General features: G+C 35.0%; 4 protein-coding genes and 1 pseudogene across 9 annotated transcripts; 1 reads left to right on the forward strand and 4 right to left on the reverse strand.

Moving 5' to 3' along the window:
* Positions 1–13606: 13606 nt before the first annotated feature.
* On the forward strand, positions 13607–16551 carry LOC18008371 (glucan endo-1,3-beta-glucosidase 2). The gene is made up of 4 exons (XM_006391307.2): positions 13607–13893; positions 14522–15775; positions 15918–15945; positions 16235–16551. Exons 1-4 carry the CDS (start codon positions 13800–13802, stop codon positions 16377–16379), a joined length of 1521 nt encoding a protein of 506 aa, XP_006391369.1. The 5' UTR covers positions 13607–13799; the 3' UTR covers positions 16380–16551.
* Positions 16552–17323: 772 nt separating this feature from the next.
* Positions 17324–20222, reverse strand: LOC18008654 (THO complex subunit 4C). 2 transcript variants are annotated; one of them, XM_006391309.2, is made up of 7 exons: positions 20093–20222; positions 19483–19714; positions 18410–18553; positions 18248–18316; positions 17972–18162; positions 17813–17884; positions 17333–17721 (listed from the first exon to the last, which is right to left on the reverse strand). In XM_006391309.2, the coding sequence occupies exons 2-7, from the start codon at positions 19687–19689 to the stop codon at positions 17547–17549; spliced, it is 858 nt and encodes a 285-aa protein (XP_006391371.1). In that variant the 5' UTR covers positions 19690–19714; positions 20093–20222; the 3' UTR covers positions 17333–17546. The 2 variants fall into 2 exon arrangements, with proteins under 2 accessions (XP_024009536.1, XP_006391371.1); XM_024153768.1 differs by having other exon boundaries at positions 17324–17721; positions 17813–18162.
* Positions 20223–22856: 2634 nt separating this feature from the next.
* LOC18008908 lies at positions 22857–23426 on the reverse strand (annotated as a pseudogene).
* A 9321-nt stretch (positions 23427–32747) lies between these two features.
* Positions 32748–36688, reverse strand: LOC18008487 (psbQ-like protein 3, chloroplastic). Of its 4 annotated transcripts, XM_024153774.1 has the most exons (6): positions 36402–36688; positions 35630–35836; positions 35505–35540; positions 33587–33617; positions 33343–33470; positions 32748–33136 (listed from the first exon to the last, which is right to left on the reverse strand). In XM_024153774.1, exons 1-6 carry the CDS (start codon positions 36660–36662, stop codon positions 33119–33121), a joined length of 681 nt encoding a protein of 226 aa, XP_024009542.1. In that variant the 5' UTR covers positions 36663–36688; the 3' UTR covers positions 32748–33118. The 4 variants fall into 4 exon arrangements, with proteins under 4 accessions (XP_024009542.1, XP_024009543.1, XP_024009548.1 ...); XM_024153775.1 differs by lacking the exon at positions 35505–35540; XM_024153780.1 differs by lacking the exon at positions 33587–33617 and having other exon boundaries at positions 33343–33409.
* Positions 36689–38414: 1726 nt separating this feature from the next.
* On the reverse strand, positions 38415–41923 carry LOC18007908 (senescence-associated protein AAF, chlorolplastic). Of its 2 annotated transcripts, none has more exons than XM_024153119.1 (13): positions 41629–41729; positions 41120–41401; positions 40892–41035; positions 40725–40798; positions 40436–40512; positions 40264–40335; positions 40101–40169; positions 39960–40009; positions 39756–39864; positions 39598–39666; positions 39391–39494; positions 39088–39163; positions 38415–38801 (listed from the first exon to the last, which is right to left on the reverse strand). In XM_024153119.1, exons 2-13 carry the CDS (start codon positions 41368–41370, stop codon positions 38631–38633), a joined length of 1266 nt encoding a protein of 421 aa, XP_024008887.1. In that variant the 5' UTR covers positions 41371–41401; positions 41629–41729; the 3' UTR covers positions 38415–38630. The 2 variants fall into 2 exon arrangements, with proteins under 2 accessions (XP_024008887.1, XP_006391375.1); XM_006391313.2 differs by lacking the exon at positions 41629–41729 and adding an exon at positions 41772–41923 and having other exon boundaries at positions 38417–38801.
* Positions 41924–71834: the final 29911 nt, after the last annotated feature.

Consider the following 71834-nt stretch of genomic DNA (forward strand, 5'->3'; position numbering starts at 1 on the left):
ACCCAAGATATAGTTAAGGTGTATGTGAAGAAGAAAGAAATGATGAAGAAGTTGATAGGAAATCGAAGGGTGTCACTTACCACTGATATATGGACAGCTCCAAACACAACACACAGCTAAATGGTCATAACAGCTCACTTTCTTGATGCAGATTAGCGTTTACGGAAGCTCATTATTGGGTTTAAGTATTTTTCAGATCACAAAGGAAAGATTATTGCAAAATGTCTTCTAGACTGCTTGGCTGAATGGGATATTAAAAGGTGTTTACCATCACTGTGGATAATGATACAACTAACAATTCAGGGCTAAGGGTGTTCAAGGAAGGATTCAGGCAAGTAGGAGAGAATGCTTTGGTTCTAGATGGTGAATTTATGCACATGAGGTGTGCTTCTCATATAATAAACTTAGTTGTGAGGGATGGTCTAGAAGAAGTAGATGCTAACATCTGTGCTATTCGGAATGTTGTGGCTTATGTCAGAAGTTCTTCAGCAAGATTGCAGTCATTTGATTTGAAAGTGGACAGTGGTAAGATGAGTAGAGGCAGCTTAAGTTTGGATGTGAAAACTCGGTGGAACAGTACTTTTCTGATGTTAAATAGAGCTTTGAAGTTCAAGGTGGCTTTTGATAAGATCCAGCTTGAAGACAAGTTGTATATCGATCATTTTGAAGAGAATATAGAAGGAAAAAAAGAGTTGGGCCTCCATGCGATGCTGATTGGGATGCAGTTTCCAAGTTGGTAAGATTTCTATAAATTTTTTATACATCTACACTGGTGGTGTCTGCTTCTAATCGGGTTAATTCTCCTAAATGTTACAATGAGATTTGCACCATTTAGAGAAATCTCATTACCATTGCACAGTATGATCCTGATAACGATTTGAGGTCGAAGGCAGTAGCAATAACAAAGTTTGACAAGTACTAGGAAGGTCTAAAAAAAATCAATAAGCTTTTGATTATTGCTAGTGTGTTTGACCCTAGGAACAAAATGCATTTTGCTGTGATGTGTTTTGAGAAGGTCTATGGACTGGGTATTGTAGAATGCACTCAGCTTCAAAAGTCAGTGATGGAAGGGTTAGAGAGTCTTTTTAAAGAGTACATTGTTGTTTTCAGTAAAGCCGAGACTATTACAGGTGCATCTCAATCTCAATCTCAATCGGCTGGCACATATTCTCAGACTGAACAAGATCTGTTTGATGTTGAATCTCAGTGTGATAAGTTGGATTTAGAAGATGTTACTACTGGGTATGAAAGAATGGACTCTCTCTACAAAGAAATGGTTAATGAAAAAGGAATTCAAGATGGTAGTGATGAACTTCAGCTGTATTTGAAAGAAAAGGTTGAGAACTTTACGGTTATGAAAGGAACAGAGTGGAGTGTCTTAGGGTGGTGGCAACGCAATGCTGCAAAGTATCCGATTTTGTCTGAGATAGCTAAAGATGTACTTGCAATGCAGGTGACATCTATCGCATCTGAATCTGCTTTTAGCACAAGTGGTCGACTTCTTGATCCATATAGGAGTTGTCTTACACATTACATGATTGAAGTGTTGATGTGCACAGAGCAGTGGCTTAAATGCACTATACATTTAACTGAAAGAGTGAGGTTAAGACTACTAAGCAACTCCTGGCCGAGATTGAACAGCAAGATGAAATTAAAAAAGGTAAATATAGTGTTTAATACTTTAATCCTTATGACTTCTGGATTCTTTTATCTGTTATTGACTATGCTTTGATGTCTTGTCTTCTATAGACTTTGAGAAAAGATAGTGGATGTCTCATTCTTTGGCATCGGTTCTTTTACAATGGTGCAAGGTATGTGGTGCAAGGTATGTTTGGCATCGGTTCTTTTAGTCTCATTGTCTTATTTGATGGCTAGTGGAATTCTTATTGAATATGCTTTGGTGTCTTGTTTCAGTTATTCAGTGTCAAAGGTTCTTTATGTTGGGAGTTTGGCACTTGGAAGCATCGGTTCTTCTATGTTCTTTATCTTCTTTTCATTTTTTTAAAAAATCTGAACTTTAGTTGTTGTTCGTATTCAACTCTCTATCATTTTTCATTTGGAGTTTTTTGGACTTGGTTGTGTTTGGATTGGAAGTTTGAATCTTGAACTTGGAACTTTGCATGATTCTTTGCTTGGGTTCTTTGTCATTCCTCATTAGACTCAGATCTTTGCTTCATTTTGAATAGTTTTTTTTGTCGATTTGGTTTAAATTTTTCGGATATATTCAGATACTATGGGTTTTTTTGGGTTTTTTTTTGAAAAAATTCGGGTAATTTTGGTTACAATTTACCGAATCCGAATAAAAATCTCGATTTTGGGTTTATATCGGGTACAAAATCCATTATCCATACCGACCCGAACCCGGTAAAAACCAAACCTAAAGTAACCACAATAGTTTCAGTTATTTTTTGGGTACCAGAAATCAAAAACCGAATTATCCGATAACCGAATTAACCGATCCGAACCAAACCAAAAAACCAAAATCGCAGGCCTAGGAAAATGTTTTAGTTTTGCCCCGAGCAAACCCATTTCAGCTATAATCTCTAGAGCATATTTGCGTTGTGACAAGACCATACCCTCTTCATTACTAGATACCTCCAAATCCAGAAAATATTTGAGCTTTCTAAGATGTTTCATCTTGAAACAATGTCCCAAATAGTCTTTAAACTTCATCAAAGCAACCGATTTATTTCTGCAAATTAGCAAATCATCAATATAGATAAGGACTCGAGTCTTAGCACCATCACGAGAGTATGTGAAAAGGGAATTGTCTGAATATGACTGAATAAAACCAGCCTCCTTTAAAACGACAGTTAGTTTAGTAAACCAACAATGTAGTGCTTGTTTGAGACCATATAAAGATTTCCTCAAGCGACACTTTTTTTGATCTGAGTGACAAAACCCCAATGGAAGTTTTATGTAGATTTCTTCCTCAAAAATCATCATGAAAAAAAGCATTATGCACATCCATCTGATGTGTTTCCCATTTGTTCGCAGTAGCAAGCTTTAAAAGATCACAAATAGTTGTTATTTTTGCCACGGGAGTGAATGTTTCCGTGAAATCTTCACCTTCGACTTGATGATTACCAAGAACCACTAAACAAGCCTTGTAACGCTCGATCGAACCATCAGACTTATACTTTATTTTGAACACCCATTGGTTTCCAAGAGCCTCCTTGCCATCAGGTAAGTCAACAATGTCTCATGTCTGAGCAATTTCGCAAGCGCCAACCTCATTTTGCATTGCATCACACCATACTTTATCCTGAAGAACCTCTTTATAACTTTTTGGTTCAACACCCGCAGTAATAGCGGCTAGAAAGAATTGGTGACCAGAGGAGAATAAAGCATCAGAAATATAATTTTCAAGTAGATAAGGTGTGGTGCCTGGGACTGTAATCGGAGACGCTGATGAGTCAGAGAGAACGAGATGTGTATTATCAAGGAGATTGGTGTTGTAGAGAACAAAATCTGAAAGTTTCTTGGGGCGTGTTGTTTGTCGTTGTCCCCGACCCAAAACAGGAGCAACCGGATCAACTATTGCAGCAGGTTCAGACAAATGATCATCCGTGTCGATTGTTGATTCTGGTGTGTTGACCGACACGGGTTCTGGCATGTCGACCGACGCAGGTTCTGATATGTCGACTGACACAGATTCTGGTGTGTCGATCGTCACATCTGGAGATAACACAATAAAACTCTCTCTTTCATCCAAAACAGGTTCAAAACCCAATCTTTATCAACATTATCAGGTGCAAAGGGAGAACGTAGATTCACCGGAAACTTTTCTGCTTGCATAGTTCTAAACATACATTTTTTTTCCTGAAAGACAACATCACGAGAGATAACAAACTCTCCCGTCTCGAGATCATATACACGCCAACCTTTTGTACTTAAAGGATAACCAACAAAGATGCAGTGTCTACTACAAACACCAAATTTATCTTTGTCGCGAGACTGAAGATGTTTGTAACAAGATGATCCAAATACTTGCAGTTGACCATAATTCGTCTTCTCAGCAACAAAAAAAATTCCTAGGGAGGCCTACCCTTATATGAATCGAAGTAGGAGTGCATTAATAACATGAGCTGCTGTTAGAACGGCTTCACCCCAAAATTTGACCGCTAAACTTGTTTGAAACAGCAAAGAACAACAACAGCCGACAAACATAAAATATCTCCGAAAAAATCAAAAGCCACAAGGCAAAAGCACATATAACAAAGCAAAACCTTAATAACTAAACACTCGTAAATAGAGAAAGAACTACAAAGTGAAATATTAAAATGAGAGGAACACCTAACAGTCCTTTATTGAGGTTGGATTTTGTTTTTAATATTTAAAAAACTATTGAAAAAATTGATCACAGAATCTTATAAAAGATTTTTTCATATTTATCAAAAAAAATCTCAATTAATTAAAACTTTTTTAAAATTAATGAAGTAATTTAGGAGTGTTATTGTGCCTTATTTTTTCGTTTGATCGAAAAAAAAACACAATTTTTTAAGTGGTATAAGACTACTTACAATGGCGTGTTGTAAACTTTTTACAATAGTTGATATTTTTTTGGTGCGGCAATGGATGTTGTAACGAAAAGAGGTGATATAGCAAAAATGTGTTGAAATTTTACATTGACATGTGGATAGTATTAATTGGGCGTTCTGATTTCTGATTTTTTTTTTCAAATCAATTATTCAACATCAATTTTTTATAATATATATATATATACTAAAATTAATATAATTGGTATATATATATAATTTATACTAAAATTCATAATTTTTCATACTCTATAGATAGACATTAGTTTATTTGATTTGGACAACAAAAAAAACAATCATTTTTTACTATAGTTTTTATTAGCCTCCAATAAACAGGTGTTAATAAAATATGATGTAGATGAGAGAAGAGATGTTGTGGAAGAGAGAAGAGATGATGTGCAGTGTAAAATATGTATTGATAAAAAAAATATCATTGTACATAGTCTAATAATTGAGAAACTATCAAATTACCATTAATTTTATTTATTTATATATATAATTATCTAATTATCATTAATTTTATTTATTTATATTTATTGTTAAAGGGATTTTGTCACTAATTTTAACTTATTCAGAAATTTTAAAATTAAATTTAAAGACAATTTTAAAAACATATTAATCCGCGTATTGTGCGGCTTAATTCTTAGTAGTCTAATAATTGAGAAACTATTAATTGGTTAAAAAAAACACAGACAATAAACCGGTCAATAACATTAAACCGCCTCCGTACCGAGTATCATAATGCAGTTAGTCCTCTTTATAATAGTTTCTCAAAATCCAGGACCTTTCGTTCATATTATATTTGTTTTGATTTACAAAACATATTTCCTTTTATTAAAGCTTTGAGAAACCAAATAAACTAAAATTTTGGAATAGAGAAAATTGCAATGTATGAGTGAGTGATGAATTATTTTGGATAATCCATCAATAAAAAAAGGAGATGTTATAAGGGACCAACGTGTGGGGTATGTTTCCGTTGAATGTGTCCCCAACCAGCAAGTCAGCAACCGGCAATGCTGTCATTTGCTTCATGAAGACATTTCAAACTTTAGAACAGTATCAAAATTCATAGGGAAGACTTATTAAGCTAATAACCTATGCTATTAATAAATACTTATCATACCAGTAACCAGTTGTTACACAGCGACCGCCTCGGTTTAGAGGGTGACTAACAGTTAATCGATTGATAGACCCATGCGAAAGAATGAAATCTTTTTTTTTTTTTAAATCTAAATATTTTGCAAAGATTAATAATTCCATATGATAGTTTTGTGTTTAAGGGATCGACAGAAGGATTAGATGAAATACTCAATACAATAGTTTTTTTTTTTTAATGTCGTTCCACTATGCAAATATGGGTATTATTTAAAAACAATTCTACGTTTCATTTTTTTTTTTTGAATAACTAAGAGGTTCTGAGATTAGGTCTGTACTTCCCTTCAGGTTCGGTATCAGAACATGTTATATAGTACCGTCCCAAGACCCACTCAAACCAGCAACTTCTAGACTTTGTCTGAGATCTTTATCAATTGAGCTATTAACTCTTGATATCTCGGATATATTCTGAATTCTTTGAAACGTGACTCTGTATATTGCCGACAATCAAATCATATTAACTAGATACGTTAAACATATTGGAAGGTTTGAAAATTATACCCAATAAGATGAAGTCCCATTTTTTTTTTGTAAATTACAATGTCGAGTAGTTCTCGATCAAAATTTTGGAAACTTTATTTTTTTATCAAGAATTACTCGACATTGTATTCACAAAAAAAAAAGAGACTTCATCTTAAAATGAAGCAAGAGACTGAAAATAATTAGAAGAAAGAAAAAAAGAAGGGGCAATTATATTTGAAAGAATTAAAAATATAGGAAAAATAAATTTAACTATTGTCCATTTACTAGTTATGTAGTAAATTTTGTCTCCTTAGTATTTCTACAAATAATTTAACCTCTTCTACCCTTATAATCTTAATTAAAATTTATGATACAAAATTTATACATATTAAATTAACATAGATAAGAAGTAAAAAAAAAAAATTACCCTTAGACTTTGTAGAAGTCGCCTCCTACCATCGGTTTCTTCGACAAGAAAAAAAAAAAAGTCGACGTCGAACTTCTTTTCTCAGGTGTACTCTCCGGCGGATCATATTCTCTATTTTCAATCCGGTAAGTCAAAATACACCGGATTCCTCCTCTAATCTCGTCTGCGTACTCCAAATTCTCTGGGTTTTGTTTCAATGGATTCAATTTTTAGGGTTTGTGTAATCCTAAATTGATTTGTTCAATCGATTGAAGTAGATTTGTTGTTGTTTCTTCTGAAATTTTTGTCTTTCTCATTCTTATTTGTTTTTTCAATTTGGTTTACTTGAAGTTTGTTGCTCAAAGCTAGTGTAGATATGAGATCACACCGATTTTAAGAACTTGTTCTTTGTAGTGTAGTATTCGATCAATAGTCTTGAGCTTTAGTGATGGGTTAGTGCCTGGATAAAAGATAAAAACTTCAAGAGATTTATTGATTACAGTTTCTAGCTTTAGTGCAGGATTAGAGATTTATTGATCAAGTGTAATCTAACCTTGGCTAGTCCGACTGTAATGATTCTGCAGAGGAAAAGGTACCCACTTCTATTATTTAGATTTCATATACTCTATGTCATTGTAGGCTTTCTCCAAATCGATGAGAGTTGACTTTCAAACTTTCTTAGATTAATAGATATGAAACTTCCTCTTAGTTTTTAGACTGAGCATTTTTTTTTGCCTTCTAATCTACATTAGTCACTGCTACATAGGTGTCTCATTAATTGTTACTCTTATTGTTAATGGTTTTACTTGCTACTTGCTGCTTTGCGAACTATTCTAATGCTCTCAAAATATCGACCGATCCATCACTACTGATTTCTCTTCTGTTGGAAAGAGTCCAATTTACAGTTATTAGTTTGCTTACAAGTGGGAATAAAGCAAGTGTTCTTAATTTGTAAGAGTCAAACTCTGCTAATTGAATGTCTTGCATGAAAGAAACTCAAGAAAATACGACTTCATGCTGTTTGTTACCATTGTAATGTGCAGAGACTTACTGATTTGTTTAATTATTTTGGGAAATATCTTGTGAGTTGTGACCATTTTCTGTGGTTCTATTGTCTTTTAAGCATCTTTTGCAGACTATTTTTTGGAGATTTATATGGCGTTGAAACAAAAAAAGTTAGTGGAGCGACTTGCTAATAACATCATTTATAAGGTAGCTCTTCTTATTTCGATTGAAAACTAGACTGACACATATAATAACCTTAATTCTATGTTTTGTATGAGATTCTTAGTAGTTTTCATTACTTAATTTCTTAACATATTTATTGACTTCCCCTCTAGCATTACTGGTTTCCATTACACCTACCCAAAAATATGATCTGGATTCAAACCCCAGCATATGAGGGGTTCCTTTTTAAAAAAAAATTTCGCAGTCAAACTAACATTAAATACTTTTACCTTTCTCGATATATCGATCTCCTCTCTAGCATTACTGGTTTCTCATATACCTACCCAACAAAATGATCTCGGTTCGAAATCCACCCTGTGAGGGGTTTCTTTTTTTTTCGGCAGTCGAACTAACATTCAATACTTTAGCTTTACCTATATATCGATTTCTACTCTAGCATTACTGGTTTCCCATATACCTACCCAACAAAATGATCTCGGTTTGAAACCCACTCTGAGGGGTTTCTTTTCTTTTCTGCAGTCGAACTAACATTAAATACTTTTAGCTTTATCTATATATCGATTTCCACTCTAGCAATATTGGTTTCCCGCATACCTACCATAGTACTTGACCTGAGTTCGAACCCCACCCTATGATGGATTCTTTTTTAATTAAAAAAAATTCGAACTAACATCAAATAAATTTATCTACACATAAATATCGATTTCAATTGCAGCATTACTGGTTTCCCGCATACTTCATACTACCTAAAGTTCCATGTTTGAGCCGTGGTGTGTGCTTGAAAACAGTTTTTTTCTTTTTTTTTACTCTTATCGCAATGGAATATATACAGATTCGTCAACATCTATAAAAAACCAGCGAATTTGGAAACCCTATTGATAACACCGGATTTTGACCATTTTTGTGGATCATTTTAATATATTTTACAGGTGTTTTTACTCCATTTTCAAAGGTTTTCAAAGGATTTCTATGTTTCCGGGTTTTAAAAGACTTTTCAGGTAACTTGGGATAAAGAGGCATAAAATGGAACAAAAAGACTCTTTTGGATAAATGCAGACCGTCAGAACTCTCATGGAGAGACGAAGACCTTCTCACCGTCTGATCACCCTCAAAATTGGACAACTTATAGAAGAATCAACCAGCTTTTGCACTTGGTTTGGAGACATTCCAACGGTTGGATCTCAAGATATTTCATTAGCCCCGGAGCCACTCGAAGTCGGCCAGTAGCTCACACGACCGCGGCCAACAAGCTATTTGCCGCGGTCAGAAGCTTCCCGACCGCGGCCAACAAGCCAATTGCCGCGGTCACAACACTCCCGACCGCGGCATTCAAGCTCCGACTTAAAGCCCACTTATCTGAAGCCCAAAGTCATTCCCAGCCTCAATTCCGGAACCCTAGAGACCATGGAGTATTGGAGACTATAAATACATGTCATTTAGGTCGTTTTTAGAGAGAGCCATTCATACTTTACAGAAACCCTTTTCCTTTAGCCGTTTTTATGAGATTTTTGTAGAAGATTGTTCAAGTCCGAGTTCTTCAATAGAGAAGCTTTCTTTATATCTTTTCTTTACTGTTTTTCATTACTTTTATTAAAACCAATGATGATGTCGAACTCAGCCATGTCTGAGTAGATCCCGAGTTGGGCTTAGGGTTCCCGCAAGGGGCTCTCATAATCGATTAAGACATCTAGGTTTATAGATCTGGGATTTCGACCTTTTCTCTGTTTATTCTTGTTCTTGTTGCATGTATGCTTGATTGATCACCTAGTGTCTGATCTAGATAGTTAGTGTTGCAAAAGTTTTCATTAAGTATCAGCCCTAGAATGAAACAGGCGATTTTTCCGTAGGAGTGGAAACCTACCTGCGGCGAGATCGTGAGTATTGACGAGTCTTGTGCAGCTCTTGCGTTCTCTCCCTTCCAGGGCCAGAGTGGAAACCTACTGGTCAGGGTTGCGAGAAACAGTTGGTTATGATCACGACAGTGACGTAGTCATACCGCCGTACTCTAGCTCTAGAACCCATATATTGTTATCCGTCAATCCCAATCTATCTACCTTAGTGTTAAAACCGATTATGATCCCTTAGAGTTCCTAAAAGCTCAGCGTTTTTAGCCATAGTTTACAATTCCATCGATTCTTACTTGCTTTCTTAGACCTGCATTTCAATTTCCTTAGTTCGTTATTTACTTGCTTTATTTACCTTTCATACGATATTTTACTTGCCTTATTTTTGTTTAGTTCGATATTTTACTTATTCCATTTACATTTCATTCGATTTTCTTTACTTGCTTTAAATTTTAGGATAGATTTATTTGCTTTCTTTTGTTTTAGTTTAATTCGCAAGAAAAACAACCAACCTTTAAAACCAATTTAGTCTAGACATAAAGTTAAAACCCGTAGAAGAATACCAGGCACACAAATCTCTGTGGATTCGATCCCTAAATACTACAACTGATTAGTTGTGCACTTGCGGCTTTCATTTGTTTTGTTAAGGGTAAAACTTGTTCCCTCACGTAGCGAGCACGCATCACCTATTCTGTCAAAATTCCACAAAAAATTATGAAGAAGACATGAAAGTTTGTAGAATGAAGGAGGGAAAAAACGCTAAGTTGAGGAGAAGTAGCAAAAATTGTGACTGTTATCGCAATGGAATATATACAGGTTCGTCGACACAATTTTTTCCTCAACCCCTCACAGTGGGTTTCAAACCGAGATCATTTTTGGGTAGGTATATGGGAAACCAGTAATGCTAGAGTGGAAATCGATATATAGGTAAAGCTAAAAGTATTTAATGTTAGTTCGACTGCGGGAAAAAAAAAAAAGAAACCCCTCACAGGGTGGGTTTCGAATCGAAATCATTTTGTTGGGTTGGGAAACCAGTAATGCTAGAGAGGAAATCGATATATAAATAAAGGTAAAAGTATATAATGTTAGTTCGACTGCGAATTTTTTTTTTTTTAAAAAGGAACCCCTCATATGGTGGGGTTCGAACCCAGATCATATTATTGGATATGTGTAATGGAAACCAGTAATGCTAGAGTGGAAGTCATAAATATATTAATAAATTAAGTAATGAAAACTACCAAAAATCTCATACAAAACACAGAATGAAGGTTATTGTATGTGTCAGTCTATTTTTCAATCAAAATAAGTTATTAACAAGAGCTACCTTGTAAATGATGTAATTGGCAAGTCGCTCCACTAACTTTTTTGTTTCAACGCAATATATATCTCCAAAAAATAGTCTGCAAAAGATGCTTAAAAGACATTAGAACCACAGAAAATGGTCACAACTCACAAGAAATTTCCCAAAATAATTAAAAAAATCAGTAAGCCTCTGCACATTACTATGGTAACGAACACAGCAAGAAGTCGTATTTTCTTGAGTTTCTTTCATGCAAGACATTCAATTAGCAGAGTTTGACTCTTACAAATTAAGAACACTTGCTTCCTACGCAGTTTATTCCCACTTGTAAGCAAACTAATAACTGTAAATTGGACTCTTTCCAACAGAAGAGAAATCAGTAGTGATGGATCGGTCGATATTTTGAGAGCATTAGAATAGTTCGCAAAGCAGCAAGTAGCAAGTAAAACCATTAACAATAAGAGTAACAATTAATGAGACACCTATGTAGCAGTGACTAATGTAGATTAGAAGGCAAAAAAAATGCTCAGTCTAAAAACTAAGAGGAAGTTTCATATCTATTAATCTAAGAAAGTTTGAAAGTCAACTCTCATCGATTTGGAGAAAGCCTACAATGACATAGAGTATATGAAATCTAAATAATAGAAGTGGGTACCTTTTCCTCTGCAGAATCATTACAGTCGGACTAGCCAAGGTTAGATTACACTTGATCAATAAATCTCTAATCACTAAAGCTAGAAACTGTAATCAATAAATCTCTTGAAGTTTTTATCTTTTATCCAGGCACTAACCCATCACTAAAGCTCAAGACTATTGATCAACTACTACACTACAAAGAACAAGTTCTTAAGATCGGTGTGATCTCATATCTACACTAGCTTTGAGCAACAAACTTCAAGTAAACCAAGTTGAAAAAACAAATAAGAATGAGAAAGACAAAAATTTCAGAAGAAACAACAACAAATCTACTTCAATCGATTGAACAGATCAATTTGGGATTACACAAACCCTAACAATTGAATCCACTGAAACAAAACCCAGAGAATTTGGAGTACGCAGACGAGATTAGAGGAGGATTCCGGTTGATTTTGACTTACCGGATTGAAAATAGAGAATAGGATCCGCCGGAGAGTACACCTAAGAAAAGAAGTTCGACGTCGACTTTTTTTTTTCTCATCGAAGAAACCTATGGTAGGAGGCGACTTCTACAAAGTCTAAGGGTAATTTTTTTTTTTACTTCTTATCTATGTTAATTTAATATATATAAATTTTGTATCATAAATTTTAATTAAAATTATAAGAATAGAAGAGGTTAAATTATTTGTAGAAGTACTAAGAGGACAAAATTTACTACATAAATAGTAAATGGACAATAGTTAAATTTATTTGTCTTATATTTTTAATTCTTTTAAAAAAAAATTATCTCCCAATAGCTTACTACAAGAATAACAAATAATGGATTATATTCATGTTTTCGAAGGATCTCTTTAAGGAAGACGAGATGGCGACACTAATATAAGGTGAAAGTTAATGCCAAAATCTATCGCCACTATCGTCAGAATTAAATGTTTTGATTTGGGCTATAGAATGTTTAATTTATCAAACCAATAACTCAAAATTAGCAAAGAGGACATCGTTTTCTTAAAATTGCCTTCATGGTACACAAAATTAAATTTCTTCTTAATTAGATGATGTTTTAGCATTGTACACATAAATTAAGAAAATTTGTATAATACTAATTCTACTTTTTTTAATTGAATTTAGAGATTTTTGACTGAAAATTATATCAATAAATAAGAGTAAATAAAATCATTTTATGTTATTTTTTGTATAGATTTATGAGAACATCACTTACTAAAGAATAATTAATTCAAAACAGAAAGAGTATAAATCCTTAAAAGTTATTTTTAGTTATTTTTCTCCATTGATCATTTCCAGTTCTTTGAATTCCATACATTGTGTATAGAGTTTATCTTTTGTACATGGTATAGTTAACTGTTTTTTTTTTCAGATTAACTGAAAAAGAATGAGAAAGATAAGATAGTATAGTATGGATCAAAAATAGAACCAAAAGAGAAAATAATCAACATATTAATAGATGATTTCAGATATATCATATAAGTAAAATAGCAAGTAAATAAAAAGGACCAAATCTAATCCGAGAAAAAGAGATATAAGCAAACAAAAGAGTAGCAACGGCTACTTCGTAGTTACCAACTTATTTTGCTGTCCAATGCAACTTGCTCTACACCAAAAGTTGTGCTCTTAAAACCTTGCAATTTTTTTTTTTGAAAAAAAGTAAAATTTGCTCAATATATCTACATTTCCAGATAGCATAGTTTGCCGTGTACAATTTTTTATTTACATATATCGAATATCTACATAATTTTCAGTTCTAAGTTTCACTATTATAGTCAAATTAATCATCAAGCATATTAATAGTATTTAACAAAACCAAAAAAGATAATTATGACTCAAGTTTCTAGGTTTTGTTTCCTACTGTACCACTGTGACTAGTGACTGTGTAGCCTCTCTCTCTCTATTAGATAGATTTTAGAAGACCGTTGGATTTATTTTTGACCATTTGAAATCTCAAGATAAGATCTGAGCCGTTAATTCGACTGTTACCTCATTTTCCAACTCTCTCTCTTCTTTCTTTCGATATCACCAACAAATTTTCTAACTTTTTCTCCATGTCCTTTTTTCCTCAGAGCTTTAAACCCTATTTTCTCTACCCTCACGCAAATTTTCCCTTTCCTGTTTTGTGGTTTTTCCCTTTTATTTATTCCTCATAAAGTCGAAATCTTTTGAAACCAAAACCCATAATTATCTTTTTTGTCTTCCCTCTGTTTCTTGTCTCTTTGGGTTATCTCAGATTCTCTCCAAAAAAAAGTCCGTCTCTTTCCATGGCTCCTCATCTCCATCTTCTTCTCCCTCACTTTCTCGTTTCTCTTTTAGTTCTTACTTCAGCTTCTTCCTCTGCTCCTCCAGCTGATGAAGGTGTGTATACATGTTTTGATCTGGAATCTCTTTGTTTTTTTCAATCTTGGACCCTTTAGTTTCAGATTCATAGTTGAAACTAAGATATCTAAGTTTTGCATGTGTGAATGTTCTTCTAGAACATAAGTTACAATGTCAGTGATAGCTTAAATCTGGCTGCTCACTTAGAATAAACTAATTTTAGAACACTTGCAAAGATTTATTGGTTTTGTTTATGTATTGTTTGGCTTTATCTATCTGTTTTGATTTATTGAGTGTGCTTGAGAGAGAGTGGGTAGGTTCTGATATAAATGTCTGTATATGTTTGGCAGGTGGGCTTGTTTTTAAATTCTCACTAAGAAACAAGAATGGTGTTTTTAATGCCCCACAAAATTAATACAGGACAAATATTTTGACTAGAAAACACTTGTTTTAGTCAAGTTTATAATAAGACTCACAGTTCTGTTAAGGAATCTAAATATTGCTGCATCCCAAATATAGTTAAGGATTTAGGGTTTAAGGATTTGATATTCCTTAGGACTAACTTCAGATATGGAAAGGTTCTGATGCTTAATGGTTTCTTTGAAATGATTGAAAAGATGTGATATTTGTCTTTTCTTATAAGCAAAAAGATGTTATCTTTAAGCAGGTGCATTCATCGGAGTAAACATAGGAACTGATCTTTCAGACATGCCACATCCTACACAAGTTGTTGCTCTGCTAAAAGCTCAGCAAATTCGACATGTCCGCCTATACGACGCTGATCCTGGAATGCTTATTGCTCTAGCAAACACCAAAATCAAAGTCATAATCTCAATACCAAACGACCAGCTTCTTGGCATTGGCCAATCCAATTCAACCGCAGCTAATTGGGTCAAACGCAATGTCATTGCTCATTACCCTGCAACGACTATAACCGCCATTTCCGTTGGCTCTGAGGTACTAACAAGTCTCCCAAATGCAGCACCTATACTAGTCAATGCCATCAAGAACGTTCATTCAGCTTTGCTTTCATCAAATCTTGACCGTTTGATCAAAGTCTCTACTCCTTTATCCACTTCTTTGATCCTTGACCCTTTTCCTCCCTCACAAGCCTTCTTTAACCGCTCTTTGAACCCGGTCATAGTCCCGTTACTAAGCTTCTTGCAGTCCACAAACTCATACCTTATGATCAACGTGTATCCTTACTATGACTACATGCAATCAAACGGTGTGATTCCTCTAGACTACGCGCTCTTCAAACCGATTCCTCCTAACAAAGAAGCTGTTGATGCAAACACGCTTGTTCACTACTCAAACGCATTTGATGCAATGGTGGACGCTACGTATTTCGCAATGGCTTACTTGAACTTCACAAACATTCCGGTTTTGGTAACCGAATCAGGATGGCCATCGAAAGGAGAGAGCAATGAGCCTGATGCTACGCTAGACAATGCCAACACTTACAACAGCAATCTCATAAGACATGTTCTTAACAAGACAGGAACACCAAAACGCCCCGGGATCGCTGTGAGTACTTACATTTACGAGCTGTACAACGAAGATACAAAAGCAGGATCTTTATCAGAGAAGAGTTGGGGTTTGTTTAATGCAAATGGTGACCCTGTTTACATACTGAGGTTGACTGACTCGGGTGGTGTTCTTGCTAATGATACAACGAACCAAACTTACTGTACTGCAAGAGAAGGTGCTGATCCTAAGATGCTTCAAGCTGCTCTTGATTGGGCTTGTGGCCCTGGGAAAATTGATTGCTCGCCTATTAAGCAAGGAGAGGCTTGTTATGAACCAGATAGTGTGATTGCTCATGCTAACTATGCGTTTGATACTTATTATCATCAGACTGGGAATAATCCTGATGCTTGCGACTTCAATGGAGTTGCTAGTATCACCACCACAGATCCAAGTAAGAAAAGAAAAAAAGAAGCTTTTTTTATAACATTACATTGTGCAATGTGCAATACTACTGTTTATGGTTACCCTTTTGATAGAATTAATTAGCAACAGAAAAAATGCTTACTTTTTCTTGCTTTGTGGTTTCATTGCAGGTCATGGTTCATGTGTGTTTGCAGGAAGGTAAATCATCTTGATTCTTTATACCCCTTTTTCGGTTTGAAGTGTTGAATTTAGGTTTTGGTTCGGATTTTCGGTTAATAGTAGCGTTAGTAACCAGTATGTTTTAGCATTGGTCTGGATTCGAAGCCGTTTGTTTTCTTTACCGTCCGAGTCAAAATTGTTTATGGTTTATATCGGGTTTTGTTCGGTTTTTAAATCGGTTTATCCGGATTGAACACTCTTATTTGTGGAATCTTTACTAGTACAAGTTTTTTATTTGTAATCTTTGTTGTTCTTTTTCCGGTTGCAGCCGCGGTGATGGAAAGAACGGGACGACTGTGAACATAACGGCACCATCGGCGAATTCGACGAGCTCTGGAATAAGGAGTGATTTGTATTACAGTCGGGGAATTTGGAGCATTTTGACAGTGATTTTGAACGTTGCTTTCTTGTGAAGAAAAAATCTTAAATGTTTTTCGTTCCGGGAAGTTTTTAATCTTTTTTAGGTGGGATTGGAGTTAGAATTTGAGAGGCTGATTGTGTTTGATTCGATTTTGTACACAAGAAACAATCAAGAAAACATTTAATGGTCTTTCTTTGTTTTTAACTATAGTCTTCAGCTTCTTATAACCAAGTTCTTTATAAAACGCTGTTTTGGTTGGATATCTGCATACTCAAACTTCGAAGGAAGAAGAATTGTAACAAGATGCTGTTTTGAGAGAGTTTGGTCAAGTGGGGAGCAGAAGAAACTCTTTACTCTATTTGCTTCTGACTATATCAATTGACACCATATTTGGAACAGAACATATGGTCTTTGATCGATCGACCAAATCGAGACCATTGCGGAGTGGATTGAAGATTGAAAATGAAATAGATCCACAATCAAAGTCAAGAAACAATGGCATTACACAGAGGTGTTGAAAAAGCCACAAAAGTGGATACCTGAAATGCAATACATATGCTAGTGTCAAAGGAAGATATGAATGAGATAGATGTGGTTGGATTGTTATATGTGCTCAAGTAGTCAAGTGAATACATTACTTAGTAGATCTGCTAAGTTGCCAAAACCGTGTTATAAATTGTGGAATCGGAAGCTCGAGCTTTGCTCCATAGAATGCAGATAATCTGGTTCTAGTGCAGAGTATATGGATGAGTTGTTTTTTCAAGAAATGGTTTGCAGCTACACTAGGAAGATTGTTAATTGTTTCATAACATCTGTATTTTGTGTATATATAAGCATGTTACGTGTTCTGAAATTCATAAGATTTTAACAACCCAAAATCTAGTGCTGAATCGATTCAAAGAAAAACTGATCATCCAATAAAGAGCTTGATTCTAAAAGAAAAAACCAAATTGCTTGATTTTGTTATGTATATTTTGCATATCTTGTTGTGCACAATTTTGATAGCTCAAAAACGGTAATAGCTTTCCATTTACACCTAATCTTTTTAGATCAACAACCAAAGTGACTGTAAACAGAAACGATAAACAACTCAACGCAGAGCATCCTAACCGAAAATCAAACCAAACCAGACAGACTTTAGCAACTCGGTATTTGTCAGAGTAAGAAAAACACAGAACATAGAGAGAATGACAAAAGACAAAGGGCACGATGCAGAAATCTAAGAGATGTTCATAGCTTCAGCGTGATAGCTTTCAAGATCCTTGTCCAATTCAGCAGCCGACTTCTCCACTGGCTTCTTTCTGCCACGACCGCTTTTACTCCCTCTGCCACCACCACCGCCTTGGCCTCGGCCTCTACCACGACCACCTCTCAAACCTCCTTGTTGGTTTTGGCTGCCATTAACAGAAGAATATAGATGATAAAACCGATAAATGATTTGCCCACTTGATATGAAACCGAGCTAAGACTCTTTGGAACACTTACATTGGAAGGCGTCTCACAGAAGTAGCTGCACTTCTTCCTCTTCCTTTCCCTCTCCCACCTCTAATCCCTTGTCTGCAAGAATCATTGATCATCAATAGGTTTAATACATTTAGTTTATTCTCCTGTAAATAGATAGACCAAGAAATGGTAACAGCATACCCAATGGAAACAGTCCTCTTCATCCTCCCGTTCAATCCAGTTACATTAACACGAGCTGCAATAGGGGCAGCATTGGTATTTCCATCCTGAATCTCCAGTTTCATAGACCTTCCATCCAACAGTACATTGTTGTATCTCTTCATAGCTTGGAATGCGTCACTTCTTCTCATATACACAACTTCCGCCGAGCCCTGGAACACAGCACAACGGTAAGTAACATGTAGAACCAGAGGGAAAAATACAAGACCGAAGTTAAGGCTTGAGTTTATAACTTACATTTGGACGACCGTTTTGGTCGAAGTGAATTGCATATCTTTTCATCTCCCCAATCTCACCAAAGAGTTCCTAGATCCCATAGGAGAGTAACAAAACTAATTTAGGGACACTCTTCCCGTGGAAGCAACAAAGAACTGGAAACATTGAAGACAGACTATGTACCCTTATATCATCATTTGTCACTCCCTGATCAAGGTTGGTAACATAAACAGTGGTTCCGACTTCCATTCCTGATACACCAACGGCTCTAAGGCTATCTTCAAACAACTCATTCTGCCATGGCAAGCTCCTCTTCCTGCGGGCAAGCTATTCAGTAGAACAGATAAAGTCAGCCAAAAAGGGTCTGTAGAATCTCGAAGCCACATTAATCAACAAATTTCTTGTAAGACGAGAAACCACCAATTTGTCTGAAAGTACTAAACCAGTCAAAGCATAGATCTCCAGGAAGAACCATCGAAGGAGAAAGAAAATGAGAAATGGACGGACAACAAGCTATTTTGACCAACTTCAATACGAATCACACTGACTCTACAGTAAGTCTCTGATGCCAAAAACAAAGTCCTTGGAGAATAAAAAAACTGAGACTGCCATCACATTCCGAAGAAATTCCAGATGAAGCAAGAGGCCCATCGTGAACTTCATGCGTGGTGCAAATACACCCACTTATAGAGATAATCCATCATAGATCATTTAAACTGTTATGTGAAATTGCTGAAATTCCCCCCAAACAACATGACTGCACATATGTGCAGGCTTTTTTCCCCTACGTTGCCGAAAAGAGCAACGTCTCTAACTTTTTTCATAGTATTTTATCACACCAAATGAACCTATGTGGACTATTTAGCTTAATGGAGCTCCTCAGTAAGAGTACAGTGAGAGACAATATCAACTAAAAACGTCTTCACATCTATGCATGACTGTCGAAATCCTCAGAATTTAACCACATAAACCACTAATTACACCAAAACCGGAAGACAAGGAAGAGGCTTCTCTAACAGAATCGTCTCCATAAACTAGAAGATGTTAGAAGATCCTTGCAATCTGTGAGTATCCTCCCAGACGAAGTTTCGAATGCTAAAAGTGTGTCATCATCAGAACGATTAATGCATGAATGTGAAAAAAGCCCCTCCTTTTAGTATTAGCATGATTCAGTAATGCTTCGGTGATTGGTGTCACACCAGAAACTCAGATTTCCAATCAAACACACATAGAGCATCCCAGATATTCGAGCTTGCCTTGTTTATCGAGAAGGATGATGATGGTCGAACTTTAAGAGCGAGAGGACCTTTGCGAACAGGTCCAGCTCCTCTTCCAGCTCCGAGAAAACCATTTGCTCCACGACCACCACGGCCACGTCGGGAAATTCCTTTAGCTCCAGACCTCGCAGCGGTCTTACTTCTCTTGACAATCTCATCAAGAGTCATATTCAATGATTCTGACATCTTCAATCAAATAAAATCAAAACCCCTGCAGAAATTAAGGGGAAGAAAAACAAATATTAGCTAACACCAACACAAACGATAAAACACGAACAAGACAATCAGACACTAGTTTCGTTTCCTACGGATATAAAATTTCAAGTCTCGTATACACAGATCCAAGGACATAACGGTGAAGATTCTTATAAGAAGATCCATATAGACAATTTAAATTTCAAATCCATTGACTGATATAAAATTGACGGTAATCGACGCCTCAAAAGCCCTAAAATCAACAGATCTCGGAATATAAACAAAGCCTAGACATAGATTCTTAAGCGAACTCAAACCAGATGCATCAAGGACACAAACTCTATCACGATGAACAATTCGCAAAACAAAACAAAAAGGAGAATCGAAACTTTACCAGATTATGAACAAAAGGCAGAACGAAGAAGATCGAGAGATCGGCTAGGGTTTTTGAAAGAGATCGTAACGAGTCGTATGTGGAATTAGGGTGTTACAGAGGAAGGGGGAAAAATTCAGCTGTATTATTCACGGCCTAGGGAGAAGGTGAGGTCTTTAAATAGGTCAATGTCAACGGAGTAATTTTGTAATTAGATTTGGGTTTTTGGGGTGTTTTACGTCTTTTGATGTTTAGATATTAACGAGAAAAAGAAAAAGTTAAGGTCGGCGAGAAAAAGGAAGCTTGCCAGGTAAGGAAATTACGCGATTAGTTAATACAAAATATAAAATTAGGACTGCACTTAGCGATAATATCAAAATCACTCCCCGTTTTTCTGATTGCAATCAATCTTTATTTTATTATATGGGATAATTAGTTTTATAATGCTAATTGATATATGATTTATCCCCTTAATGTTTTTAAAAAAATATTTATCATTCTAATATTTTTTTGAAATTTTTTCCAATTATATCCATTAATTTCGAATTATTAAATTAATTAAAATATAAAATAATGTTTTTAATTAAAAAAACATAGAAAACACCCAATATTTTCACGTTCTTTTCCGATTGCCTGAAACTCGAAACCTTCTTCTTTTCTTTGACAGATCCGAAACACAATTTCCGATAGGTTATGTTTTTCTTTCTCCTCCTCTGCTAACTCGTGTTCTTCACATTATTCCCATTAAAGTTCAATTCTAGGATTTATATATTTTCAATTGATTTGGGGATTTTGTTGATTTACAGTTTTCAGCCACAAAAATCCACGTCTTATTTGTCCATAATTTTCATAAACCACAAGTGACATAGATATGTAGCATGTTTGAACCACAAGATATGTAAACTTAAAAAAAAAATTTCTGGATCGGGAAAAAGAAGAAAACGATAAAGTAAAAAAAAAACAAATACTATAATAACAAAGAAAAAACGTGAAAAACAAAAAAAAGTAAAAAGTTTTCAAAAATTTAAAAATCTGAAAATTAACTAATTTTCCTAGATTTTCTCGGAATTTGGTAGAAGTAGTATTCTACCAACACGTAAAACTTTGTCTTATAAGTAGAAGAACTGTTATACATTAATGTAGAACTTGGTCTAATAAGTAGAATTAAGATTCTATAATAACGTAAAACCTTTTCTATTTGGTAGAAGTTTTATTCTACCAACACGTAGAATATAGTCTACCTGGTATAACTTGTAATCTACCATAACATAGAATATAAAAAGAGTCGTAGAAAAAAAATTCTACAGACTAGTAGAAACTATAAATAGCTATAGAATTGGGGTTCTACGTAAAGGTAGAACGTAGAACACGCGTTCTACCATATGTAGAACAAATTTAAAAATATTTTTTAAATATTTTTTTTAAATGGGATAATAAATTTTATAATGCTAATTAATTTATGATTTGTCCCCTTAATGTTTTTGAAAAAATATTTGTTATTCTAATGTTTTTTGAAATTTTTTCCAATTATACCCATCAATTTCGAATTATTAAATTAATTAAAATATAAATTAATGTTTTTTAATTTAAAAAAAAAAACAAGTGGAAGAAACTTTCTTCTAAAACATAGGAAAGTTTTCACGTTCTTTTCCGCTTACCTGAAACTCAAAACCTTCATATCTTCTCTGACAGATCCGAAACACAATTTTCGATAGGTTATGTTCTAGGGTTTATATATTCTCAATTGATTTGGGAATTTTGTTGATTTACAGTTTTCAGCCACAAAAATCCACTTCTTATCTGTTCATGATTTTCATAAACAACAAGTGACACAGATATGTAGCATGTTTGAAGCATAAGATACGTAAACTTAAAAAAAAATATTCATGGATCAATGGGAAGAAGAAGAAAACGATAAAGTAAAACAAAAAAAGCAAACACTACAATAACAAAGAGAAAACATGAAAAAAAAATTTTCAAAAATTTAAAAATCTGAAAGTTAACTAATTTTTCTAGATTTTCTCAGAATTTGGTAGAAGTAGTATTCTACCAACACGTAAAACTTTGTCTCATAAATAGAAGAAATGTTCTACATTAATGTGAAATTTGGTCTAATAAGTAGAATTAAGATTCTATAATAACGTAAAACCTTTTCTATTTGGTAAAAGTTTTATTCTACCAACACGTAGAATATAGTCTACCCGGTATAACTTGTAATCTACCATAACATAGAATATAAAAAGAGTTGTAGAAAAAAAATTATACAGACTAGTAGAAACTATAAATAGCTATAGAATTGGGGTTTTACGTAAAGGTAGAACGTAGAACACGCGTTCTACCATATGTAGAACAAATTTAAATATTTTTTAAATATTTTTTTTTCTTTAAATGGTATCTGAAAATATTTTTCTTTCTTATTTTGGAATTAATGATTTTTATTTAAAAAAAATCGAATTGTATTTTAATTATAATTATCATAACTAATTTAGAAGGATAACTATGTCAAAAAGTGACTCAAAAATAAAAAAACATTAAAGGGACAAATTATAAATCAATTAACATTCTAAAACTAATTCTTTCTAGATAAAACATAAGACAGTTTCTATTAGTTTATATTATTATAGTGAAAAATGTCATGACATCAAATCAATAACAGAAATCAAGATATTGTAAATTATCATTATCATGCATGTGCGTTTTAGTTTTATATAATGAGATGTTTATATTTATGTTTAAAAAGCAATGAGAACAGGAGATCAAACTAACAAAATTATCATGGTAAATCTCAATTACATCTTATTTTTTCTTCTCTTATGAAACATTCGAGAATCACCAAGACAATGCTAGAGATATCACTAATGATCATACTCCTCTTGATCAAGACTTCTGGTACTGGCTTCATTGTTGACAATTCATTAATACACAAATACATATCTGTTTTTGCACTGGCGTACATGTTTAAGAGGTAGTAATCTTTGGCAGCCAAGGCTTTGAGGGCCTTATCTATATCATCAAGAGTAGCGTCATATCGTCCTTCACAAAGTTGAAATTTTTGCAAATCTGTTGTATTGCCTTCGAACAACTTTATTTGTTTGAATGCATCCGAAACATTGCGAGACTGGTAATGAGCAAAAATTTGGCTAGGCCAGGAAAATCAAATAATGCAGTTTCAGGGGTTGGTTTTAGAATCTCAAAACAAAGTGAAGGTTTGAAATCCCTATCTTTCTTTGTGCAGATGCCCTCGATCTCATCTTTTGTAACCATCGTACTAAATCTAGCATATGATGAGATCACAAAAAGAAGTAAAACCACTATATGAGCCAGAAAAAAAGTTTTTTTTGACGTATACAACCATTTTTCTTGTTCCAAATGTCTGAGAACTTATGTGAGATTTATATTGACTAAAACATATCTTCATGTATTAACTGTTGCTAAGATATTTTTTCCATTAATGGTAACAGATTATGTACCTTAATGAAATTATATAAATTAATAGAAAGCAATATGTCAACGGTCAAAGCATACATTTTTTTTCCTTTTTGGTAGTTTATTAGATACCTTCTAAAATTGCAGATTGTATTGATGTAAAAAAATAGAAAATTATTTTATATGAACGACACAAAATTTAGGGTTTGCACAAAAATTAATTTAATCAATATACTACCTAACCTACGTTAAATGAATCGCACAAAAATTAATTTAACAGCATTACATGTCAGAGCATTAGAGAGATTCTCCTCTCTAGAGTTGATATGGTAGCTTTAAAAAAAAATCTAGATTTCTTTTATGTAAAAATAAAAAGCACAGATTTGGGTCAAGTAGCACAAACTAGATTTACTACATCTCCATTTTTGAATGAATATCTCAAAGATATTATAAATATCTAATGCTATCATTTTCATAAGCCCAAGTTGAGATTATGGATTGTATTGAATTAAACTCTTAGCCCAAATTTGTCTTTTTAAATGTATTAAATTGTTCTAAAAATTTATTGTTTAACCTGAATGCACTGATGTATTTTAGACTATATCATGTTGTGCTCACTTCTCTCAACTCCTATAAAAACTTCTTAGCTCTCTCTTAACCACAATAATATAGATATTCTTTGTTTCACATCGTTAAAAGTTATCGTTGCAATATCAAAATATTACTCTAAATCCACTTTGAAAACTTTTTTTTGTATTTTGAATTTGTAATTTTCTTAAAAAACCTAATTAAACGATAACATTTGTCAATGAAATCACCAAAACACAATCCTAATTCAATCTCTCTAAACACTACACACACACACACTCAAATAGACTCTTTAAACGACAACATTCTACTACTCATTTCTTCATTTTTTGTTCCACTTAGTTCCTACATGATTGGTGCCAAACTTTCAACAATCTTTCTTTTTTAAATCATGGTAAAAAATATTTACCTCCATTTAGTAGGTCATAAGCATTTCTATGGAATGTATTAAAATAATTAGTAGATTTTTTATTTTAACCATTCATTTGCTAAACAAACTGTCATACGTATCCACAAACATTTACATAAACTTTATATTATAAGAAAATAAATAAAATTTTGGTAAATTATAATCAAAGAACTCTTAAGCTATAAAATAACACTGCTACTTATTGATCAGCTAGTATATTCTACACATAATCACAATTAAACTGATAGAATATAGACCCCTATTGGCGGTAGCAAAGAAAAATTGTATAGTGGCTGCTTAGCTTTCGCATAGATATTTTGATGTCTACTGAAATAAAGAAATCGAAAGCTTTTATAGGTCATCTCTGATTCTCTGTTGAGTTAGTAATTGATATTGTATCTAATAATCACTCCGATTTGCTTTGATTCCTCTTTTCCCTACCTTCACAAACAGATATACCTTTCTCATTCTTCTCCTTTTGCGGTGGTGATGGTCCATTCTTTCTCTGCAACGTCATCCATTCTGATTTCCCGACACTTGTTCTCCTTCGATTCCTCTTGTTTATGTGCTCTCTCTGCTTCTTCTCTTTTTCTTTGTCATTAATCTCCTCCTCTCTCTCCCTCTCCTACTCACGGCTTGTCTTCTCTTCTCTTTTCTTCCTTCTTTCACGACTCTTTCTCCTCTTTTTTTTTTCTTTCTTATTTCTCCTCTTCTCTATCTCGGCCTCTTATGACTGCTCCTATTTTTTTTCTTATTTTTGGTTCAGTAATCTTAATAAGATAGCTTATATATAAGGAAAGATAATTAGTTAATTTAAGTAAGATAAATCACACTTTTAAGGAGAGTTTTTTTTAACAAATGTATGTTTATCACTGAATTCAATGATTTAAGTGATAAATTGATGTTTATCTACGACGAGATTTTTAAAAATTATTAAATAATAAAAATCTAAATGTGAAAGCCTTTTAGTCCAGTGGTCGACTAAAGGTTCATTGATGCTTTTACACCAAGAAGTCTGGGTTTCAATCCCCGGAATATGCGATTTCTGCAGGTTATTAATGAAGACAAGTTTATAAGGAACATTTCAGCATAGTGCAAGGAGAACTGTTCGTTGTGGTCCAAGGCTGCGTGGATTCAAGTGGACCGAATAGATTGTCAGTTGAAAAATTGTTCTTGTAATAGTTTTTCTAATATAATAACAAGATTTCAGACGATAAAAAAAATCTAATAATTTTTTAGAAGCTGATGTGTCAAAAGAATGGGTGCTTAGAGCATCTTTAACGCTGTATTTAGAAGGTATTTAGCAGAAACTTAATAATTTTTTGATGGTTCGTTTCTAATTTGCCAGAAACGTCTTCTAATTGGGGACGTTTTTACGTGTTTCTTGCCACACGTGTTATGTGTTCATTTGTTTTCAAAGTTGCTGAGATTTTTTTTTTTTTTGCAAAAGGATTTCATTTTCCTCGATACTCGATAGTTTTCATTTCCTTTCGTCTTCTCTCATTTCTCCGACGAACTCGAGGCCAAATCGATTTATCTCCGGCAGCTTCTCCGTCGGATCGCATCAGGGTTCGAAACTTGTCTGCGAAAGGGAAGGCGAAAGAGATAAGTTCTTAAACCCTAATCTCCTCTCTTTATCGGTTGAATTTTTGTTTGGTAATCCAGGATTATCGCGTTCTGTGTATACCGTAATCGAAGATTGTGTGTCTTCTAGGGTTTAGATTTGTTTGTATTTGATCTTGAATTTGGAAAAATCCTGATTTGCGAGGAAACCCTAATTTTGGGAATTGGGGCTTTTCTTATGTGATGACTTTTTTGGGTTATTTCCGCATATTTGGGGATAATTTGATCTGATTAGTTTGTATATGACCTTGATTTTCATTGTTATTGATGGAATTGGTTGTCTCATTCATCGTTTTCAATTGTTAGTGATGGAATCGGTTAACAAGTTTAACTACTTTCAATTTACTTTGATTATGCTCTTCTATGTCATCGTTTTTAGTCATGGTGATTTTGGTTCATCGCTTTTGATTTTAATACTGGTGAGTGTGATTTTGTACTTGCAAGTATGATTTGTTTCATCGTTTGTTGTCATTATGGTTTTGGTGTTTTGCTTTTGATGTTATACTTGTGAGTATGGTCTTTTATGTCATTTTTTGTTATATGACTGTTACTCATGATGTTTTTGGTTCATCTTTTTTTTACTTGTGAGTTTGATTAGTTTTGTTCTGATATTTACAGGGAAATGCCGATTAGCTACACCAACAGCACAACATCGGAGGCCAGCTATGACAGTGGTTGTGCAAAAGCTGATGGGGACTTTGGGGTTCCTGACCGTTGCTATTGTAGACTTCGCTGTGTACTAGAAGAGTCTACAGCACCAGAGACTCGCGGCAGGATGTTCTACTCTTGTCCTTCTATATTGGGCGAGGTAAGATCATAATGTTTTTCTATATGTAGGTAGTTTGTTATGTTATTCAGTTATGTTTGGTGAAGTTAATTGTTTCTTGTGTGCAGGAAAATCCGGATCACATTTCCAAATGGTGGGATGATGCCATTGAGGAGCAGCTGACGATTCTTCAGCTCCGCATCGACCAGCAGAGTTCAAGGATGAGTTCCATGATGGAAAGTTCCAACCGAATAGCCCTCCTGCAGTCTTATGAGGATCGTCTCTATGCCTTGGAAGATCGCATTGCCGGAATCAATAACACCATTACCGAGATCGAGGAATTCATAGGCTTCATTCAAAGTGAAGTGGCTGGAGTGAAATTTTCACTTGCTACTCGAGGTTCTGATCTGCTTCTAATTCTGTTTTTAGTAATTTTTACTGTCATCTCTTGTGTCGTTAGGCGTTGGGATGTAGAATAGGCTGCTGTAACATTAACGGAGATGAGTTTAGGACCATCTGTCTGATCTTATCATGAATGTTGTTATAATGACTTCTGTATTTCATTTCATCTATTGCTATCTTCTGTTCACTTCATATACATCGTTTATTTGTTTCTAGTAGAGGTGTCCTTTCTGATTTATGTTATTAATCAGGTATCAGTGCGTATATGAAGGCGTATCAATCCATTTGTTCGGGGATTAGTACCTACGGAGACCAACACAGGAGGATCTTCAATGCTTACTTGATGTTGCAGATCAACGCAGATTTCCCAGGATGATAGGAAGCATCGACTATATGCATTGGGAGTGGAAGAACTGTCCAACCGCTTGGAAATGACAATACTCATGTGGTTCAGAAATTCAACAATCGTTTTAGAGGCCGTAGTTTCATATGATCTCTGGATCTGGCACACATTTTTTGGACCTCCAGGTACATTAAATGATATTAATGTCCTAGATCGCTCACCCGTGTTTGATGATATCTTAAAAGGAAAAGCACCGCAAGTGAATTTTTCTGTCAATGGATGGGAATACGGTCTGGCATACTATCTCACCGATGGTATCTATCCAAAATGGGCCACATTCATCCAATCAATTCCACTTCCCCAGAGCATAAAAGCATCTGTATTTGCAGAGCGTCAAGAGTCTGTCCGAAAAGATGTTGAGGGTGCTTTTGGTGTATTGCAATCTCGATTTGCAATTGTTAAAAATCCGGCTCTTTTCTGGGATAAAGATAAAATAGGTAAAATTATGAGAGCTTGTATCATACTCCATAATATGATAGTTGAAGACGAACGAGATGTACGCACTCATTATAATGCGATAGAAGAATTTCAACTAGGGGAGGGAACTAGCAGTTCACCGATAGATCGCTCGTACTCGACAAGTATGGCTACAAATGTTGAAAATATGTTGGATACTCGGAAGAGAGTTCGTTCCAATGAAATACATGAACAATTGCAAGAAGATTTGATGGAGCATATATGACAGAAATTTGGTCATTTATAACAATTAAGTTTTATGTTAATTTGTATGTTTAGTTTCTCTAAATTTAAATGCATGTTTTGCTAAGTTTTAATGAAATCAGTTTTTTTAACAATTTTGATTTATTTTAATTTGGTAAAAAATAACTTTTTTGTTTAGAAACCCATATCAGTCTCTCCATTGCACAGCTAAAACACCAAGTCTCTAGAATCAGATTCTTTTGCTCACTTTTTACTCAGAAACTAATTAAACAATGGTCTGAAGACCCTCATGGGTCTCTCCCATTAAGGTTGCTCTTAGGTGTTAAGTTTGTGAGACACAACTCACTCTTTATATAATAGATAATATTATATAACTAAACTTTATATATTAATTGACTGGACCAAAGAAAATTTCATAGGCCAAAATTGCAAGTCTTAAATAATAGTAAATTGGGCCAAAATTTTTTTGGAAAATAATTTCTAATTTACGAGATAATATATATATTATAATCATCATTGTCTGAATATTCCACGAGAGGAGAAAGGATATTCTAATCTACAAGAGAATCTATATATGAGAAAAAAATCTACGAGAAAATATAATTATTATTACCTGAATATATATATATATATATATAGAAATAAAACTTTTAATATACAAGAGAATGTATATATTAGAAAAAAATCATATAATATGATAATTATTATGTAAATATGGGAAAAAAAATTATAATCTATGAGAGAATGCATATAGAGAAAAAAATATATGAGACAATGTAATCAACATTATGTGAATATGAAAAAAAAAACTCTAATCTACGAGAAAATGCAAATGCATATATAGGAAAAAGAATCATACAATGTGATAACACTCCCAAAAATTTAATCGTCACTTACCAACTCTTTATATGAATCAAATTAATCTTGCCAACCAAGTTAACGTAATTAATGTAATTTATCAAATGCATCATCTCAAAACCCTAAACTACAAACAATTATAAAAGGCTACCTTTATAGAACATAAACGACCACACCTAAGCTTAATTCCAAAGGACCAAACCCTCTATAGTAAACTACATTACATTCAAACGGCTGTTTCTCTACCAATCTCCTACCTCAACGAAGTGAAGCGTTCAAAACTGGCTGGCGCGTCGAAATTAAAGTCCTACATACATGGAAACAATACAGTAAAATGACTGGAGAGACACTTAAATGTTTTTTTAGCTGCTGAATACATTTGTATGATTTCCTACTGTTTTTTACTTATAGAGATATATTTATAAACACACGTTCCTCAAATTATACTAGCATTCTTGCAATTACGTGGACAGAGACAAAGATCCATGCTTCAGTTTAAAAAAGATGACTTCATATACGGACCAACTCAATATTTGAAATTCAGCCCCTAAAAATATGTACTATATTATCGTTAAGTTTATAAAAATAACTGTTTTTACAAAATATTTTTTTTACAAAGTTATTTTACTTAATTGAAGGTAAAATAAAGTTCCCCCATGCTACAGTGCAGGTTTATTCCTAGATTTCATTTAAATTTACATCTTAATCTAGATAATTTTAATAAGATTATATCCAAAATACCAAAGTTTTAATTTAATTATACTTTTAGGCTTACTCTTAACTATATTAATTTTAATTCATGTTCTAAATAATATTTATAACTAAATAATTTTCAAATTATTATTTTTGACATTTGTAAATTTGTATTTTTCTGAAATATAATTTTTTTTATAAGAATCAAAACATGATTTGACAATTAAAGAAGAACCAACATCAATACCAAACATGAACTCCAAAAATCTTAATATTAGTGCCAAACATAATAACTCTAAAATATTTGAGTTTTGAGGTTTACCAAAATTTGAGCATAGATGGTTCAGGAAATCAGATGTTTCCAACAAAGTTCTTCTAAATTAGCGTTTGTAGCCCCTGCAAACAAACAAAACTGCGTTAAGAAGCAGGGAACAATTGGGGTCTATCTAGTGCAGAGTCAAAATCAAAGCTAAAAGACTTTCAAGAAGGTTACACACTGGTTGAATAACTCATACAGGAAGACCAAACAACAACAGATGCTTAAAAGCAGAGAGCCAAACGTATCACTTCATATCACTTCAAACTAGAAACATTTACGCACAACACATCACAGCAAAAGCAACTCAAATCTCAGGAAAGACAAAGACAAAGATCACATAAAGATAGTCACTTATAACAACATGACACTATCTGATTCTGAAACATGACCTTAGTTAGCATTTAAGTAGTATTCTCACTTGAGATTAATCTATTATATAAAAGTTGAGTTATGTTTCACAATCTTGACACATCATCTACCATTTTGACATATCAGATTGACACATAAATTTAATCACTTTGACATAACCTCATTGTTATCGAATGTCTTGGAAAGTGTTTTCTAAAAACTAAAAGTAATTGAGAAGTTGAATCAGATACATGGTTCTTCCATACTCTTAATCTCCTTTCTTCTATCGAATTCAGTCAATATTCCACATTTACATCTACAATTCCAAAACACTAATGAACAATAATTTCAGTTCTAATAATATATATATATATATATAAGATATAATTGAAATTCTAATGGTTGACATTCCATTCTCCAAAACTTATAATTAATCATAGACAATCGTCTCACTGTAGCATCTCTCTTCTAGCCACAAATCTTACTTTGTGGGAAAGAAAAACTGGCTTTAAGCCTCACATTGTTATTGGAGAGAAATTTGATGGATTGATTGTGTTTCAGGTAACCTTTGTTGCAAGTTTTGATTTCATACATTTTTAGATATTTGGTTTTGCAAATAATATCAAAATTTTCATTTGAATAGTTGCAGGAGGTTAGATTCAATGAGGTTTGAGAACGTATGAACTCAGGCGATTGTCTATGACGAGGTGATTGCGTTGGAGACCAAAGTTGAACGCATTTTCCTCACAACAACGCTGCTCTGCCTCCTGCTCGGACATTAAATGTTATCTTCTAAACCTGACTTTGTCGTTATGGTTTTTAAATCATGCGTTGGCCTTTGTATTGAATGGTTTAGTCGACTTGATGTTCGTTTGGATATCATTAATAAAAAAAAAATATCATTAAGAATGTCTACAATACTTATATATTCATGAAGTTTTCTCGTATGAAGCAGATTGCTTTAGTATCTACATATTATATACTTATAATTCTGGGGGTATTTGAAGGAATCAAAGAAAGCCTAGACACTTTCCTTCATTGCTACCTTGCTATCATTGGGTGTAAATATTAGAAACGATTATAAAAGCGACTTATATTTCTCTGGTTTTCCATTCTAATAGAGTATCATTTGTTTCAATTATTTATCACAAGCTAATAGGTTTAGTCATTTAGAAAAGTTAGCATGTGACCGTTTTAAGTTCTGCGTTCATATATCTTTCGATAAATCATCTATAAATAAGTTAGCATATGGCGTTTGCTTTCAAACAGCAAATATTGGCTGATGAAGCCATTGAAGATTCACTCTATGGATGGCATGACTGGTTGGGAGGTAAATTATGGTTGGATAGATGAGGTCTAATTTTTGGGAAAAAATGGCAATTGTGGTTGTGAGAACTATAGAATATGTGATTGTGTTTGATTCCACGAAAACATGAAAGGCTAATTGAGAAAGAAGGAAAACAAAGGAGTTAATAAATGTGTTGTCTAAGATATCAAATGAAAAATGTGATGGAAAAATAAGAAAGGCTTTTTAGGAAGAAGAGGATAAGAAGAATCTATGAGTGTCTTCGTGGATTGAAATAGGGTGGTGTTTGTATGGTTTCTATTACCAGATGTTATATTCATATTATCGCAAGACGAAAACAGAATTACTAAAGGGAAAGTGGGAAACCATACAAAACTAAATTTTGTTAAGATTTTCTTATAAAAATTTGAGTTTCCTAATGAGTTTTAGAGCTGTATATGAATACGAATGGTTTTATATGATTAAAAACTTGGTGGATTTTTTTTAATTGAACTTTTTGATCTTTAGAGCTAAATATGATTAAAGATGGTTTTTTATTATTAAAAAATTTGATGGCTTGCAAGAATCGAACTTCAACTTCAAGCTACTACCAAACCTAAGACAGTTATTTAGCAAACTATAGGTAATATAACAAACTAACAACAACACATATACTACAAAACATAAGTTTATAAATGTTAAATAACAACTGTTAGAAAAAGAAACCCGCGTGTATACGCGGATATTCATCTAGTTCAACTAAATAACTACATGACAAATAAACGGACAGCGACAAAATTCAACCACCTAACTAGCCAAGAAAGATCCAGAAAAAAACTCACAATCATACTAGTGATAGAGATCCTTACAAGAGCATGCTACAACATCTACCATACTTCCTAGATAAACAAAATGCATGATACACCATCTAACATACATACGAGTGTATACATATTCAAGAGTTTCACAGCAAATCAAAATCATTCACAATCTAAAATAGAAGACGCAAGGATACAAAGATCACATTTTTGTTTATATGGAAATCTAATTCCTTTCGCCATCTCAATAGTGATGGAATCATACATTACCTTCATCATTCTATCACTAGCCACTGTGAATAGAACATGCCCATCATTTTCATCAAAATAATGTCCATACGATTCCACCACTTCCTAATATGCAAAAATCAATATCCTCTTGCTGTGAATCTGTGATAAAATTGTGAAGACATATTGTTGTTGTCAAAATCTTGACCCATTTCTTCAGCTCATATTTGGGGTGTTTCCTGTGCACCAAAGGTTCGCTCAATTATCAATCTCAAACTAGAATATTTGCGGTTAAACAACTCCCTACTGCTTGTGTAACCATGAACATTGCAACACTCTCCCCAAGATAAACATGACAAGATTCCTCTAACTTATACTGTTTAAATAGACTAATAAAATTCCTAAATGTTGACTGGTGCATGCATGTAATATGAAAGTATTGTACCTTAGACTCAAACGTTAACTGTTGCGTAAGATACCAGCCTTCACCTTGATATTTCCTCACTAATTGTCTGTCAATATTAACTTCCATCACTCCATACATTTCTTCTATAAAATCATACATGTTTTTCTCTGTTTCCATAAAACATGTTGATGAAAAAAAACAAGATGAATAAGTGTAAAGTGAGATGTTAAAATTCCTAAATGAATAAGTGAAAACAGTAAAAAATCAGCGTTAAACGGAGTACCTTTTACATCACCATGGGTGTTTCCTAACACCTTTAAGTGAATAAGGGAATTCAGGATTCCCCAAAAAATATAAAAAATCAGTTCAATATCTTGTTAGCAAATGAAAAAAAAATGAAGATAGAGATCTTATTGACCATCATACGAACAAAGTGGCATCATGGAATTGACACACGATGAAAAGGAGGAAAACTGATGTTTGGTATTCATCAATCATTTTCTCTGTAATTCACAAAAATATGTGGTTTGTGCAAACTATTTTTGGGTAATTGTTTATATATGCATTCTCTTTTTTTTTTTTTTCAGATATTCAAGAGTTTTGTTGTGTAGTTCACTATAATTGGAGTTGAGCATTATCAATTAGAAAAGAAAAGTCAATTGTTTTCTTTTACCTTTGACTTGAACACGTCTTTTACCTTTGGCTCAAACTCATATGATGTGCGATTTTTGTTCATTTATTATCCTACCATTCCATTATTATTCATTGGTCCAAACTTTATTTATTTGTTTCTTTTCACAGTAATTTGTTGGGCAATGGCATTTATTCGTACGATTGAAGCACTATATAACATTTGTCAAATATTAGAAAACTAAAGATCGTTTTCGATTCAGCATTTGGTAAACAACATGAAAACTAGGCGACTTGGATAAGAAGATAGACGAGATCTTGGAAATTATGTTGCAGAGAATGATGTATTAGAGGAAGCCGAATGTTCTTATTCACGTGCCAAACACACTTGTGCACATGAGAACGTAATTTATAGCATAATTTGTATGTTTCATAATTTAGTGTAAAGAAACAAACAAGTTAGTAGTCGGCTACTCAATAGCGTAAATTCTATAGAATTGAGTATATTTATTTTTATAAAATATTTTTTTATCTAATTGTTTATTGATTTTATCTTATGTTCCTTTTAATAATTACATTATGAATCTATAGTATTGATCTTCCAAAAGATTTCCATGTTACTCTGACCATAATTTGCCAATTGGGAATATGAACCTATTTCTAAGGAATATTCAAATTCAAAACATCGTGGTGAAATTTTATGTGGTTCAAAAAAACCATCTATCTACTGCCACTTTTTCTCATAGTATTTCACAAAGTATTGTTCAAAGTGATGCACCTAAAAAGTATAATTTGCTAAAATTTTGGAAATTGAGATTGAATTTAGTGATCCCAAACAACTTTCAATGAGATTTCCAATGTTTAGTAGTACATGGCACCATCTATGCATATCCCTGCACCCATACATTAGCAGAACATATAAATCAACAGAACATGAAACCTAAAACACATCTAATAAACCATAAACACAGAAAAAGAAAACCCAAAATCATTGCAGAAAAGATGCAAGAAACTCTTTATTGATGGCTCAAAAGCCATAGATCAAAAATGTCCAAATCATGCCAAGTTTCTAATAGTATTACCCTTAATCAACCCTTTTTTATGAAAGCTATGAATAAAAGTTTAAAAGTAATATTGGAACAATGTCACAGGTCTATTTTAGTAACAATGCCACGTCTATTATAGTTTGTGGTTCTTGAATGTTTATTTAGTAATTTTCCGATCTATTTTTAAATCTTGACAAATATCTTTCACGTGATTTGTATTTGACGAATTTATAGTGCGAAAATGTGAATTTGGTTTGTTTTCTAAGTTGAATTTTCTAGAGTTCAGTAGGAGAATTTATCTCATGAGCAAAGTAATTTGGTTTGTTGACAAAATTTTGGTTTTCTTATCTTTCACTCATATTGATACAATTTTTCGAGATCTCTTTATCGTAATCAATCTATTAAAATATAGAATTGATGTAGGCAACTGGAAGCCTATTGGCTAAGTTATTATATTGATCAGAGCTAAATTCGAGAGAAAATATCATCAAGGATTGCAGCAAAACTTTTATAATATTCCAAAACCTTAGTAGCATCGCCATCTCTTGCTGCATAATCCAACTACAATTTTTTTTATTAGAAATTCAAATTAATAAATCAATAATGAGTACATATAAATATGTTAGTTCGAGTCAAAAAATGAAGTGTACCTTTGTAATTGTATTGAAGAGAGATGAATAGAGACTCCTAAGAAGAGGTCTATCCTTGGGAGGCTTTGCTTGGATAATTAAATACAAATCTTGTTTCATGTTTGATGCATTTCTCCTTAACTCTTTCCCTCCTTCTTTCCAAGTCTTACTTTCTATCATCATCTCTTTTATTTCCTTTATATTTTCGGCATTTTTTCTTAACCCTTCCTATCAACGATATTAAAAAAAAACATGAATAATTCACATCCATAATTCTTTTTTGGGTACAACTATGTGCCCATTGAAACTGTTGATACAACGAGTCTGCCACAAATTTACTTCAAATACAAGTTATATGACTAATAAAACCCGAATAATCCATAATATAATTGTTTGTACACACAGAAATCGAATTTTTGAAATCCCAAAGGGCCAAAACCAAAATTGTAACATTAGTGATATGTAAAATATATGTATCTTCAAACAACAAGCTTCTTGTAAACTCTAAACATTTGATAAAATCCGAATCAGCTGAAGAAAAAAAACCGTGACCAACGACATGTAGCCTAATGGTTTGTTATAGTTTCATCACTGTGTCATTATTCAAGTTCAAACACGTATATATCATGTATGTTGTTGACTAAAAGAAGTTATGGAACTTTTGTGACTGAATTTACGTAGAATCCTTAGAGAGCAAATGCCATTTGTTTCAATCAATTGAGACAATGGTCTACAATGAAAGGGACCAAAGAGTAACTAAAACCGAGGGATAAGTAGTTTATAGTTACCGGACCTGAGCAATCTCGACCGTACGTTCGGGCTCGGGTTGTGGCGCGAGGAAGCTGAAAATATTGGCGGCGTTCGCATAGGAAGAGCGTTTGCGATCGAAAAACAACAGTTGAGGAATTAGTGTTGCTGAGATGGAGAGAAAAACGTCTCTTCGTATTCTTCTTGATGAATCAATAGAGAGTGTAAAGATAGAACCCGTTGCTTCTAGCGGAGGGTCTTGATTGTGAATGGGAGTAAAATGTGGTGGTGGCTTTGAGAGAGCCATGTCTCTTGAGTTTGATTGAGCATAAGAAAAACAAAGGAAATCAAGAATGTACAAGAAAAAGAAGAAGATAATGCTGAGGCTAAAATTGTAAAAGCGATAAGGAACACCACTTAAAAGGTTTTTTTTTGACTAAAAATTATATTTTAGCAAATTCAATAACAATTAAAAAATGCTGTATATCATTTATGTAAATGCTTCTATTTTTTTCTATTTTAAAAAGTAAAAACTTTCTACATTTTGGTATAAATAATACTTCTTGATATTCACCAACACGATTCTTTAGCCATGTAAATATGTAAAGAGAAATTGCACTAAATAATCATCAAACAAATTATAGTTAACAAATTAACTAAAAAAATATATGAACTTGATATTCTCTATATATTCTATATTAATACCCTTTTACCCTTTTTTATTTTTCTTTTTTAAATTTTTCTTTTTTCCCTCTTTTTCTCTCTCTCTCTTACTACTTTCTCTCTTTTTCATTCGTTATTTCATGCAGTGCTTTATATATTTCTCTGTGCCTATATCATCGTCATTATCAACAATCTCGCCAAAAAATCACAAAAAAAATTTCAATTTTCACCAGATTATATGTTTATTCATCTTGATTCTCCTTCTCTCCTCCCACGATATTCTCCACCTGTCTCATCTAATAATTCCAACTCGTTCATGGCTTCGTTCATTCTCTTCTGATTCCTTCCATCGACAAAGACGTTAATCCTCTTATAGAACATTTGTTATGCAATTGGTTTTACTTAAATTGTTGAACTTTAAAATATGGATCTAAAAATTGAATTGAATTAAATTGTGAACGGATCTAAAATTAAGACGAGAAGTGTTAGTTCTTCATGAAACAGCTGAAAAATATTTTGTATAGAAAAGTTATTTTTGATGTATATAGAACATTGTCCGTGATTAGCTAAGTTATCATGTCATTGAATCGATTTTTTTGTAGAATAATATATTGGTCCATTGTAAATCATATTAATATATGGATGAACAAAATGTTCAAAAGTTTTGCTATTTTTTATTTGCTAATTTTTTATATATGTATAGAATGTCTATTTTCTTTTTTAAAAAAAAAACCTATTTAGCGACTACTTCTATCACTAGTATCACCAAAATCAATTTTGTTTGTTTAACGGTAAGCTATATCTTAGCGACTCTAGAAACTTCAAATAAGTGGATCCTTTAGTGTCGAGTAAACAACAAATTTTGGATTCTCGGCGATAAAACCTTCAAAAGGCATATTCATGAATCTGCTAAATTTCTGAAAAAAATAGACATGTTATTGATAAAAATAGACTTACCATATTATTGATGATACTATTCACGTATGAAAAATAATTGTGTTAGTTTTTGAAAAATCAAATCATGGTAGACGTGAAAATAAATCAGTATTTTGTGTGTAATTTACATAACTTAATTAATTAGTAGAATATTTTTGACAGAAAATATAAAATCTATGGGGTAACAATATGTGTTGTCTATAGTATGTTAAAGAGAATAAAATTGTCCAAAAAACTGGTCAATTGTTATTTACTTAATTTTGATATATTGATGGTTATATTTTTCACACTTTGTTAAAATTTGTTATTTGGAATTTTGGTTATTCACCTAATTATTCCATCTGTAAATAGATCAGAATGTATGTGGATATTTAAAATTAATATAATTCGAAAAGAAAGACACTCAAAAATACAATATTATAGGAATACTATTCTTAACTCATAGAGAATAGAACAAATTTGTAAATAATCATTATGAATAATTATAACAAATTTTCCAACATCAGTGACACATGATCCATACATATCCAAATTTTCGGGACCGGATACATATATCTTAGTTACATATTTCATATAATTTTTTTTTTCTTTTTTGTGAACTAGATTATTATTAACTCTAAATTATCTACAAACTTGATATTCTTTTACATGAAAAAAAAAGAAAAGAAAACTCGTTTTAGATCTCGTCATTGTCACAGTCTTCTCCATCGTCATCATCATCTGGTTTTTCCAAGTTCATCATAAACCTAAGTGAGTCTCCTTCTTCTACTTCCCACTGCTTCTTCAACGCAATAATCGCTCTCGAAGCAGCTGCTGCAATCGCCGGGTTACTGTCCTCAGCGAGTCTCTGTCACCAAATGAACAGAGAATGATCATCAAGATCAAGATTTGCAAGAACGGTCATCAAGATCAAGATTTGAAAAAATAGTCATCAAGATTTGAAAGAATAGTCATCAAGATTTGCAAGAACGGTCATCAAGATCAAGATTTGCAAGAACGGTCATCAAGATCAAGATTTGCAAGAACGGTCATCAAGATCAAGATTTGAAAGAATAGTCATCAAGATTTGCAAGACCGGTCACCAATATCAAGATTTGAAAGGATGGTCATCAAGATTTGGATTTTTCTTTTACCTGTAACGCACCCATGCCTGCATTTCCCAGTGTCCACATCGATGGTGCAGCTGCTAAGGCGTTAGCCAACGCTTTTCTACACCAAGAAGACAAAAATCAAAAGACCAGAATCAAAGAATGGCCAAACGATGGAATATGAATCACATTAGTTAAAGCAAAATATCTCCAGACCAGATTGTGTCATTGGTTTGGAAATGTTCTGTGAATCAAATTAAGGTCAATAATGCTATTCAGTGTTGGCCTCCACTTACTCTCTTTCTCCGAATAAAGTTGTTACGAGAAGTAATAGAATACCGGTTTTACCTTGTATTGACGTCTGGAGAGCTTGAGCATTCAGCCAAGAGAGATGCACTGCTTTTACCATCCATTGCATCAAGGTCGATCAGAGTCGTGACTAACAACTCGAGCTGTAAGAATCCAGAAGAATATAAGCAAATTATATGGAAATTTTTGATTAACTGGAACTAAAAAAACTGTAAAGATTTTCAGTATCATCGTTTTTGGACCAACCTCTTCAGGGTCAGTGTAGTCGATTCCATCGGCTTCTGAAAGCGCTGATGCCATACTTTTGTAAGCTTCCTGTTTCAACATACAAAAAAGAATCGTCAGAGAGAAGAATACTTGAGATTCTGAGAACAACACATTGTATTTTTCCAAGTGAATCAGACCTCAATAGCAGATATGCGATCAGATGAAACTTCCCCCGGGAAAAAATCGAGTGCTTTTCCGTTCTTCTCAAGAGATATGCGGTCCGTGACACCAGTTTCAGATGTAACCCTTTAAAAATGACAATTATAAGTTTAGTTCTTGGTATCAAGAAACAACAAACAAAAACAAAAAAAGTGTTAAGGACGTATATGCTTTTTTCTTACAAGCTGTCAACCATTTTCTGCACCATCATGTCGTGGATATTCTTGATGAACTGCAACCAAAAACAGGACAAAATAAGTGTAACCATAAGGCAAGAAGAATCAAAAACATCAATACTGTAACATATCAGACTTTGCTTTTACCTCTAAAGCCATTAATGCATCCTCCATTGCCCGTTGTTTAGCTCGGAAATCTGCTCGCCTTAAATCAGCCTGGAAAAATCACGCTCATATAGTGATTATTTATACTCTATGGTCACGCATAACTTTCGAGAAATATAGAGAAAATGATACGGATGTGCAATACCTCTAAGGCGCCGTCGCTCCAATGCTTATCAGCGGCATTTTTCAACTTAGACTGAGCTATGTTTTTTAGTATCTATGGACATAAACCAAATAAGAAAACTAAGAGAACAAGACAAACATAGCCAGAAGAATGGTCGATAAATGTAAATATATAAGTGTGACGATAAGCATACAGTAGCAATATGATGAAGACGCTCGGCCTTTCTCTTGACATCACGGTCTATTTTCTCTGTATCTTCTCTTGCCCGAGCTACATAATAAACCCACAAGGCAGGATTAAAATGAAGTGTGAGAACTAGAAGGTTAAGCTTTAAGCTATTTACAAAATGTATACAATTCACTTAAATCACTACCAAAGCATTTCATTCTGTCAAACATAGACTCATCCTACAAAACACATCCTATCTGAAGATAACTGTCTCAGAATGTTTCCTTGAACTGATCTCTAATCATAGCACTTACCATCCAGTTTAAGGAACCCCGAGCCAAGAATTGCAACGTCCTGACGTGCACGAGCGTCAAGTCTCATAATGCCACTGATAAGAATTGGAACATAAATCTCAGCACATAAGGGACCTCCTAAGAAATTGTTTAGATCATAATGTAAACGTTGGATAGTGAGAAAATACCGAGATAGGAGAACAAAGTCACTACGAGCCCTTTCATTCACAAACTTAGCATCATTAGACACATATTCCACCAAAACCTGGCTTGAGTTGGTTTTTCTCCTCGGCATCACTTGCTTCTCACCTTCTTTTTGTACAATTTGGGAGCTGAAAACACCACCAAGAAGAAACTTTATCAGCTAAACAAAAAGCAGACAGTTTTAATCCATTCGAAGCTAAGTACCAACTTACTTGGGTAAATCAAGACAATCCTCGTGAGGTTTAGTTTCCGTATCTTGAGACTTCCCAAGAAAGCATAATGTAGAAGATCTCCTAGAAGTAACAAAAGTAACAGGTTTTGTACAGCAAAGACCTTGTAACTCTTCAGAAGATGAGCCCTTTCTCGGTGAAAACGCCAACAAAACTCTTTGAGATCTTGAGCCATTAACCTTCTTTGCTAATATGGGACTATTTGGAATCACTTTGCTCACGTTAAGAGCCATTGGAAGGGATAATAACCCTAACAAAAATTCTCTGTAGAGATTTGGAAAATACAAACCTTGTTAATACAAAGAACTGGACTTTAGAATCAAATCCACCATATTGATTCACATAAAGGCATAAAATTTCCCTAAAATTTATAAGAAATTCTAAAGTATCCATCCATTGGGCGAAGGAAGAGAAGCAAAGTAAGAAGCTTGAGATCATTAGACTCTAAGAAGAAAAAATTAGACAAATTTCTCAAACAAGAGATTACCCACTTGAATCAAAACTCAAATTCTTGATTCCATAACTAATTTAGGACAAACCCATCAAGAGAAATTCTATCATTTACAATAAGGAATCGGAAAGATAGGATTTTGAAGCACCGAGTAGAGAGAGACAGAGAGAGAGGGAGACTAACCTTGTGAAGTAGATGAAGAAGAGAAGAGAAGAGAAAATCCAAATTGGGATAAAAGAAGAAGAAGAGAAGGAGGAAGATGACAAAGAGGGAGAATTATAAGATGGGAAGTAAAGATTGCGAACCACAAGGGTTACTTGTGGCCCAGTGTGAGCCAACCATACCGTAGGTTTCTATTTCCAATCTCTGGTCCTTGTTACTGTGTGGGACCACTCTTTCCTTATATTCAATACTTTGGTTTCCTTCTCCAAACACCGTGAACTCGTCGGTGGGACCTACTCTTATCGGTCGGAAAGCCAAATTAGTCGGCTAGGCCGGTTGATTTCACAAATAAGGAAAAATTTCACGATAATATACAGTCTAAACTTCTATTACTATCTAATTTTATCAATTGTTTTTATATATTAAAAACAATACGCTGAGAGCATCAGCATCCTAAAGTCCATTTAGGTCTCTCAAGTCATATTATACTATTATTTTAGATTTAGAGACTGTAATAAGAACTCTTAATTTTGGGCTGTCCATTGCAGAAACCCAAATGGATTTTTTTTTAAAAAAAATCCAAAAAAAATCCAAAACAATTCTTACAAGTTACAGCTACAATAATTGAAATTAAGATAAATATAAGAAACTTTCAATCGACATAATCTTCAAATACCACCAGAGAAATTCATTTAACCCGAATCCAAATCAAACAAATCAAACAGCCCATCGATCATTATAATCATCTCTAAAATAAAACAAAACAAAGGATCATAAAAAATGGGAGAATACAGAGAACAGATCAAGTATACAAAGATTAGGGTTTAGAACGATTACTTGGGTGGCCCTCACTAAAATCCTCAAGCTCCGACGCAGATAATCTAGAAGCCGTCAGAGGAACCGTAACTATCGTAAAGATTCCATCGGAGAAACACAGACGTCGGCCGTCGACGGAGAAAACAAATAGCGACAAAAAAGGTAAACTGAGAAATATTATTTTCTCAACAAAAAATTTTGACCAATAAGGAGACTACACATGGCGGCAAGAGACGTCTCTTATTGTTTCGAAATAAAAAACGTTTTTTCAACATTTGGGCTGGATTCTATTATTTTTTATTAAAAAATGATAAGAAACGTCTTAGAGACTGGGATAAAGATGGTCTGATTATTCTTTTTTTAGGGGTTATTGAGAGTTGAATTTAGAAAGATTTTGGTTAATTTTGAAGTTATGAGATTTGTTAAATCTTCCAAAGGTTTGTTGGATTTATAAAATTTACTGAGAATTTTGTGGATTTAAAAAATTCATAGAATATTTTTAATATAACAGACTTTGATTTATGAGTTAAATTGTAAAAAACAAATTATCCCAAAAATACCAGATTTTAATAGAATTATAGAATCATTGAAATAAAATTTTTTTAAATAACAATAGATTTTGATTAGATTATAAAAATCATAAAACCGATAACAATAATAACAATAGATTTTAAAGAATGTTATAATCCATAACTAATAACAGCGAAATCTATTAAAAATATAAAATTCTACAAACCAATAACCATAGAATCTAAAACTCTAAAAATCTTCATAAATCAACCTTCCAATAATCCCTTTTTATTTTTTTTATTCATTGGTTCATAAACATTTATTTATTTTACAATAGAATATGAAAATTTTTTTTAAAAAAACAGGTAAACAATAAACACTATTTGTCATCCTAGGAAAAGCGTTGTGTTTGAGGATTTCAAAAAAGTTTTGTGTCATAAGACTCCGAGAAGAATTTTGTGCTGAAAGATCTCTTATAATTTGTGATATGTCGTAAAATGGATGAACTGGAAATGATAAGTTATACTTAAATCTATTATATAAAAGTTGAGTTGTGTCTCACAATCTTAACACATCAGCATCTATCATTTTGACACATCAGCTTTTCTATTAATTGATTGTCTAATTTTTTAGATTTCCTAGAAACTTAAATATTCTTCCATAAATCAAAGTGACAATATAGAATTATAATAGAAATTGATTTAAGTTTTTAGTATATAGACAATATGAATATAATTTGCTCTAATCCCTCAGAATAACAAAACCCTAGCCTTTTTAGAAAAATAAAAGTGTCTTACTCGGTAATGATCAAATACATAATCCAAGGATGGATTTGTGATAACAAGTCGTGGATGTGATGGTGGTGAACATAGGATGCTTCAATACAATCAGAAACTTTGCGGCAGTGGATAAGGCTGATGATATGGTCCATGGATCGTATACTATAAAGGAAGAAGAGGAAACACAGAGAGAAAAAATTGTACATGGAGCAGTGGTAAGAGAAGGGCATGGGATCGTTATGGATCTGTGGAGAAGGAAAAGGAATAACGGATAAAATGCTAGGAGGAGGACATGTGATCGTTATGGATCTGCGGAGAAGGAAAAAAAAAACGAATACGAAGGCCAAGATGAGGAAGATGAGTACCAAGGTTTTCATCGCAAAACCAAAATTTCAAGTTATCTTTTTACTACGGCTTTTTCAAGTTCCATATCGTCAATCCTTAATTTTAATTTTAACCATCATCATCACACAAATGTTAAATCACTATAAAATATATATTGTTATTAGTTTTAAATTTGTTCAATATATTTTTAGTTTTTTTTTTGGTTAAAGAGTCTTCAATTCGTTTAATATATTGATATATAGAATTTTCAGTAGTAATTTTTTTCCCTTTACATCACATCTCAATATGCGAGTATACTTGAATAATGAGACTTTCTAAGGGCATCTCCAATGTATAACTTCATAATTTTCTCTATTTTGAAGTAACTGATGCTAAGAGAATCAAGGGTTACTTCTAGCTTCACGTTTTTAAATTTATAACCCTAAATATCTGCAAGTGCACAGATGTACGCTGTAATACTTAAGGGTCGAACCACAGAGATTTTCAGCTTTCAGTGCGAAGCAATCAAAACTTAAGACTAATAGAACAAGCAAAATGGGGGTTTTTGGTGTCACTAAATCTAAAAGCAATCGAAATTAACAAGTTGTACAACAATAAGAAACATGCGCTGGGTTCAAAGGGTTTTTGCAGGAGTTCATGAACTGATCAAAAGACATAAATCAATAAAGGTAATCATCTAGTGAGGATCCCGAACTAGAATAGAACCATATAAGATTAGCTAACTCTCGTCACCCTAATCATCTAATCACTCAACACAGCAATTAACTCTCGCCCTCATGCTGCGAATAAGATCATGCATTATAAACAGAATTCATTCACGCTCACGATTCTCTACAGGTAGCTTTCGTCTCCTGTAGCGAATTCGCTCGATCACTTCTAGGTCTGGTAATTCGATACAGCACTCTCGTGGCTCCAATTAGTGGAATCAATTTCTAAGCGGCTAGCAACAGAAACAGCATAGTGAATAAGAATGAACGAAGGATTCCTAGAGGATCAATAACCCTAAATAGAATGAAGCATATAATCAAGACATGAAATTCCCTTTGAAAAATCCCTTAAAAACCCAACTGGGAAATTACTAAGACATAATTGAATTCAACATCACAAGAGTATTCAGAATGCAGAGAACTGAAATAGACAGAGTTTAGAAACGAAGAACAGGTTGAAGAAGGAGGGCCGATGGTGCCCCTCTTGGTGGCTACTCTTCTGGGCGAGCTTCTCTTCTAGGGTTCCTGGTGAAAAATGTGGCACCCCCTTTCTAAACGACTTAAAAGGGGTTTATATAATGTCTCGAGTCCTCAGAAACGCTTAGGACTTGCAGGAATAATGACGGGAGTGACTTGGGCTTTGATATGGGCTTTTGAGGCTCGGAATTGAGCTCCCCGCGGTCTAAAATTTCGCACCTCCGGCGGATGACGTTTTGGCCGCGGGTGAGCTTCTGACTGTGATGATCCGCCTTCAGTGTATCGATCATATATGGAGATCTAACCGTTGGATTTCTTTGATTCCACTTGTATTGGATAGCTGGTTGTCTCCTCTATCTTGTGTCAAAATTTGGGGATGAGCAGACAGTGGGAAGATCTCCGTTTGCTACCAAACTTCCGACGGTATGAATTTATCCAAAGTTATGTTTTTTGCTCCCAAGTGCATTTCTTTTGTCAAAATAATCTGAAAACTCTTTTGGGATTCTAAAACATAGAAATCACTTAAAAACCTTTAAATCTGAGTGAAAAAACCTGCATAAGATATTAAAAGTGATCCATAAAAGTGGTCAAAATCAAGTGTTATCAACTCCCCCAGACTTAAACCTTTGTTTATCCTCAAACAAAACCAAAGATCTGAACCTGGAAAAGAGGTTTGAAAATCGCAGCAACTAACAAAATCTCAGAGATCATGCTTCTAAACTAGAGTTAGTCATTATGCTCAAATCAAGGATAGTCTAGAAAATTCTCACCAAAGTACAGGCATAACTAGTCCATTGATCCGTCATGCGAAAATCCAGACACTTAAACTTATCTTCCAGCCAACTAGCTCTTAACATTCATTCAAAAGTTCAAGTGGTTATCATCAAAGGACTTTAGTAAAGCAATCAAGGCTAGGTATTCAAAATGGCTCTTTCAGGGTGAGGTTCTCAGTGTTGAGGGTTACTTTTTTTCTGAAAAGACAAGACATTATCCAAAATAGCAAGAGAGGATGGAACTGTTAATGCCCCCACAGTTTCCAGTCACATTCTCCTTGGTTCAAGATTTCTGATCTCCTTTCTTCAGGTTCTCCTTATAGTTCCCCCAGACTTAGATTTTTGTCCAGATTGTGAAACCATAACTTCTTAAATGAATACCTATTGCCTTGGCTCAAGTGATTTCGGCTTCTAAAACTCTTTTAGGCTTTTAGTTTCATTTCCTTTCTTTCTTTTTCTCTTTTTTCGTTTTTTTTTTGAAAGGGAAAACTGCCTTTTGACTTGGAGTCTTAGGGAGCACGAAATTTACCTTTAAGAATGAGCTTTTCTGAGACATCATACGATTTCTGGCACACTCCCTTCTGGTCTCTTTCAGTCTTTCTCTTGAGTGACTAAAAACTATGTTGTTCCTCCCTCTCCGGCGTTTTTGCACATATCTGTCGATATAAACTAAAGAGAGAATGCATGAGGTTTAAACATAAAGGTTTGGGTAAAGGGTGCGGTACCAGCTAAAGAGGAGCTGGCCATCTAGGACAACAAAGAGTGGTAATAATGATGTAAAGATGTCCTAGATGTGTATCATGATGCCTGCTAAAACCAATGATGAGAAAATTAGATGTCAAGATTATGTTCAAGTCAAATGAGCTAGTGTATCCTGGCAGAAAAGATCTCTGTGAATAGATATCCTCTGGTGGGAGTTCGTAGTGCAAGTACTCTAGCTACCGCCTAGTCTAGTACTAACCACAAAAGAACTAGCATATAAGGTCTAGAAGTATATGATTTTGTTCCAGCGTTTTCTGTTTTGAAAAAAGTTGTCAAAACTTTTTATGAAACACAAACTCAAGACAAACCAAATTTCATTAGTAAAGGATGAACATCCTCCCCCAGACTTAAGTCACACTGCCCCTAGTGTAAGAGATCTTTGAGAGGATGGAATAATGATGGACTGGAATTTGGAATGTTTAGGTGTACTTACCTGGTGATGTGCTTTCTGGTTCGTGATTTCTGTTCACCTCTTATTCGTTCTTCGCTTAAAAACCTGAAATTATAGAATACAAAAACAAAGCAGCAAAAATAGAGAAAGGCAAATCAAAGGGAATAGGTGAAATACCAAGTGGGTTGCCTCCCACTAAGCACTCGGTTAAAGTCATTAGCTTGACTTTGATGATGCTCTAGCCTGGCGGGTCAGCCAAGAGCATTACTTCTCTTCCTTCTTCTTCTGCAAGGTATGGTTTTACACGCTATCTGTTAAAAACAAATGTATCTCCCTTCTTACCCCAAAGAATGAGTGCTCCATACGGTTTGACTTCCTTTACTGTGAAAGGTCCAGACCATCTAGATCGTAGCTTTCCTGGAAATAGCTTAAGGCGAGAATTGAAAAGAAGAACTCTGTCATTTGGAGCAAAGGACCGATGTATGATCCTTCTATCGTGATATGCCTTCGTCTTCTCCTTGTATATCTTGGAGTTTTCGTAGGTATTATGGCGGATTTCTTCTAATTCGTGCATTTGAAGCATTCTTCTTTCTCCAGCTGCCTTAAAGTCCATGTTCATCTCCTTAATAGCCCATTGTGCTTTATACTCTAGCTCTACAGGGAGGTGCCATGCTTTTCCATAAACAAGATTGAACGCTGTGGTCCCTAAAGGCGTTTTGTATGCTGTCCGATAGGCCCAAAGTGCATTGTCGAGTTTTTCAGACTAATCTTTGCGATTTACGCCGGTTGTCTTTTGTAAAATCGTTTTGATCTCTCTGTTAGAGATTTCCACTTGTCCACTTGTCTGAGGGTGATATGGAGATGCAACTTTATGCGTGACTCCATTCTTTTTAGCAGATTTTCGAAGACTCTGTTGATGAAATGGGATCCTCCATCGCTTATCACAATTCGAGAAATTCCAAAGTGAGGGAAAATGATTGATTTAAATAGCTTTATAACCACTTTTGCATCATTAGTAAGGCTAGCGATTGCTTCCACCCATTTAGAGACATAGTCGACCGCTACTAAGATGTATTGGATTCCAAAAGAAGTTGGGAAATGTCCCATGATATCAGTTCCCCATACATCCAAGATTTCGACTTCAAGAATGAAGTTTTGAGGCATTTCATTCCTCTTACTGATGCTGCCCATTCGTTGGCATGAATCACAGTGTGAGATGTAGGTGTGAGTGTTTTTGAACATAGTAGGCCACCAAAATTCTGCTTGAAGAACCTTTGAAATCGTTTTATAGGTTGTGAAATGTCCTGCATACGCTGAACTGTGGCATCCAAACAGTATTCCTTTCATTTCTTCTTCGGCGACACACCTTCTAAATAAACCATCTACACATCTCCTATAGAGAAAAGGTTCATCCCAGAAATAATGCCAAATTTCTTTTAAGAATTTCTTCTTTTTATAACCAAAGAATTGTGGAGGTTCGATGTCTGCAGCTAAGTAGTTTGCTATATGCCTAAACCATGGAGTGTCAAAAGCATCTGACCGCCGTATAGGAGGTTGGGATGGATTTTCTTGCACGGTAATAGGTATAGTCTCCATAGCGTAGACATTTTCTTCTGGCAAACTATCATTCAAAGGGAGTTTCTCTTCTACTTGAATTCTATAAAGATGATCTGCTACTCTATTATCTGCTCCTTTCTGATCTCGGATTTCAATATCAAATTCTTGCAGCAGGAGTATCCATCTGATCAGCCTCGGTTTGGCATCTTTCTTAGACATGAGATACTTAATTGCAGCATGGTCAGTATGGACGATAACCTTAGATCCTACGAGATAAGATCGAAACTTCTCAAATGCAAAAACGACGGCTAAAAGCTCTTTTTCCGTAGTCGCGTAATTACATTGAGCTTCATCCAGAGTTCTACTCGCATAGTAGATTATGTGTAGTTTCTTTTCTTTCCGCTGACCAAGCATAACTCCAATAGAAAAATCACTTGCATCAACATGATTTCAAATGGTTGTTCCCAATCAGGTGGTTGCACAACTGGAGCGGAAACAAGGGCATTTTTGATCTTATGAAATACTGCCAAGTACTCATCATCGAATTCGAAGTTTTTTTTCCTTGCAGAGCAGACGTGTGAGAGGTCTGAAAATTTCTGAGAAGCCTTTTATGAATCGCCTATAGAATCCGGCATGCCCCAGGAAACTTTGGATTCCCTTCACATTAGTTGGAGGTTGTAGGCTAGTCATGACTTTAATCTTTGCTTTGTCAACTTCAATACATTTTCCAGTTATTTTATATCCAAGCACAATTCCCTCGCGGACCATGAAGTGACATTTTTCCAAGTTAAGGACAAGATGCTTGTCTTCACAGCGCTGCAAAACTTTCCCTAAGTTTGCCAAGCATCTGTCGAAAGAGGATCCATAGACGGAAAAATCATCCATGAAGACTTCCATGAAATCTTCGACGAAATCAGTGAAAATAGACATCATGCAGCGCTGAAAGGTTGCAGGTGCATTACATAATCCGAAAGGCATTCGCCGATAGGAAAAAGTTCTGTATGGACAAGTGAATGTCGTCTTTTCTTGATCTTCCGGTCTAATTGGAATTTGAAAAAAATAACCATCTAGAAAGCAGTAATATTCGTGATTTGCCAATCTTTCTAGCATTTGGTCAATGAAGGGTAAAGGAAAATGATGTTTCTGAGTTGCTGGATTCAGTTTTCGGTAATCAATGCATATTTGATATCCCGTCACTGTTCTTGTAGCAATCATTTCATCCTTGTCATTTTTGATAACAGGCACTCCTCCCTTCTTCGGGACAACATACACAGGACTAACCCAAATGCTGTCCGAGATAGGGAATATGATTCCTGATTCTAAAAGTTTCATGATCTCCTTCTTTACCACTTCCATCAGGTTTGGATTCAACCTCCTTTGGCTTTCAATCGAATTTTTGGCATTGTCCTCAAGATTTATCTTATGCGTACAGAGGTCTGGGGAGATTCCTTGTATGTCATCAAGAGAATAACCTATGGCTTTCCTATACTTCCTTAACTCATTTAACAGCTTACTAGTTTCAGCTCTACTTAAGCCAGAGTTTATGATGACAGGGTAAGTTGAGTTTGGTCCAAGAAAAGCATACTTGAGCCCATCAGGAAGAGGTTTAAGCTCGACTTTTGGGGCTTTGAGCTCGCTCCATGGGTCGTTTATAGCTGCCAAGGTATCTTTTGGAGGAGTAGAGATGTGAGATTCCTCATTCAGGTCCAGATAGTTCACAAGTTTTGCATAATCCTCGGCCTTATCAAGCATTTGCGCACACCCTTTTGAAACTTCTCGAGCAGGTTGCGATAATCATTTGTGGTGGTGAGGATGATTTTTAAAGGGTCATCAAGAAGGAATTCTTCATAAACTTCCTCAGTAATAACATCAAGCTCATCAACCCGACAAAGCCCGCCATCTAAAGTGGGTTTCTCAAGACTCTTATTCATATCGAACTGCATAATCAAACTCCTAGATGTAGGTCTATCTTTCCTTCCGGAACATTAATTATGGCTCCTACAGTTGAAAAGAAAGGTCTACCGAGAATCAGAGGATCCTTTGGTTCTCTTTCTAATTCAAGCACTACAAAATCAGTCGGAATACAGTTTTCTCCAATCATGACTGGTATATCAACCAAGACTCCTTCTGGTCGTCTGACTGATCGATCGGCAAGAATCAGAGAGATTTTTGTGGGCTGGAAAGTATGATATCCTAAGTGTTTTGCAACAGAGAGAGGCATCATGTTGATGCTCGATCCCAAATCACATAGACAACGTTCAAAAGTCATATTCCTGATTGTGCAAGAGAGTACAAAACTTCCCAGATCTTCTTTCTTCTGGGGAACATGGTTTTGTAGGATGGAACTACATTCATGAGTTATCATCGTAACGCCTTCTTCTAATGCTAGAGAATTTGTTAGAATGCCCTTCATGTATTTCCTAAGAGCAGGTATCATTGCACAAGATTCAATAAAAGGTAATCTCATATTTAACTGCTCGATTATCTCTTTCAACTTAGCCCTTTCTTTCTCCTTCTTTGGCCCTTTCAAAGCTCGTGGGTATGGTGTTTTGGGCTTGTAGACACGAGTAAGAGGAGGCGGTATAGGTTCTTCTTCAGCAATTTCTTGAGGAATGTCTTCCTTTTTCTTTTTCTCCCTCTTTCCTGACTACTTCATCTCCTTCTTTGTTAGCCGAATCTCCTCCTTTTTCTCCTGCTTCGAAATCCTTTGGGTATTCTGGTTCCTTGTAAGCTAAACCTCTCCTGAGGGTAATTGCTTTTAAGTGATCAGAGGTCTCCAATTCATTTATTCTTTCAGAAAAAGGTTCATCAAGGTCATTAATGGAGGAATCCGTCTCCTTTGATTCATTACTAATCTGGAGAAGAAAAAGGGTGGAGAGCTTGTTACTAGAATCCTCATGTCTCTTTGATAAAGTTTCTATCTTTTTTTTGAGTCTATTAACCTCTTTTTCAAGCTCTTCAATCTTGGAGAAAGGAGGTATTGTGGGATTGGATTGATCAGATTGGCTTTGCTCAAAAGAGGGTTGGAAGGTAGGTTGAAAACTAGGCTGGCCGCGGGTGAAGTGCTCTGACCTGCAGTGAAACTCATCTTGGCCGCGGCCAAAAGCTTCCCACTGGCGGTGGAGATCAGTTTTGTCGCGGTTGAAAGGCTCCCACCCATGGTGGGGTTGATTCTGCACAGCCTCTTCATTCTGGTAAACATCAGCGGTTAGCATCATCTCCTGATTTTGGAAGTTTCTCCTCACCTCAAGGTTGTTCATCTTGTCGATGTAGGGCTTGTTATGATTGTTTCCCTCATCAGAGTTATGAATATGACCAATCACACTAAGAATCTTCTGGATGCCTTCTCTAATCTGATCTTGGTATTCTTTATTAACAGATGATTCTTTTTCCTCAACTTTAGGACATCTAGATTGGGTTAGAAGTCTCCTATTTCTGATACTCCTAGCTAGATTAGTGATATAGGCGTGAGCCTCATCTACAGTTCTAGTGGAAAAGTCTCCATTGCTAGAGGTATCAAAAGAAAACTTCAGTTCTTCATTAACTCCATGGTAGAAGATGGTCATCAGGCGCTCCTTGGAGAAACCATAGCGTGGGCAATCTCTTTGGTAATCTCTGAATCTTTCCCAGACGTCATAGAGATCTTCTGTGTCCTCCTGCTGGAATTTTTGGATATTGTCCCTTAAGAGATTGGAACGATCTCTGGTGTAAAAGTGACTTAGGAAAGCCTCTCTACACTTCTTTCCACGTCTTTAAGGACGCAGGTGGCAAAGTTTTAAGCCATTTACTAGCTCTACCAGTTAGAGAGAATGGAAAAAGGACACACATATGGTAATCGGTATTTTTCATTATGGTTGAACACAGCTCTTCAAAATTTTCAATATGATCTATTGGGTGTTCAGTAAAAAAACCGTTATACTTTTTGATATAGCTAATGTATTGTACCTTAGCCTCAGAGTCGCCATCCTTAGGTAAGGGTGGTCGAATTTCTCGTCTATCTGCGAAAAATTTGTGTGTATCACATTCTCCAACCAGCTGTTCTCCCTTCTTGGCATGCTCTGGTCCTCCAATCGATTCATTGCCATCATCGATTGGGTCATTAAGCTCATCATCTGATGGATCACCATCTAGAAAAAGGTCCTTTTCAGCGAGAGGATCAAGGATGTGTTCCTGACCCCTCATTGAAAAATTACCTGAAAAATCAAAGAAAAATAAAAATTAGAAAAAGTTCTACCGAATTAAGCAGAGATTCGCAACGAAATGAATCAAAATCCCTGGCAACGGCGCCAAAAACTTGATGCTAAGAGAATGAAGGGTTACTTCTAGCTTTACGTTTTTAAATTTATAATCCTAAATATCTGCAAGTGCACAGATGTACGCTGTAATACTTAGGGGTCGAACCACAGAGATTTTGAGCTTTCAGTGCGAATCAATCAAAACTTAAGACTAATAGAACAAGCAAAATGGGGGGGGGGGGTTTTGGTTTTGGTGTCACTAAATCTAAAAGCAATTGAAATAAACAAGTAGTAAAACAATAAGAAACAGGCGCTGGGTTCAAAGGGTTTTCGCAGGGGTTCATGAACTGATCAAAAGACATACAAATCGATAAAGGTAATCATCTAGTAAGGATCCCGAACTAGAATAGACACATATAAGATTGGCCAACTCTCGTCACCCTAATCATTTAATCACTCAACACAGCAATTAACTCTCGCCCTCATGCTGCGAATAAGATCATGCATTATAAACAGAATTCATCCACGCTCACGATTCTCTACAGGTAGCTTTCGTCGCCTATAGCGAATTCGCTCGATCACTTCTAGGTCTGGTAATTCGATATAGCACTCTCGTGGCTCCAAATACTGGAATCAATTTCTAAGCGGCTAGCAACCGAAACAGCATAGTGAATAAGAATGAACGAAGGACTCCTAGAAGATCAATAACCCTAAATCGAATGAAGCATATAATCAAGATATGAAATTACCTTTGAAAAATCCCTTAAAAACCCAACTGGGAAATTACTCAGACATAGTTGAATTCAACATTACAAGAGTATTCAAAATTGCAGAGAACTGAAATAGACAGAGTTTAGAAACGAAGAACAGGTTCTCCTCTCGGTGCACCTCTAGGTGGCTCCTCTTCTGGGCGAGCTTCTCTTCTAGGGTTCCTGGTGAAAAAATGTGGCACCCCCTTTCTAAACGACTTAAAAGGGGTTTATATAATGTCTCGAGTCCTCGGAAATGCCTAGGGTTTGCAGGAATAATAACGTGAGTGACTTGGGTTTTGTTATGGGCTTATGAGGCTTGGAATTGAGCTCCCCGTGGTCTAAAATTTCGCACCCCCGGAGATGACGTTTTGGCCAAGGGTGAGCTTCTGACTGTGATGATCCGCCTTCAGTGTATCGATCATATCTGGAGATCTAACCGTTGGATTGCTTTTATTCCACTTGTATTGAATAGCTGGTTCGCTCCTCTATCATGTGTCAAAATTTGGGGATGATCAGACGGTGGGAATACCTCCGTTTGCTACCAAACTTCCGACGGTCTTAATTTATCCAAAGTTATGTTTTTTGCTCCCAAGTGCATTCTTTTTCTCAAAATAACCTGAAAACTCTTTTGAGATTCTAAAGCATGGAAATTACTTAAAAACCTTTAGATCTGAGTGAAAACACCTGCATAAGATATTAAAAGTGATCCATAAAAGTCGTCAAAATCAGGTGTTATTAGTAACTCCAAAATGAAGTTGTGTTTTACTCCAATGTAAGCTTCATTTTATCTCTAAAATGGAGTCATGACAAAAAGAATGGAAAAACTTTATTTTTTGCTCCATATTTGGAGTAATTTCATTTTTTACTCCATTTTGGAGTGAAATATGGAGTAGGGTTGGAGAGAATGTTGCTCATAACTCTATTTTGGAGTAAAATTTGGAGTAGGGTTGGAGATGGTCTAAGTCACACAAGTTATAAGTTGTGCAGATTGTGGTAGTCAATGGTGCTAACAGTAGTAATAACAAAGATAATAAAAGAAAAAGAAAAAGAAAAGCAGAACTCGAAAGGTAAAGGGAAAAATGAAATAATACTTGGTAATCATAAATTCATAACTAATCAAGAATGAGTGTAGAATTACCAAAGATGGACAGGAGATAAATGAGCTAGACGAGTTCAAAAATGCTTAAATTGGCTGTATGTCAGACATTACTATGTGACATGAAAATAAAATAATACTACCATAATCACAACAACTTTGAATACTTTATGAATAATATTTTAATGAATCTATTATATTAAAACAGAAGCACTTTGTTTCCAAACACTCCCAAAGTTTTTTTTAAAAAATATTTTTTATATATATAAATTTAATTCCGAAAATTAGATATTAATTTAGATAACTAAAAGTTTTCTTAAATATAGATTATATCTATGGTCTATAGATATTAATTTAAATAGGCTTTCTTAAATTTAGGTTAGATTTAATTTAACATTTGAAATTTAAATAAGATTTTCAGAATAACACATATGATTAATAAATATCTTATTATATTTTCTTATTATATTCTATCAGATTAAAATTTCACATACTGAAAATAGATAAATATTAATATTATATAATAATTTGTTGGGACAAGTTAAGTTTTTTTTCTAAAATATGGTCTTATGCGGGTTAGGTTATCAAAGCATGCAAGATATTAAGAGAAAATTATTTCAAAATTAGTAAATATTTATATTATAAAGTAATATAAACGGGCGGGTTAGAATTAGTGTTTCATAATCATGATTTTTTTCAGATTAATAAAATGAGCGAGTTAGAAATATATTTTTATATTAACGATCACTTTTTTACTAATAAAATAACTGAGTTAAAATTATGTTTTTATGATCATGGTGATCATAATAATACTGAAAAAAATAAAAAAAATAGTATCTAAACACAAATTTTTTTAATATTACTTATTAAAAAATTATATTTATAAAGAAAACATAAATTAGATTACAAATTTTGATTAAAACAAAACTCCCATGCAGATGCACGGGGTAAAATCTAGTAGTAAGTTAATATAGAGAGAACGATTGCAGCTAGGACAAGAAATTTGGATATATCTGGTTTGGTTCATTTTTTTCGGGTTTTGGGTAGTTTAGATATAAGGTTCTTACATACATGTACATATTAAGAATCTGTTTATCCGAAAAATATATCAAACAAATTTCAATTTTGTTTTAATACAAAAATAATCAATGAAATCCAAATGGAGTTTAACAAGGATTTCAATTTTGTTTATATGCGAGAATTATGTAAGGTTTAATTCTTTATAAACCACTATAGCATGTTAGTTTCTGATTAATAAGAACATAAGCGGAAGCGTACATTTTAGATTCATGATTTATACTCTGAATTTGGGAATGATTCTTCCACAACAAATCCTGAATGGCTGGAGGTCTCTGTTGATGGAATGCAGAGAGTTTCTGTATTTTCCGTTAGGATTGTTGCAGAGACCATAATCTCTCTATTTATATAGAAAATTAATTTCTAATTCGGCCCGTCATCAAATTAGAAATTACTGAATGTATCCTCACATTAAATTTTCATAACACTTATACTCCTTAGTCTTTTTTTTTTAATACCAAAATGACTACATAAGTTTTGACTACTTTAAATAATGACCTAACACATTGATTAGACATGTGTGACCCCAAAAAATTCTTACAATCTCCCACTTGGTCACATATGTATCCAGAAATGTGAGAGACTTTATGAGCTCAAAATTGTCATTATATAACAGGGCATAAAAAATCACGTCCATTAACTATAGCAATATAAGATCATAGTGGTCTTCGTTATAACAATCATAACTAAACCTTTTATGGTCACTGAAATCAGTATAGTTAAATGACAGAGATCAATTATGAAAAGTGTGGCATAAAAATCACATGAAAAATGATCAATACATGTCGATTTTGTACTGGTCCTACTTTATTGAAATCCTTTAACTTTATTACACAAAGTGTAAACTGAAAAACTTTATTTCTGATCAGAATAAAATGTGTTGAAACACAACCAAAACATAGAACCCAAAAACAAATGACAAACTCCCACTAAACCAAATGACCATCAAACACTGAAACACCCATTCGAATAGTATGCTCATGAAAGACCTTCAGTGTAATACCTTTTGTAAGACGATCAGCTATCATGGAGTTTATCCCTAAGAGTTCTATGGAAACTTCTCCACTTTGTACTCTCTCCTGAACAATTAGGAACTTAATTTCAATAATTTTAGACTTTGTTGCACTCCTATTTTTGTTGGAGTACAAAACAACTAATTTATTGTCACAATATATCTTTAGTGGTCTTTCAATTCCTTCAAGAATTCGCAACCTCGTGACAAAATTCTTCAGCTAAAGTCCCTGGTTGGATGCCTCAAAAACTGCTAAAAATTCTGATGCCACTGTGGAGGAAGCTACAAATGATTGTTTTGAACAACGCCATGCAATAGCTCCACCAGCCAACAGAAACACATAGCCTGAAGTGGACTTTTTACTATCTTGACATCCAGCAAAATCAGAATCAGAATACCCAATGATCTCCAAATTATCTGATCTCTGATATTTGAGCATATAGTCCTTTGTTCTTTGCAGTTACCTCATGACCCTTTTGGCTGCTTTCCAATGGTCCAAACCTGGATTACTTAAGTATCTGTCCAAAACTCCAACAATGTACACTAAATCCGGACGTGTACAAACCTGAGCATACATCAGACTTCCTACTGCAGATGAATAAGGAATCTTTTGCATTTTCTGAATCTCCAAATTTCCTTTAGGACACTGATTAAGACAAAACTTATCTCTTTTTGTGACAGGGGTGTCACTTGGTTTGCAATCTTATATATCAAATCTCTTGAGAAATTTATCAATATAGCTCTTTTGTGATAATCCTATAATACCTCGAGTTCTATCTCGATGAATCTGGATCCCTAATACAAAAGATGCTTCACCAAGATCTTTCATCTCAATATTTTCATTACAAAATCTCTTGGTCTCATGCAACATGCCTATATTGTTGGTGGCCAGAAGTATGTCATCAACATACAACACCAAGAAAATACACTTACTCCCACTGAAATTCTGATACACACAATCTTCAACCAAATTCACCTCAAAACCAAAGGAGGTGATTACCTCATGAAATTTGTGGTACCATTGACGAGAAGCCTGTTTCAGCCCATAGATGGATTTTTTAACTTGCAGACCATTTTCTTTGAATCACCTACTACAAAGTTTTCTGGTTGCTCCATATAAATTGTCTCATCAATGTGTCCATTGAGAAACGCTGTTTTGACATTCATCTGATGAATCTCTTAGTCATAATGTGCAGCAAGGGCCATTATTGTCCTATAATAATCCTTTGATGAGACTGGAGAAGATGTTTCTTTGTAGTTAATCCCTTCTTTCTGAGTATATCCGTTAGCCACTAGATAAGCCTTATACCTCTCAGCATTACCACTTGAGTCCAATTTGATATTAAATATCCATTTGCAACCGATTGGTTTCTTTCCTTCTGGTAACTCGACGAGGTCCCAAACTTTATTGTCTAGCATTGACTGATAATCTTCTTCAGAAGCTTTAACCCACTTATCTGATTTGGAACTTCCCATTGCCTCACGGAAGTTGATAGGATCATCTTCCAACTGGGTTTGATTTTCCTTTTGTTTCATAAGAAATACTATGTAATCATCCGGAATAGCGCTTCTTCTTTCTCTAGTGGATCGCCGCAAAGCACTTGTTCTTGTTGCACCACTTCTTGGGGATTTTGAATTTGACCTTCATGTTTGATAACATTTTCATCTTCATTTGGAGGAAGGATTTCTGTATCAACTTGAGGTTCCAAATTGCATTGTCAAAGCAACTATATGAATCGGATTAGAAACTGAAACTGATTCTTCCTCAAAGATGATGTCCTTAACTTTATTTCTCCCCCCAAATTCAATATCCTCAAAGAACGTGGTTGTTCCCGTCTTAAGAACAATTTTCTGTGTGGAATCATAAAACTTATAGCCTCTAGATCGCTTTGAATAACCAACAAAGTAACTGCTCACAGTTTTGGAGTCCAATTTCTTCTCATATGGCCTGTAAGGCCTAGCCTCAGCTGAGGCTGGACATCCCCAAATGTGTAAATGCTTCAGACTAGGTTTTCTACCAGTCCAAAGCTCATAAGGTGTCTTTGCAGTTGCTGTAGTTGGTACTCTGTTAAGAATGTAAGCTGCAGTCTTTAATGCCTCTCCCCAGAGTGATTCAGGCAAGGTGGAATGACAAATCATACTCCTTATCGTGTCCTTAAAAGTGTGATTGCGTCTTTCAAATACGCCATTTATACTGGGAGACCCAGACATAGTGTCCTGAGGAACAATTCCACACTCCTCTAGGTATCTGGTAAATGGTCTTGGACGTTGTTCACCTGAACCGTCATACCGGCCAAAATATTCTCTACCACGATCAGATCTGACAGACTCTATCCTTCGCTCAAGTTGGTTCTCAACTTCAGCCTTGAAATTCTTGAACACGTCTATAGACTCTGACTTTTCATGAATAAAAAATAAGTATGCATATCGAGAATAATCGTCAATGAATGATACAGAGTATTGTTGACCGTTCCAAGCAGTCGTAGAAAATGGTCCACAAATATCTGTATATATCAACTCAAGGACTTTCGTAGCTGTATATGCACATAATCTCTTATGTTTATTCTGTTTTCCTTTAATGCAATCCACACAGACATCACAATTTGTGAAGTCAATAGAACTCAATATACCATCTGACACAAGTCGCTCAATTCTATTTCTAGAAATGTGACATAAGCGTTTGTGCCACAGAGTACCTGAACTTGCATTTTCAAACTTTTGTTTTGCACCCCTTGATTCAACACTTAAACTTTCATCATGGGAAGTTACAGTGTCAAGCATATAAAGACTGTGATTTTTCATAAGTGTACCAGTTCCAATTAAAATTGAATTTAAAGACAAAGTAACTTTTCCATGCTCAGTTAGACAAGAATAACCAGATATGTCTAAATAAGAACCAGAAACCAAATTCCGTCTAAATGACGGTACAACAAAAGTGTCTTTCAAATCCAAAAAATGGCCAGTACTAAAAACAATCTAAAATGCTCAATTGCCTCCACATCCAATGCAAAACCATCAGCTACATGAATGCGTCTTTCAGCTTCAGTTGGTTTTCGGTAGCTCAAGCAACCCTGTAATGAAACACTGATGTTAGTAGTTGCACCTGAGTCTAACCACCAAGTGTTTCTGGGTACTTCAACTAAGTTCACTTCAGAACAGACCATAGTAAGGAACATACAGTACCTTTCTTTCCACGCCAAGCATGATACTTTTGGCAGTCCTTCTTCATGTGTCCAGTTTTCTTACAAAAGAAGTAGGTATCTTCATCCTTAGTCTTTTTCTTTTGAGATGAAATTTTAGCAGCATCATTCTTAATAACCTCAATTTTCCTTCTTTTTCCTAGACCCTTAGAGGTGTTAACCATATGAGCACTCTCAGAGATTTCTTGTTTCATCCTATCCTCCTCGTTCTAACAATATGAAATAAGCTCATTAAGAGCCCATTTCTCCTTATGTGTGTTGTAACTGGATTTCAATTGATTGAATTTAGGAGGAAGGGAGTTGAAGGCAAAATGTATGAGCACTTCTTCTGGAAGCTCAATCTTGAGAGTCTTGAGTTTTGAAACAATGTTGGACATTTCCAAAATGTACTCCCTTATGTTTTCTTTGATGTGATACCTCATGGTAAGAAGTGAACTTATTTCTGCTTTATCGTTACTCGTAAAACGCAAGTCCATCTCAGCAAAGAACTGTTTGAGATCCGAGATCTCCTCATTACCTCTAAAGGTTTCTGGAATGGTGTCCAAAATGATCATTAAACTAATGCGATTAGAACGTTCCCACTTCTCATGAACTACCTTATACTCAGCAGTGTTGGTATCTGTAGGAGAAGCAGGTTGTTCCATCCTTAACGCAAGGTCAAGATCCATACATCCAAGAACAATCTTAATTTTACTTTTCCATTCCTTGTATTTGGAACCATTAAGTGTTAGAATTGAACTTAAGTTTGCAGATACTGCAGTAAAATTCGCTGCAAAATAGAACAAACTTTATTAGTAATTTACTACTAAACTGAATTAAATCAATAAATAAAAACTAACAATTTTATAACCCATCTAAATATACCAAGTGCAACATTAGTATCAAGTCTTTGGACAGTAATTTTAACTGCTAGTAATACTCTTGTTGTAACAATCAAACGCCATAATGCATGATAAACAATAAAACTCTCTTTGGATCGATTTATCATACACATGGTTATTCCTAATAATTGTCACATGTTTATCATCACAGGTATATATGTAATTCAACCAAATACAAATCTACATTTGGGTTGATTTAATATTCGCATGAATATACATACACACATAACATTCAATATTATTCATGAAAAAATATCCACAATAAATGTTATTTGGCAACATATTGCTTCAAGAAATCCACTTCAAATATTAAACTTGCACAATTAAAAATATTTATTGATATGATAAACTTAATTATATTTTTGCGCAGACATATAAAAAAAAGTCTGGATACACCATATGCAAGAATACGTTCATGGCAGAGCGGTTGAAGACCTACTTGAAAGGGGCTGTCCATGTAGTGCAATCTGGGTTCGAACTTCGAATTCCTGGTGATGCGTTTTCATTTTAATTAAAACGAATTGAGCTTTAGTGGAATATAACCGAATTTGGGCTTTAACGAAACTTGGGCTTAAATGCAACTTCAGTCAAAATTGGACCCAGGCTCAGTCCGACTTAACCATATGAAGTGCATAGTTTCATTAACAACTTTTCAAAATTACAAAAATACTCCTATCTTCAACCTTAAGGTTTACAGCCGCCAAAGCTAAAACCAAATCCAAAATTTTGCTTAAAAGTTTTGAAAAATTTTACAGAGTTTCGAAATATCTTATGAACATGAAACTTAGATAAACTAAATCCGATAATTGCTCCCAGAAAACTCCAAAAAATATATAATATTTTTTTCAGAAAAACAAAACTATATGAGCAATAATATGGATCTGAATTAGCAAGAAATTTAAACATGTTTTTCTCTAGAACAATTACCTAAAACCAGATCTAAACATGTTCAATCAGATCTAAGTTTTAAACATAAACCACAGATTCCAGAATAATTATCAAGACATAAAATTTAGAGAAAAATTAGATTCAACAATCTAAAATTTTTCACAAATAATAAATCCGAATTTATTCACAAAATAACTTGATTATCAAACAGAAACTAAATATGATGGCTCTGATACCAATTGTAAGATTTTAATTCTTTATACACTATAGCATGTCAGTTTCTGATTAATAAGAGCATAAGCAGAAGCGTATCTTTTGGATCCATGATTTATGCTCTGAATTTAAGAATGGTTTTTTCACAACAAACCCTGAATGGCTGGAGATCTCTGTTGATGGGATGCATAAAGTTTCTGTATTTCTCGTTAGGGTTGTTGCAGGGACCACAACCTCTCTATTTATATAGAGAAATAATTTTTAATTCGGCACGTCATCAAATTAGAAATTACTGAATGTATCCTCACATTAACTTGTCATAACACTTATGCTCCTTAGTCTTTTTTTTTTAATACCAAAATAACCACATAAGTTTTGACTACTTTAAATAATGACCTAACATATTGATTATACATGTGTGACCCCAAAAAATTCTTACAAATTAACAATGAAATCCAAATGGAGCTTTCACTATCACACCTGAATTTGATAGAAATTTTTTGGAGAGTAAGAGTATGCAAAAACTACCATAATACATATGAGTGCATTTATTTTCAACTCATGATATTGTAGCTGTTTCCATAATGTTTCAATTCACTCATCCAATATTAATTTAAAACTAAACATTGTATTAGTACCAAGTTACAGCAGATAGATATACAAAATAATATAGATGAGAGGTTATAAGAATTTGAGTGATACTAATGTTAGTTAAAAACAACTTAATATTTGAAGAAAACATCAATTTAGGAACAAAACATGTATATATGAAATATATATTACTCATCAATTTACTGATTTATAAGTTTATAAAAATATATATTAGAAAAAGCACGTGTATACGCGGGTATTCTACTAATATAGATAAAGATCCACAAGTCACACTAAAAATTACGAAAACTGAAGTGGCATCATGGAAGACTCGCAACAGAGTGAGCAGAATTACTATTCAAAATGATATAGTATCTCCCTTGACTTCCCATTATGTAGGGTAATGGTGTTATATAGATACAAAATGGAAAGAAACAGATAAATCTTTTGGTTTAGGTTGGCACTATTTCTACGATGGAATTAAAGGAAATATATTGGGAGCACTGAATGTAAGACGGAGTTGATCCGCATTACATATCGAATTAGAAGCCCTTATATGGACATGTTTGCAAATCAAAAAATGATGATAGCTTTCACAACATATTGTTCTGAGTTGGTGAAGATGATGCCAACGCCCGAGAAATTACTAGTTTTCGCTCTATATTTAGAGGAAGTCATGAAGAGTAAAGAAGTTTTCACTTATTCTTCCATATTTATTCATTCCACACGTGAAGAATATAAAAGAGGACAATTTAGCATGGAGTGCCCAGATCTATCTTCTCAATGTTGATATAAACTCGATACCACCAGTTTGGGTTAACTAACCATTCCACGTATTTCGACCATGGATAAAAAAAATGGATGAACTGGTTAAAATTTGGTAAATTAAAATAAAAAATAGTATATTAAATTGATAATAAAAATTTAGTTGGTGTAATACTAAGCGAATTTTCTTTTAAAAATAGTGTGCATCCTTGTTTTTTTAGCTTTGTTACGTAAATTCATAAATATAAACTAAAGCTTAAAACTATCGTATTTGAAAACAGTTGGAAAATGTTCTAGGTAAGCACTGCTTTCTTTAACAAGTTTGATTAAAATATTCAAGATCTTTGAATCTTAATATTCCATTGAATTAAATTATTCTTTTTCTTATTAATCCAGAAATGTTTCTTTTTCGTTACTAAAACAATCCACTAAAAATTATATCGTGCACTTAATCTTTTTGAATTTAGTTTTTGGTTATCTAAAGTCGGATATGAAGCTGAACCCTAGCTGTCGTTTGCTGCTATGTCACCGCCCCCTCCGCCAAAACCTCTGATTCCTCCCGACCCTGTTCCCCTTTCCGCCCCGCCTTCGCCAATTGCAGTGATTTCCCCTCCGGAAGATGCTGTGATGTCAGATTTGGTTCCCGTGTTCCTTATTCCCAGCTCTGTCTTAGAGCAGGGTATTTCTGGTGAGAACCCTCTCACTCAGTCTCCGGCTTTATCTTCTGAATCCGCTCCGGCAGCTTAGTCAATTCCTTCCCCTCAGGGGTCGGCCCCAGTTAGTGGTGCTCCCTTAGTTGATGAAGCTGCTCCACCGCTAACCTCTTCCTCAAATTTTAACTAAACGTCAAATCTGAACTCTTCTCTTCGATTCCCCGACCCGAAGGTTCCTGTTGTTACTTCTCCCGAGGGGAGAACTAGGGTGAAAGTTTCTAATGGTGTTTCTGAGAGAGGCGCGAGGATACATCAGGACTATATCGTTGGCATCTTCTACGAAAAGCCTCCTTCATATAGAAAGATCAGGGGAGTATTAAATTTCCTGTGAGGAAAAAACAGACGCGTCACTGTCCACAATTTGTCAAGGAACGTCTTTCTTTTCTACATCCCCTCACCAGCTCTAAGGGGGTAGGGGATTCTCCCTTTTTTTTGGTAACGGAATGGAAGGCCTCCTGTAGTTTAAACCCTCCTTCCTTAGACAAAGCTCCAATCTGGGCAACTATCAGGAACATCCCCCTTTGACCTTGTAACAGATGAGGGACTAAGCTTCATATCAAAGCCGCTGGGTAAAGTGGTGGATGCAAAGCGATTTACAAGTATAAACTCCGCAGAATAAAAGTAATTGCAGATCTCACTAAGACACTGCCAAAAGGACTCGAAAACGAAAGAAAATATGGAGCGATTTGGATCCTTTCAGTCACCTATCCTTGGCTGCCCCCTTTCTACCCTATCTGTGACGAAATGGGTCACAAGGAAACTATGTGCCCAATGTCTGATCTTAAACAGGGAAATAAAGGTAAAGGTATGGTGAGTGATGATTCCCCCGAAGCTGTTAATTCAATGGATAACCAAAAAGTTGGATCCAAATCAGAAGAAATGAAGGCGCCTGAGCAGTCGGTTCCTTTCTCATGGAATGATCTTCCTCTGAGGCCCTCGGGTCAAAAGGATCTTGTCCCTTCTGCTGATGTGGTCCCTACTTCTGGTAAGAAACAAGCAATTGTGTTGGCAAAAGCTCCACCCTCATCATCTCGGCTGGCCTCAAAGGAGACTGGTGAATGCTCGTTGGTGGATGGTGTTGAACCTCCTTTTATTAAACCGCTCGAACTGCTCCACACCTTTGCCATCATCAACCCCGACAGGATGCTCTGGTTTTAGTAAACTCTTTTGCTATGTTACAGAAAAGCTCAGCCCACTGCGAGCAGGTCAGTGAATGGTTCTCTTGTTCTGGTTCCAGCTGTTTTCTTTTTTCCTCCTTCCTCAGCAGAGAACAGGCGATCAAGGAAGAAGAGAAAACGGTTCTCCAAAAATTCTCCAGTAAATGGGAGTAGAATTCCTCTGGCTTCAGGGGAGCGTCACACCAACAACCCTATAATATGTGTAATACTTTTTTTTTTGAACGTGCAGGGTCTGAACGAACATATGAAGCATCGTCCGCTCGCTAACTGGCATCACGGTGGAAGTTATTTTGGAGAGAGGCCAAGGTTTCATCTACACAGCCATTTATGTCTCAAATAATTTAGATGCCTGGAAGGATTTATAGTTGTCGCTTCGTGATAAGTTTGCTGCTTTTGGCCTTTCTTCTCTGACTTGGATGGTGTGCATGGATTTTACCGAAATTTTATACCCTTCGGAGATATCAAATATTTCTGTCTAACGGTCAGCAAGGGAGATGAGAGCCTTTGGAGAATGCTTATCGGATCTTGGATTATTTGACCTACCATTTCATCGACCCCGGTTTACCTAGCTGGTAGAAGCTTGAAAGATGCTTAATCAATGAAAATTGGTTGATGTTATTTCCATCGAGTCATTGCCATTTTGGAGCGCCAAAATTCTAAGATCACTCCCCCTGCCACATAAATCTGACAACAAAGGCTCCTGATTTTGGTACTCGTCCGTTCAAATTCTTTAATTTACTCATCAATCATCCCTTATTTCATGAGACTCTGCAGAATGACTAGAATGATGTTGAGGCACGAGCTGCGAATCTTGGTTAGCTGTGTATCAAACTTACGAGTTTGAAGAGCCCTTGAAGACTTTGTGCAAGTCAATTTTCAGTGGTATTGAACTTTGTGTGAAAGAGGCAAGCGATCAACTAAATACCCTTCAACTCATCTCGCTCCAGGATCCAACTCCAGAAAACATCCTTAATGAAAGCAATGCTAGGAGATATTTGGTTTTGTTGCGATAGGCGGATGAGAGCTTCTTCAAGCAGAGGTCCCATATCAAATGACACGCAGAAAGGGATAACAATACATCATTTTATCACAAATTGACCGTATATAGAAATGCTCACAATGCTGTGAAGTATTTAAATACTTCTGAAGGTCACAGGGTGGATTCGGCTTAGGTTATTTATGAGCATGCTGTGGAGTACTTTGGGAATATCCTGGGTACTGTGAGGGGTCGTTTCTGCCCTGAGCTTCCAGATTTTCTCGAAACTTTATCTCTCAAGGTATGTTCACCTACTTAGAGAGCTATGATCTCTGCTCCAGTTACGGTGGAAGATATAAAAGATGCTTTAAAGGGAATGCCTAAGGGGAAAACTCCTGGACCGGACGATTCATCTGCTGAATTTTTTAGAGCATTTTGGGATATTATTGGGGGTGAGCTAACCACTGCGGTGTTAACTTCTTTGCCGAGCCGTTCATTCCAACTTGCCTCAACAACACTCCTTTGTTCTGCTTCTAAAGAGGCCATATGCGGATGAATTGAAGGACTTCAGACCTATCTCTTGCCTGAATACCACCTACAAGATTATCATTAGGATCTTGTCCTCAAAGCTTAAGTCTATCTCGCCTGACATTATAGTTCTGAACCACGTTGCTTTTGTTAAGGATCGGCATCTGCTTGAGAATGTTCTTCTGGCAGCTGAGGTGATTAGAGGATACCATCTTGAAAGAAACTCCCCCATAATCACTCTTAAGGTAGACATCTCGAAGGATTTTGATTCAGTCTGCTGAGACTTCTTTTAAGCTCTCTCCAGGTTTATATGTTCCCTGTGTCTTTCATTAATTGCATGAAAACCTGCATATGTTCTACGTGATTCTCCATTAGCATCAATGGCATATATTCGGGTTATTTTAAAGGGAAGACTGGCTTGTGTCAGGGCAATCCTCTCTCTCCTGCTTTTTTTTGTTTTGGCGATGAATGTTTTGTCTATGATGTTGAATAAGGCAGTTGTAGATAGAGTGTTCAGATACCATCCAGATTGTGATGATCTTCAGTTCACACAATTGTCTTTCGCGGATGGCCTCTTCATTTTCCTTGAGGGTTTGGTGCAGTCAGTGGATGGTGTCTTTTTGGTGCTCAGGAGTTTTCAGGATATGTCCGTCTTGGCAGTTAACATCTCTAAGACATCAATGTTCACTTCAGGTGTAAACAAAAATGATTTGGAGATCATTAATTCTCGCTTTTTTTCAACTTTGGCTCCCTTCCTATTCATTATTTGGGGCTGCCGCTTTGCTCGAGAAAGCTATCTGTCTCCGACTGTGATTCTCTTTTTGCTCAGGTTTGTAAAATTGCCGGTTGTTTTGCTCTGCTCTCCTCTGCGATCCCTGGAATTATTGGATTTTGGACATCGGCTTTCATGATTTCGAAGCAGGTTATTAAAAGAATCAATGCCCTTGTATCTGCGTTTTTTGGGCATGGCTCTTTGAGTTCCACGGCAGGTGAAAAAGTGGCTTGGTCCAGTCTTTTCTTTCTAAAAAAGGAGGGTGGATTGGGTCTGAGAAGCATTGATGATTGGAATGATATTTGCGGTTTAAGCTTATATGGATGCTCTTCTTTAGGGCGGGATCTATTTGGATTGCGTGGATTCAGAGGAAATTCTTATCCCACTCTCCTTTATGGGCTTTAAATGAGTATGCTTTCTCTTGGATGTTATGCAGGCTTCTGAAGCTAAGAGGGAATGCAACCTCCTTCCTTCGGATTGCTCTGGTTAATGGCGATAGCACCTTCTTTTGGTGGGATCCTTGGACTCCTTTTGCTCCTTTGATTCAGTTTATGGGTTCAGATAGACCATCTCGGCTTGGCATCCACCTTTTCTCCACCGACAGCCAGTTAATGTCATCCTTAGGATGAACTTACCTCCTGCGAGGTCTGAAAAGCAGTTTCAGCGTTACGCCTACATCACTACTCTCTCGTATTCAAATGAGTGTGATAAGGCGGTATAGATTATCAGCAAGAAAATCCAGAAGTCATTCTTCTCTAAATTGGTCTGGAATTCGATCAGAGAGACCAAAGAGGTAGTTTCTTGTTTCCCCTATATCTGGCCAAAAGTAAAAATCCCAAAGCATGCTTTCACCTTGTGGCTCTTTGTTCTAAACCGTAACCCAACTCTAGATCGCTTTTATCACTGGGATTGCGATGTGGAACAGAGCTGTCTCCTATGCGGTAATGCTGATGAATCTAGGGACCATTTTTTTTATTATATAGTAGTTTGGAAATCTGTTGTGGATTTATAAGGAGAAAAGGCGATGAGACATTGAGGATCAAACGGCACATGTACCGTCACGTGGCTAGTTCCCTTTGTTTCAGTGCGATTACTCAGGTGTGGCAAGCCTGTTTGTATGAGATTTGGGCTGAAAGGAATCAGCGTTTTCACAGCGGCATTATCTGGCCTCTCAAAAATCACCCAGCTGGTTCTCCATTCGGTAAAGAACAAGGCCCTGAGCCTTCATTTATCGAATCATTCTTGATCTGCTCTTCTGCACATATGGTATTGGTCCTATATTCCTATATAATCGTTATGGTGAATGTGGGATCTTTTCCTTATTCTTCCTGTTTTTTTTTTTTTTTTTTTTGTAACTGGTGAATGGTTTCACCCTGTTTCACTATGTACTATGTAAGACCATCATCAATGGGAGAACGTCTCATGAGGTTTTTAACTAATTTTTTATTATAAATTTTATTTAGGAACTCTACATTGTAATGGTAGAACTTCTGATGAGGTTCTTAATAAAAAAATTATGGAAATTGCATTAAATGAAATTTGAAACATATAAAAAAATTTTGAAATAACTTTTTTAAAGTTGAAGTTAAGAATAAAATTAGGAATTTTTTATTAAAGTTTAAGTTTCAAAAAAAAAGTGAAAAGGTAAAAAAAACCGGAGAATTAGAAATCGACATGTGGCTAAAAGCCCCCACTAAGAACGAGCTCTTAAATTTCTTATTTAAGAACTGGTTCTTAACAAAAAAAAAATAGATTTTTCAGTTAATTTTAATCATTTTTGTCTTAAAAACCCCACTAAGAATCTCTATTGATTATGCTCGAATATTTTATTCTATTCAAAAAACCTTTTAACAGAAAAAAGTCGGACATGAAATATATCAAAAATGTCATTATATTTTATTTGCTGGGGATTTTTCCCATAATAATTTTTTTTAATAATCTTTACTTCACTTTATTGCGATAAATATGAGCTTACTTTGAACTGTTGAAAACATTATAGTAAATTCAAATATGATCCCCTACCATTTTCTAAAAATATTCCTAGCAAGTTTGTTAGATCATGACGAGTTACTAGATCCACCGCATTACCCAAAGTAATTGTACATTCTAAAAAATTTGAAGTTTTATACGCAGGTCACATGAAACTTTAAGCAACACACAATTTCAGCATTTTCTCTATTATTTCTCGGCATCATTATATTGTCATCCGTGAATATGAGTTGTTGTATGAAAGAACAAACTCTCGAGAAACTAACACAAATATTGAAAAGCAAGGGAGACATGATTTATGTCTTAATCTTCTATGAAGCTTAATGAACATAAGGAATCCATGAGCAGCTTTATTCTGTAAGACTGTGTAGGTAATTGATCATTATCCAATCTACCAACTTGTACCAAAACACATTTCAATAAGAAAATTTCTAAAAAAATCATATTTGACTCTGTCATAGTTTTTTTTTTTTTTGTCAACAGCCTCAGCATTTAATTCGACTAGACCAACCAAGTCGGAGGAACTGAGTTAACATATATAACGTCATCTGGGTGGACTCTAGCACTCCGTGCAAGCATGTTCGCCGCTGTGTTCCTTGCGCGTGGAATGTGAACCAGCAAAAATGAGGTGAATCTATCCTTGCTCTTCGCAAAATCCTCCAAATGCTATACAAATGTGGGGCACTCCTTAGGTGTCGACACCATCTTCACCACATCCAAGCAGTCCGTTGCAAATGTTACTGCAGTCTGTTGATTATCAATCATACAATGCATCGCCTAAATAAGTGCTTCTAACTCTGCGTGCAAAGGGGTTAGACTCTGTCGTAAATTCCGTGTTCTACTATATATTCTGCCGTATTTTCTCTCCAATAATACCATCCTATGCATGTGGCTTTATCCATTTTTTTCTACGAACCATCCACATTGCACCACCAACCATTAGTGGATACTGTGCCTGGGGTGGTGTTGTATATTATATTCTCTGATTCCTGATCGATCTTTTGTACTTTTTCCCACAGGGCCGCTTCCATTTCCGTTAGTCTTAATGTCAATCTTGGATCCCTGTCTTCATTCGAAAATATTTTATCATTTCTCGCTTTCCATATGTACCATACTATCCACGGGAAAACATTATCAGAATCCTTTCTTGGATTTTGCCAAAATAGGTGATCGAAGTTTGCATAGACCGATGTCGTAGGGAACAGTCTCGACGGTGTAGGTATTGACGATAAAGTCCAAGTTTGTATTGCCCTGGGACATTCAAACAACACATGATTTATTGTTTCTTCATCCGCTTTACATCGGGCATATTGTGTATCACCATTTATTCCTCTGTTATTTCTATTTGCTTTTACCGCCAAGCATCCAGAAATTGCCTGCCAGATGAAATGTCTTAGTTTACGAGAGCATTTCAATTTCCATGTATGTGCTTGTAGTTTCTTAAAGTCTGGACCATGGAAACAATGTGCTTCACCTTCTGAGAACTGTTGTTCTATTTGGTACCCCGATTTGTCCGTGTATCGTCCTGTTTTCGTAAAGTGCCATCCGTTTGTATCTGGTCTATAAGTATTACTTATTGGGTCAATGATAGCATTATTCAGCCCCCAATTCCACATATTAGTCGTTGGGTCAACCAAATGATTAACCATAAGATTTGGGTAATAATTATAACCCTTACATATAGCTGATCTCGGGCTAGAAGAATGAATCCAGGAGTCGTTCCAAACCGAGATAGAGCACCCTGATCTCTTTATTAACCAGAGATCTAGCTGAGATAATGCTCCGCCATCCATATGATAGAGAGTAAGAGCGAATATCATCCATCGGTGTCGTGTTAAAAACTCTGGCGAACAAGGACTCTGGTTCGTCCATCAGGCGCCATAATTGCTTTGCCAATAACGCTGTATTAAAGTCTTCTATCGCCCGAAATCCCAATCTCCCGTCAGCTTTTGGTTGACACAATTTCTTCCATGCCATCCAATGCATCCCTCTTCCTTGGCCGTTCGTGTTCCACCAGAATCTCGCTGCTATACTTGTCAGTTTTGTGATTATCGACTTAGGTAATCAGAAGCACGACATTACAAATGTCGGCAATATCGAT

Source organism: Eutrema salsugineum, unplaced genomic scaffold, assembly GCF_000478725.1.
Source record: "Eutrema salsugineum unplaced genomic scaffold, Eutsalg1_0 scaffold_9, whole genome shotgun sequence".
In the NCBI taxonomy this organism is placed as follows: domain Eukaryota; kingdom Viridiplantae; phylum Streptophyta; class Magnoliopsida; order Brassicales; family Brassicaceae; genus Eutrema; species Eutrema salsugineum.

What these genes read in the sequence shown, in the direction of transcription:
- LOC18008371 (XM_006391307.2), top strand. Translation starts at nt 13,800, where the DNA reads ATGGCTCCTCATCTCCATCTTCTTCTCCCTCACTTTCTCGTTTCTCTT. An exon ending in TATCACCACCACAGATCCAA is followed by an intron (nt 15,776 to 15,917) that starts GTAAGAAAAGAA and finishes GTTTCATTGCAG; the next exon opens with GTCATGGTTCATGTGTGTTT. An exon ending in TCATGTGTGTTTGCAGGAAG is followed by an intron (nt 15,946 to 16,234) that starts GTAAATCATCTT and finishes TTCCGGTTGCAG; the next exon opens with CCGCGGTGATGGAAAGAACG.
- LOC18008654 (XM_024153768.1), bottom strand. Translation starts at nt 19,689, where the DNA reads ATGTCAGAATCATTGAATATGACTCTTGATGAGATTGTCAAGAGAAGT. An exon ending in ACCAAAACGGTCGTCCAAAT is followed by an intron (nt 18,163 to 18,247) that starts GTAAGTTATAAA and finishes GCTGTGTTCCAG; the next exon opens with GGCTCGGCGGAAGTTGTGTA. An exon ending in TCTGTGAGACGCCTTCCAAT is followed by an intron (nt 17,722 to 17,812) that starts GTAAGTGTTCCA and finishes TGTTAATGGCAG; the next exon opens with CCAAAACCAACAAGGAGGTT.
- LOC18008487 (XM_024153774.1), bottom strand. Translation starts at nt 36,662, where the DNA reads ATGGCTCTCTCAAAGCCACCACCACATTTTACTCCCATTCACAATCAA. An exon ending in GTACGGTCGAGATTGCTCAG is followed by an intron (nt 35,837 to 36,401) that starts GTCCGGTAACTA and finishes TATCGTTGATAG; the next exon opens with GAAGGGTTAAGAAAAAATGC. An exon ending in TCTTCAATACAATTACAAAG is followed by an intron (nt 35,541 to 35,629) that starts GTACACTTCATT and finishes AAAAAATTGTAG; the next exon opens with TTGGATTATGCAGCAAGAGA.
- LOC18007908 (XM_024153119.1), bottom strand. Translation starts at nt 41,370, where the DNA reads ATGGCTCTTAACGTGAGCAAAGTGATTCCAAATAGTCCCATATTAGCA. An exon ending in ATCGCATATCTGCTATTGAG is followed by an intron (nt 39,667 to 39,755) that starts GTCTGATTCACT and finishes ATGTTGAAACAG; the next exon opens with GAAGCTTACAAAAGTATGGC. An exon ending in ACTACACTGACCCTGAAGAG is followed by an intron (nt 39,495 to 39,597) that starts GTTGGTCCAAAA and finishes GGATTCTTACAG; the next exon opens with CTCGAGTTGTTAGTCACGAC.